The 72,089-nt window shown below is 34.6% G+C and overlaps 1 protein-coding gene across 1 annotated transcript; it reads right to left on the bottom strand.

The window, feature by feature from the left end:
• Window positions 1–6,336: 6,336 nt before the first annotated feature.
• On the bottom strand, window positions 6,337–54,737 carry LOC145682097 (phospholipase A1 4-like). Its single transcript, XM_081753692.1, has 7 exons — window positions 54,479–54,737; window positions 24,617–24,770; window positions 22,325–22,470; window positions 18,700–18,951; window positions 14,164–14,361; window positions 11,630–11,780; window positions 6,337–7,294 (listed from the first exon to the last, which is right to left on the bottom strand). The coding sequence occupies exons 1-7, from the start codon at window positions 54,735–54,737 to the stop codon at window positions 7,231–7,233; spliced, it is 1,224 nt and encodes a 407-aa protein (XP_081609818.1). The 3' UTR covers window positions 6,337–7,230.
• Window positions 54,738–72,089: the final 17,352 nt, after the last annotated feature.

The raw sequence follows: 72,089 nt of genomic DNA on the forward strand, positions 1-72,089 counted from the left end.
TTGTCCCACCATTTTCAACGAGAAACTTTTTGTGGTAAGAAAAAAATGCCCCAGGGTCCCCTGCGGGGTCCCAGATTGGGTCCAACTCAAAATTTTCAAATGGCAAGGGGGTTAAATGGCACATCATTTGAAATCTGTTGTAAAATGAAAGAAAATGCAGCCAGTCTCGACTCTCTACAACAACCGTGTGCAAAAGGGCAACGGGTCAAAATGTAAACAAAAACTTAATTGGAAAGTCCATGACTACCCCTATAAATCGGAAATGGTAAGACAAATGTGGAAACAGGAAAGAAAGCGTGGCATTATTTTCAAAGCACAACGTGAAAATGTCTTGTTCCAGGGTCCCCACATGGTCCCAGGTGGAGTCCAACTAAAAAGTTTCAAATGGCAAGAGAGGTAGGACATCGTTTGAAAGCTCTTGTTAAGTGAAAGAAGATGAAGCACGTCTCCACTTTCTACGACAACCCTGTCCAAAATTGCGGCGCGTAAAAATATAAGCAAAAGCTTAATTGAAAATCTATGGCCACCTTGAATGCAAGAGACAGTTTAAAACCTATAATGAAAGGATACGTATACCAAACTGCTGAAGCTAGGAAAACCAAATTTTGCATGAATGTTGATCAGTGGATGACGAAAAGATGCGAAATTTTCAAAAACGAAACGTCTTGAGTTCAAAATGCCGTAGTATGTATCGAACGCATGTCCAGCTCAAACCACTGGTGTTGGAGGTAATCCAATATGGCTGCCAGCGTGAAAAATGAGTTTGTATATAAATATGTTATTTCTTGGAATACTGTAATTAAACCAACAAAGTTTGGCGCAACTCGAAGTACTGAAATGACTTACACATGGTTCGGTACTACTCGCCAATCTTGAAAATGATTTATTTCGTATATTTGGTATTGCTTGGAGTATTGCGATCAAATGAACGAATGACATACAAATGTAACCGCCACGAATACGCAGTTACGAATTACAATAGAGCCACTCACCTACTGGTGCAGCAAGTCCTTTATGCATGAACTACGTATGACAAAATTAGAGGAAGTCAGAGTTGTGTGTTCATCGCATATTCGTTATATTAAAGTAAATTATGGCGAGGGAACCAAACAAAACATATATGTGTTGTTACCGAATGAAATTATAGTTGAAGTGAATCGAAATTCAATTGTTCTTTAATCTTCCTATTGTTTCTAAATATATAATAGAGAAAAATAGAGATTTAAATTTGTACTGTTATGAACGACATAGGTTTTAACCGGCCATCTTGGATTCGAGGTGGGCATAGTTTATCAAATAAGCATTTGCTTACTTTTTGACCCGCCGCAATTTTGGACAGAGTTGTCGTAGAGAGTAGAGACTTGCTCCATCTACTTTCATTTAACAAGATCTTGCAAACGATGAGCTACTTAACCCCTCTTGCCATTTGAAACTTTTTAGTTGGACCCCACCTGGGACCATGTGGAGACCCTGGGACAAGACGTTTTACCTTAAATTGTTGTACTTTGAAAATAGTACCACACTTCCTTTCCTATTTTCACATTTCTCACCGTTTTCGATTTATAGAGGTGACCATTGACTTTTCAATTAAGTTTTTGTTTACATTTTGACCCGTTGCCCTTTTGCACACGGTTGTCGTAGAGAGTCGAGACTTGCTGCATCTTCTTTCATTTTGCAACAGCTTTCAAACGATGTGCTACTTAATCCCTCTTGTCATTTCAAAATTTTGAGTTGGACCCCATGTGGGACCCTGCGAGGATCCTGGGCAAACTTTTTTATCCGAAAAAGTGTGTTCTTGAAAATGACGGGATACATATTATCCGAGTTTTCCATTTACCCAACCGTTTCCGAACAAATGATTCGGTCAAAATATTCCGCTAGCTTTGTAGTTCTTACATTACAAAATATGTTGTAACTCACGATATTCCGCTCAGTGGCACGTATAACTTTGGGATCCATCTAGTTATAACATATCAAATGAAAACACATTTGTCTCGTTCGGATCTCAGCGGAGCCACTGCGTGACCCTTCCTTGTTAGGAGTCTGGATATGTAAACCCGCTTAACGTAGGGATTTATTTCTGTGAAATTTGGAACATGACGAATAAATACGAGTGAGCTTGGAAATGTGAAAGTTCATCTGAATTTGTTTTACAATCACTTCAAAATACAACTTTATATATACTTTTAAAAAGCCATCCCTATTTTGAAAAAAGAATTTTACTGTACTCAGGCTCAAACCGCCGTCCTATGGTTCTAGAACTTTAATAGCGCTATTAAGCACGCTTGACCGCAGAGGCAACTCACGAAAATGCGTTGTGATATAGCTAATAGAATCGCTCCAAGCGCAGGTTTACACTTGGAGTTTTAAATAGCCACTTTCTGTCTTTTTCAGTAATTCCAACTGAAGATATTGACTGATTTCCCATATTGGAACTTTGCGTGAAGTGTGAATTGTATTCTCATTTCAAAAATGCACTATTTTCTGTTCTTTCAATTTTACGTACTTGTGAGTGCTCCTAAGACCTGTTGTGTGCAGCGATTTCCACATAGTTAAGCGTTTTACTAACCCTCGGAGGCATAATATCTTAAACGTAGGCAGCATTCTGTTGTTATCATAGTAGTCACTTGTAAAGGCAAACCTAGTATTAGTTTTCTTGTTCTTGTGTTGACCTTGAAGGACAAACAAATGCCTTTCGTGAAGCTACAAGTTTGCTTTAACTTTATACATTATAGCAAGAATATTAACTGCTATATAAGACACAATTATATACCTGTGGCGTGGGAGACCCTGGTTTGATTCCAACGGGAGCTCATGTGTTTCGGATTACATGTTAATCAGTAGGTCCCGTCTCATATAGCCTCGCTGCTGAAAAGGGCGCTAAACTCAAAATCAACTCAACTCAATAATTATCTATATATTGAATTTAATAATAAGGAGGGAGACCTTGAAGGAAGGAGGCCGAATAAAGAGGGAGACCTTAAAATTTAAAACGTAGGGTCAGCGTGAGTCAGAGAGGTCACGGTGGGTGGTGTGTCACAGTGAGTCACGTCCTGTTGACCCACGATCCACTGACCTACTCACAAATCTTGACCCAATTGACCCACTCCATATCTGGACTGTACACACAGATAAAGCAGACATATATGTAATCTGACCTTACTTGGCCTTCACAAATTTAAGATAATCTACAAAAAATGAAAGAAAGCAATTTCAAACGCAAAAATATAGAAATGTATTTTCAACGGAACAGAAAAAACGTAACAGCCCAGATTTGAACCCAGATTTCTCCACTCAGCAAGCAGACGTCTTACCGACTTACCCACGGCATATCTTCCGACTTCTGGTTTTGAAACTTTATTTACACTGCGTGTGTTACCTAACAACGTTACGAGATGTCCTTACTGTTGTGTTAACACTCGTTTCGTAAATTTACGAAGTCGCTCTTTTAACCCTCAATCAATTCGACACACACACACACACACACACACGTACATATATATGCCTGTGTAGGTAAGTGGATAACGCGTGAGACTGTCATTCTAAGGGTCTGGGGTTCGAGTCTCGGCCTAGACTAATTTAAATTTTTTTCAAGGAATTCAATACTATAAATGACGTTCGCGTTTCATACTGAAAGAGATTTATCCTATGAAGGGAGAAAAACCAAGACGGGGGCAGGGGGAAAGACGGACACTGTTTATCCTTAAGTGTTAATATTTAATTAATTCCCATGTCTTTTGCTCTTTCCTTTCCTTCTTTTCTCATTTTGTTTAGCTTTCCGTACTTTTCGGTTTCTGCATGTAGCGTATTATTCTTTTCGTTTTCTTTGCATTAATTCCTCTCTCTTTGAATTTAATGTGAATGGAATTTCTGCAGATTTATCTCGTGGTTGTTTCTCTAAATGATGCTCTCAGATAGTAATACTTTTTCCTCCAAATGGAGAAATATCCTGTCATGTTATGTTTTCGGGCATGTATTTGCTGTCATGTTGGTTGTCCAACTATCAGACATCGAGTGAAACTATTCTGCTACTGGAAAAAGCTATCATTTCTTATGTATTCAACCTCCGTTTTCTACTGTCGCTGACTGTACAAACGTATCTTTTTCTTACGAACTTCTATATTTATGGCCTCCTGTGATTAATCTTCACATGAACTGATGTTGTTCTTCATATGAGAGCAAACATTATCAACTACTTGTTCTATTTCATCTAATGGTATTTGTATTCCTTCATTGGTTGCCCATTTCATAACATATGACCATAAAATTCTTTGCAATACTTCATAAGTTAATTTGTGGGCATGGATAGAACGACTGTATGATTTTCCAGCTAAGATATTTGTAGCTGCCTTTGCTACAAACACGCCACTTTGACACCATACTTCAGTAAGACCTCAACCTGTCATTTGCTCTCCAATAACACGTGTAAAGTTCAAAGCTATGTGAAATTACCCAAGTTTGATCACAAGGTTTCTGCAGGCGCCACTATTTACCCATGCTAATAATTTTGCTTTGATTTTACTTGATAAATAAGGATAATGTTTCAAGTTTATATATAATACATTTCCATCCTTGTCCTATGGAAAACTGAAGGAAGGCATGTTTATTGGCCCCGATATACGAAAACATATGGAAACCTGAGATTTTAAAGCAACAATGAATCCAGCTGAAAGATATGCTTGGTTGGCATTCAGAAGTGTAACAGAATTTTCTAGGTAACTACAAACGTCCAGATTATAAGAACATAATGTCGTTAAGTTTCAAGAACTTGGGTACGACATGAATATTAAGATACATGCCTTGTATTGACATTTGGATTACATTCCAGAAAATCTTGATCAAGTAAGTGAGAAGCAAGATGAGAGATTTTACTAGGGTATGAGAGATTTGGAGCATAGATACCGGGGTAGGTGGAGTGTTATCATGATGGCTTACTATTGCTGGAACATAAACAGACAAACGGTGCAAGAAAAGCATAAGAAACTCACCAAAGCTTACAGAAAAAAGAGTTTCAAAAACAACTGAAAATATTTCTTTCTTTTACATATTCATCAAATATAGAGTTGTATATATACATATATATATATAATGGAAATATTTTTGTAGGTGAATGCATTTATATCCATTAAGATTTACATTGCAGTACAGACGTCTGTATATAGTTCCTACGTACTTCTGTCCCCGTATGAAATATATACATACAAATTTTGTGGTATTGGTTTGGATTTTCAGTCAATTTGATGAAAAACCTAGGGCAATGAGAAAAAAACGGACTTCATATTCGGAATCAGCGAGTCAAAAACAAACGAAAACAACTTTCAGATGGTTTTCATTTGTAGCCCTAACCACTGTCTCCCTTAGCCTAATGGCATAATCATGGGAAGTTAAACTGTAAAAAAATTTATATATATATATATATATATATATATATATATATATATATATATTTCATTTCATTTTCATATCTATTACTGTTTGTGTTCTAGGAAATAAGTACTGAATCCGGAAATACTAGTAAACTTAAACCACTTTCGGTTTTGATAGTGTGTTGCAGGTGGTGATGTTATGTTCTCTTGAGATGATGTATTCATAACATTTAAAAACAGCTTGTCGCAATCTATTTCTGTTTTATCCATTATGAGATCAATGTTGTAACTTGAAACCACAATTTTCACCATAGCTGGTTTGAACAGATAGAAATCAAGACAAAATTTATTATTGAGACGCTGGATCTGTGTCAGAAACGCGGTTTTAGATATCTCTGATTGTTTTTGCTCTATGGAAATAAAGATTGAAACCGAAAGTACTAGTAAATTTCAACCACTTTAGAATCAATAGAGGAAATAAAACGATATCTGTTACCGTTTTTACCCTTTAGAAACAACTATTGAAATCAGAACTACTATTAAAGTTCAGCTATTTCTGGTTTTGGTAGAATGTTGCAGCTATTGATGGTATGTTCTATTGAAACGCTTAATTGATTGCAGTAAGCCACTTGTCACTATATATTACCGTTTCTATTTTATAGTAATGAACGTTGAAACCGGAATCGGTTGGTTTCTATCACTTTCGGTTGAATAAAGGATTAACGGAGGACATGAAACCTATTCTTGGGATACTGAATCAATTGTAAAAAAGCGTTTTTGATATCTCATACCGTTTTTGCTCTGATACCAGTCGACAGACGAATGGACCATAAGACTTCCGACACTTATGCTTAATATAGTTTGAAAGTCAAAAATTAATGTGTACTACACTTATTTTGTTTAACACAAGGTACATTTAAATAAATAGGAGTATCTACAAAACTAAAGTTTTTTATTACAATGTAGAAAATGATATAAAAATTATTACATTTCGAGAAACAATTTTAACACATTCAAAATGCACACCAAATTTAATCACAGTAACATATTATTCACCATGATAAAATTAAAAATTTTAATAGCCTATTTCACGACACAAAAATCATAACATTTGTAATTTCTCTGTTGAAACAAATTATACAATAAGCGATCTAAATGTGTGTGCTACATTGGGAATTGTTATAATCAATTATCTCTAAATGTATCTTTTTGTGGCCAAGTGACTAACGCGAATTTCTGTCCGCGTGGTCTTGGGTTCAATTCCCGATGTATTGTACTTACCTTGTATAGTTACCCGAGTAGTGGTTAAAATCCTCCTTTAAATAAGTAATATGGCCCGTCTCATATATGTTCGGTGCTGAAGTTAATATTGAACTCCAATGAATTGCCTATAAAAATAGCAAGAGCCTTAATCAAGATGTCAAATGTTATCTAGGCGCAAACAGTAAAAATCTACTTAAAACAGTTACTTTCCTCTTGCTTGCTTTATTAAATACTATACAAAACAGATACTCTGTACTAAATTATTAACTCTACGTAAGGGTCGCCCACAAGAACAAAAGAACAAACAAATCTTACAGTCATATTGTTTACACATGCTCCTTTCGTGTTTTATTTCAATGTTTCCTTCAGAATGACGCACTGAATGTCAGTGACATGTTCGAGCTTGTTCGTCAAACTAGATTTCTCTTGCTTCATGACAAGAACCAGATCGAAGGCCAATGAACGAGTGAAATTGCTTATGTCAGTTACCTGTATCAAGCGTTTACTCAATAAGCTACTATGAACTTAACATACAAAGAACTGCACAACTGGTTGAAAATATCCTTTCAGAAAAGGCATCTTTAACAATTTTGAATCTCCTTCATTGAGATCCCATTGCATATGGTGATGATTTTTTTGTTCGAAGATAATAATCACCACGGGCACTGCAATAAAATAGATTTACATCCATTATTTATAATCAAATAAGGATAATAGGATGTTTCTAAATGTAAAAATATTGAGCTACAGACATATTCAAAAGGGCGAGAAAGGATCAAATCACATAGAATTCAAGCTTATAAATCCTTACTATAGAAAAACGTGATATTAAAAAAAAATCACATATTCTTCGTGAACAATAAATTACTCCTAATGCTGGTAGGTAATGCACTTTCAGGAAGGAAAAAGTATTTTAGCGAAAACAATAGCAAGTACTTCGTAGATAAATCGCTCTTCAGCCACGACCACAACATCCTTTCCAGAACAGAAGTTGGAAACAGCTAAGTGCACTGTTAAAAAAAAATGTAGGTGGCATACTTAAAAAGGAAGGTTATATGCGTAATTCCTGTAGTTTTTGGACTTAATGTACACCAGAGCTGAAAACGCATGTTTTATAATACTTTCCGTATAAGTGTTTCATCTATACGCACTTTCCGTATGAAACAATATAGGCGGTCAGGATCTCACACACAAATAAACGTATATAACATATAGCTGTCGAAGGTAACATAAGTATATGCATGTGATATACGGAAAACTGTTAGATGTCAGACATCCTGCAACGGCATGATGTAGCATCTAAGTGCAGTGCGTATGTAGCATATGGATAACGTATGCTCCCTACTGATTTCTGTAGTAAGCAAGAGGATTCCGTATATTTGTATACAATATACCTCTGTCCGGAGAACGGCTTTTTCTCAGTGTGATCATAATCAGTTTGTTCTCCCATTGCGGTAACTGTATTCATCATCAAAAAAGTGTGTTCAAACTAAAACTTGTCCCTGATTTTCTTTCTAGTACTTGCAACAAAAATGGAAAAATTAATAATTATTTTGCTTTGTCTGATAGAGTGAAATTTTGGCATTGAGATTTAGGGTTGAAAATCTCTTCTGGAACAAAGGGGAAAACGTACATAGGTATTGTAGCCTGAATATTCATGTGTGAGAATTGGTACTAAGTATTCTACAATCATTTAGCGATAGAACACTAGCTAGAAACAGTAGTTTCTGTTCCGAGGAGTTATTGTTTTAATAGTCTGTCATTGGAGTTTCGATTTTTCTCTTCCCCACACCCTCTATAATGATGCTTAAAATACAATGTTTAATTAGTTTTTATTCTTCTTTTAACCACTTTTAATTTTTCCCTCCCAGATTAAAATATCATCATTGGTTATATATATATATATATATATATATATATATATATATATATATATATATATATATATATATATATATATATATATATAACTTTTCTCCATGTGCGTTTGGAAAGTATATAGTCATTTTTCATCCTTTTTAGTCAATGGCCATATATCTGCTCCGTGAAGTACAAGACTTTACAGGAAGCATTTAATGAATCTTTTGCAATTCTTTATACATCAACCAACAAAATACGTACTGACAACACAAAGTACCTTTACCCCTTGATAAATGCTAATGTAAGTTTTCTTCCCGTTACGTCCTTGATAAGTGCAAAGAGACATATTGGTTTTACCATGATGGGAAGCCTGCTCAACCTGCTCGCATTACTTGCCTGGCCACCACGAAACTCAGAAACCATCACCATTGACAGAAGCTGTGAAACAAGCTTTCACTTAAGTTAAACCTGCAATATTCCGCAAAATGTCGGACAGAATCTGGAGACGTATTATCCTTTGTCATGAGAATGACGGTCAATAGACTGATCCTTTGGACGCTTAATGTTTCCTATCTCAATACAACTCCTCGAAAGCATTGTTGTTCATGTCATTCAGTCCTTTCCGTGAAGTTATTTACGTACGTTTAGTGCTTTTTATATTACTTATTTTCAGGGGTATCGAGACTTGTGGCCACCCTGCACTTTTCTAAGTACTTCCTTCACCTTAATTATCCTTACTTTTATTCCCTACTTCCATTTCATATCTGAACAAGGCCTAAAAGTTTTAACGCTAAAAGGCTAAAAACTAGTCCACTATTCTACTTTCTCATCTTCAACTTTGTAGGAATCTCATTTTTAATTTTTCCTATAATGTTAATTTTTTTAAAATATAATATTATCATATTTTGTTGCCAAAGTCATATATTAATAATATTTACTCATTTTTTAACTTTTAATTAACATCGATTAGTTAGTGATGTCATTACTTAACGTCATTATTTAACTAGATTATATGTGGGTGTAGTGATACTAATGATCAATAATAAAAATAAATAGAAGCACTTTCTTACAAAGAAATAAATAACAAAGAAAGAAAGATTAATATTTTTGTTTATTTTGTAAGAGTTTTGGATCTTTTCTCTTCTTGTCCTTAAAGTAGATAACCTACAATACGGTAGCAGTTTTTATATATTTTTCACTTGATGTTAATTGTTGTCAAAACAAAATGAAATTCATCAGCTGATTCATTTATTTTCTTTTGACAGGCGTTTAAGAAGGTATTATTTTATGCAATTATGTCAAGTGCTACGAAAACAAAGAATTTATTGAAATAAACGTTTGAACGTTATCAGTTATCACGTACTCAGTTATCTGTTCAAACTTAAACATGCTTCATAAAGATGTTTTGTTATTTACTAAGAAGATAAAGCAAATCATGTATAAGTATTAGATAATACGATGTTTAGCCAAAGGTGAACATAGTTTTGTTTGGAAACAAATGTTTGCATGAAAAGTTATTTTACAAATAAAGTACATGGATACAAGGTTTAATACATTGCAGTAAATAAACAAAATGTTATATTTATTAGCAGACACTTCGATAATTTGATCTGAAACTATATCGATCAGGTTAGCGGATACTCAAACCTGTGTACATTACGAAAAGCAAATATTATCCTTCAAATATGTATAAAAAAACCTAGTTTTAATGAATTACTATAATGCAATATTGTAGTTTCTTTCTTCCCTTTGATAGCTAAATGCTTGCTACAAAAGCAAAACAGTTTTTTCAACTTAAATGATGGACTATTGTCCCGTTCTGACTTTTTAAAATTAACTTCGGAACGAATAGGCCAATTTTAATAATTTCCTTAATGCGGAGAGAAAGTAATAAATACTTTGTACGTCGGGGACACTTGGCCGAAAAGATGTAACAGCTTTTCCAGACCACTCATTTTAACTGAGGTTTTCTCTGTGCTTTCTTCTTTCCCACCAGGCAAATGCCAAGATGATACCTAACATATAACTTCCAGGCAGCTTCTTTCCTTCCCTATTCCCTCTCCCCGCCAAGGGACGTCGTTCCTCATACGTGATGAACTTAGGGCCATAAATGACGGTAATACCCAGAAATATGTATAAATAATAAATGATTCTTTGCATTATATCGTAAAGTGGGCAAAAGGAATTTTAAAACCATTTTAAATTTGTTTCCAAAATTATACCTAGGGGGTGGCACGTATCTTTACAGACGATTCTACCTGCAATAATAATTCTAACACCTATTTAACAATATTGCGCAAATATGTATTTTTATGTATAATCAACTAATAGGCTTGACACTGATAAGGAAAAAATGCATGTATCAGATATCTTGTCTTGAATCTAATCTTTTATTATTATAAACAGACGGACAATTCTCCGAATAGAAATAATCTTCCAGATAATATTGTTCTTATTTATTGCGATTTACATATAGTTTAGATTACTCATCTCCACACACAAAAGAAAGTGAATTTTTAAATGTTGTTTCTCTGTCATAATAATTTCATGAATCAATTCTTAAATAATGAGCTTTCTTGTGAATAGCTTTCAATTTCAGATACCAGAACTTTGATTTTAAGTTCCAACCTCCGGAGTGCAAATTCTCTGTTTTTTATGTTAAAAGTTACCGTACACATTGAGATGGTTATTTGATTCTCACTTTCTTTGAGCTGTACTTTGAAAATGGAGACTGAGACAGCCTGAACTTTGTAAATGTTGCAAAATGCGTAAGAGTAAATTATGGTTTAAGTTTCAATTAAATACAAATTTACTTGATTAATCTATATACGCAAGAACTCTATAACACTGTACTACGCTTTCCTCAGACATACACACTAAATATCTGGAAAAACACTTACTACTTGTATTGCATATATGTCAAGGTGCTAATGTTGTTTAAATTTTCATCAATTCTTTAAATTAAAATTTTGCGGTCAATAAGCTGATTTCTAACAATTTCCTTACCTAGAATCCGTATTTTAAACTTTTCAAACAAACCGACTTCAATGTCCTGCGTGTAAGCCTTCCATACATTCTTTATAATTCAGTAATAGAACACGAAAGAATTATCATTTTTGACTTCAGTCATATTAACTCACCTTACATTAACAGGGTCTCCCATCGCAGTGACGTTGGATGAACACTGTTTATTAACAAAGCCTGACCAACTAGAACAACGCTCAGCTATGAATCCGTAAGTAAGAATAGACTCTGCGAAGTATTCGTGGGATCTACTATGACTGCAGGACCCTTAAAAGTACAGCATTAGAAGAATTAAAACACTAATATAACAAAATACATATAAGTAAACAATGTTATCAGACTGAAATATTGGATAATGAAAAAAGGAGAGATTGACTCGGGGATTGCAACACAGAGTAATGAAAGTCTTCCTCTGTATGCACACCTACATACATTCATAACCTCATAACATGGCCAGGGAAGTGTTTCCGCATTATTACTCGAACAACTCTTTGACAAAAGCTGCACTGACAGTGTTTACATTACAAATTTGTTCTTTTTTCCTTGTTTGGAAATAATTTTGTGTTCAGTTGGAGATTACATACAATTTCTTCATTCTTCAATAGTTTTAGAATCCAGGAAAAGTTTTGTTTTACACATTTGTGAATTCCTTCCTCATACATAAGCGTTCTTTTTATTGCCTTGTGGCCACATAGACAGTGTCTTGATTTAACAAAAAAAAAAAAAAAGTAAAAAGAAATAACCTCTGGCAAAGACAGTAAAGAGGAGTTGAGTTGATTTTGAGTTTAACGTCCCTTTCAGCAGCGAGGCTATATGAGACGTGGACCTACTGATTAACGTAGAATCCGAATCACATGAGCTCCCGCTGGGAATCGAACCCAGATCTCCCACACCAAAGGCGCGTACGCTAACCGCTTAGTCACGGAGGAGCTCAACAGTAAAGAGGATAACGTGAAACGTACACATATAAATGAGTGAGCATTAGGTTTATAATAAGGATTATGAACATCTAAATATTTTCGCTAGATATTTATGCAACTCTTAACCCTTCAATGTATTGACGTTTGCATACAAGCGCTGCACGAAACTTACATTTATGAATGAATGGAATATTCATAACCACCACTAAAGTCACCGTTATTTATAACAGCCACACACAAAAAATAGAAGTTCTGTGCACCGGATCCCAGGGTATGGATTCAATGTATTTTATTACACAGAATCCAAATTTCGAAACCCAGGACGATTGACTGTGTCATTTTCTTTATGGGCGAAAAACTTGAGTGATTTTGGATAGGGATGAATTGGGATATCTATTCAGTTGAGGGATTTAGGACGTATTTGTATTCAGGAAAGTCGCATCGCTATAATGGAAAACTTTTTAATGGCTGAGACAAATTTTATTCACCTATAAAGCTTTATTTGGCCTTATTCACAAACAACGGGAAACAAGGTTAGTCGCCTCGCAGATATTTAATATTTATAACTTTATTTGACTCTTTTGTCCGCCTTTTGAAGTCAGTGCGGCAATACTTTTTTAGTTGTTTGATTTCGATACCTTTTTATACGTAATATCACAACAATCACTCAATGATAACACAACACAGTGGTGTCAATTCAGAATTTGCTTGGGGCAGGGCAAGAATCTCTTATACAAGTACCGGTAGCGTTTGAGGTTTTTCATTAGTATATTAAAACGCAACCAATTGTTCGTACTTTGAACATGTAATGATAATTAACAATACAAAAATATTTTAAATTAAAGGCCTCAACTGAAAAGTTGAGTGTTGTTGGATCGTTGTTCAAAAGTTAAGTGTAGAGTAACGGACGGACGGAAGCTGTCGTTAAACGGATTGACTCCACTCAGCTGACACAATCAATCTAGCTATTGCAAATAAAGAATTCAAAAACTCCACTTCAGTTCAAGAGTTATATTGTGAAATAACAGACATATGTACGGATGAATGGAGTGATGGACTAAGATTACAATATTTTTAGTCCCATTGTGTGATAATAATAAAATTTCGGTTTTCAGCGCAAGACAACATTGAGTCATCTCTAAAATAAACTGTAAGAAAAATAGTAGTTTACGCTTAAAGTTGCATAAGCCCTGCAACTACTTTCAGCTATGTCAGACAGCTTCTATTTCTTAACATGGGAAATCACATTGTGTCTGTATCGTTCTTATGTTCTCGTATTGTAGACAAATGGTTGTAACCACTTGACAACGAGCAGCAGTCTCTTTCCATAATGCGTGCCTTTAAAATGTGTCAGTGATTTTCTTTGTAATTTCTTAAGTAAAATGGAAAATACGCAATTATTAAAATAAAGTGGTATAGTTCATTTAACTAATGTTTAGAGATATCAATGTACAAGTTCGTAGAGAAATAACTTATAAATATTAAATGCGAAACATTTTGAGAAACGAACTGTTTCTTGATACATTAATTGTGATTTAACAAATAAAAATGTAAAATTACAAAATTGTGAAACTCAAATTTGTCTCTAGGTTAGTATCAGCATTTTTGACCAAGCATAGAATGGTTTGTTCACTAAATTATTAATTAGTTGTTGATACATTGTTGTAATAGCCACAATATTTGAATATGACAGCTAGTTTCATGTGGTTTCTTAACAGAAGGGTTCTTACCAAGTGCCAAATCTCCTAGTCCACATCCAGGCTGAGTGGCTGATCCATCATTGGGATAAAAATCAACGTCTCCAACCGAGAAAGAGATCCCTAGTAAACCTGAACACGTGTGGATAACATCAACTAAATCTGCGTCCGAAGCATCGAGACGGTCCGCAGGGCCATCACCTTCAAAAAGAGGGCCAGCAGGATCTAATCCTAAAGGTAATAAACAGAAATAATAATTTAAAGTAGAACAAATACATAATATATACGTATTTTTTTTACTGTGTGTTATTCTTTCAAAATGTTCAGTTTAGAGCTACAAAACTTGGCAGGTAGATCTATATGTACACAATAAGATATTTCAGAACCCATTTCTAAAGTTCCTCGTTACTATTATTTTAACGTAAAAGCTTTTCTCCATCTACTTTTTTCCGCGTATTACAGTACCATGTAATGTAGCATTGATGAAATGCCAACACATCGTCAGTAATTCAATATAATTTTACTGAAGAATATCATATAGTATAAATAAGCTAGGATAAAGTGCAAAAGAAAAAAATAGTTGATTCAGTATACTTTGAACTTCACTTGCACAATGTAGAGTTTTATCCGCCAGTTATTTAATTGAACAAAATTCCGAAAGAAAATCTAACGTAAGACATTCCAAAAGAATATTATCCATTCTTGTAATCAAGATTAACAAATCTAATCTAAAGTATGATGTTACACAAAGATCCAAAACACTTTTATCAAATTAAATTTCGATCCTAATTGCTCTTTCTATATGAACATGTTTAATTCTGTAACTGGAATTATCCAGACCTTGATGGGTAATGTTAAATTTAGAATAAATTTAGATTTCAATAATTGAGGATATTTTTCTTTTCAAAATCCGATAATCACTCAAATTTCAAAATCGAATTTTATGTTTATTAATATTAACCTTGTAGGTGCCCACGTCCTCCTGAATCAAATTAGTGCTCACAAGAGTAATCTATGGTGCAATTTTCATATCTAAAACTCTAATACTTTAATACATTGAAAAACGCGTTTTCTGAGAAAGTTATTTCTCTGTGTTTATCGAGTTTGGAGAAAACACTTCTCAATTTCCCACAAATTTCTATTTTTATTAACCTCCCAAGCTCACATTTCCTTACTCACATTATTTAAATGATGTTTTTTTATTAAGATTTTTAAAGTCTCTATTTAAAGCATACAGAAAACTCCATAGGTAGCAGAGCAATGCCAATTTTATTAAGACTGCGTTTAGTTAGTGCATGCTCGGGATCCGACCATTTAGGTAGGCAATTAAATGATGAGTGCGTACTTGGGCTTTCGGCTTGAAAGGTTAATCATTAGGTTAAAATCGGTAATCTTATTTTTCTGGAAGTAAGACATTATACAAAATAAAATATGCACAGTGTGTTTTGATTTAATCTTTCTACAATTATGAATGTAGCTATCATTGAATATACTATTAAGATAGAGTATAATTCCAAGTTAACCAAATACTAAGCAACAAGACGAGAAAATCTCAATGATAATAGAAATGCATTTTGAAGTACGTATTTAACAGCAGCATACAATCTTGAATCAGTTGTTAACTTGGAAAATGTTTAATAGTAAATATCTACATTTGTCGACATTCCAGCATTAAAGATGCCAATGTTTTTTTTAATACTGCTTGCTGTATTTTACTAAACAGTTGAAACTTGAATACATTTTGAATTTTCAATATTCCTTTTTGACAAGACTCTTTGAAAATATTATAAATAGAAATAATTTCTAGGGTTAATTATGGTCTATTTACCAACCAGCCAGGGCTTTACCGCTGCAGTTTCGTAATAAGGAAGTCTTGAAGCCATGCTCTGTGGGCTATCATCTTGAGACTCTTTAGAATTTCCCTTATTTTTACATACAAATATTGGGAAGCATTGCTCCTTTCGCACCTCCCAAAAAATCTTCTAACTTATCATTATTTCTAATTTAACATGATATTTTACTGTACCTGAAACTTTATTAGCAGTATATCAATTTAACAAGTATAAATCTCCGTTCAGACTGTCTAGATGTAACATTCACTAACTTATAGAGAACAAAGTCAGAGGGACTTGTAACAGAAATGTCTAGTGCAAAGGAAGGCAATTATACAAGTAACTGAAGAAAATTAGACAACGCAATATGTATTTATCACAGAGTTAATTTTAATTTTTCACTCAGAAACTAACATTCAGATTGTTATCAAAATAATGCAAACATCTGAAGAGTGAAGCAACTTACCTGGAACCACGTTAGTCTGCAGAATAGCTCTCGTTCGTCGCGGAATGAAATCATATAAGTCATGAACGGTTACCAGAGGAATTTTGTAGCATTCTTCATGCAATGCAGCACTCAGTTTTGTCAGCGAAGATGGAGGAAGATATCTACTCTGGAGTGTGAGCTAAACAACTGACCACGGGACAGTATTTAATAATATTGAGATCTGGGGATTGGGTTTACCAGTGTAGTTCGTCACTATGTTCTTAAAACCACACCTTGAAAGTTGACACATTCTCATTTTGAAATATTACGTCATACCAGATATAACTTCTAAAGCATGGGATGCACTAGTTGCTAAGAAATGTGCACATAAACCCTGGCAATTACGTGTACTGTAAGTATAATCAAATCGCCCATATAATCAGGAAATTGCATCACAGCATCACAGAACTGTTATTATGTTTCACAGTATAGGAAGTATACAGTTCAGAGCATAAGCGTCTTTCACTGTCCACAATACATAAACACGGCCTACTGTTGGATAAGGTGAAAGTGGATATACTGAATCATATTACTTGTTTCCAGGCATCGATGGTCCAGTTTGCTTATTCTTGGAACCATTTTTTTTTAAAGCTAAACCTTTGTTGGTGGTGATCACCGATTTAGAAATTGGGTTACTCAAGTTATGCAGTTCGCGTTGGGCTATGATTGTAGTAAATGAGACATTCCAGGTGCTGGTTTAGTTCCACAGTTACTTTCGCAACATTCGGTCTACAGTCTCCACTTGACGTACTTGTCAATCCTCTTCAATGCTCGTTGATTCTCCATCTCCATTCCACTGTTATTCTTGAGTAATGTTCTTTGCCACGCTGCGCTGTGTAGATCATAATTACCTTGGACACTGTTCTTCGCGACACACCTAACACAGTGATCAACTTAACTAACCGCACACAAACAATTTGCAGCTCAGAGAAGTCTTTCATTTCGAATCACCACGCTTCAGCACCCACGTCCGTACTACTCCATTTGACTTACTGCAGACAATCAGCTAACACATCACTGACAATGAACAGGGACTGGACCCGCATCCTCAGTGTTCTCGTCTAACACTTCTTACGTGTAGCAAACAAAAAACGTTTCCATTACTTTGATAACCATCCGCATACTGCAAACAATGTTACCTCGTTAAAACATATGTTACTTAATATAGAAAGTTGCATGGTGAAATTAAGGCAGAATAGAAAGCAGGTTTTTCTTACTAAGTGTCTCTCCGTCAAGAACATGATCTCAAATAATTTACTGTGCAGAACTAAAAATAAGAGATGGAATACCTGATTATCTAATTTGAAATGGCAATGACCTTCCATATTTAGTCACTATCAAACTGGTGTGTTAAACTTATTTTTTCACTAAAAAATTAACAAAATGTTGCACTGTTCATCTTACTAATAGAATAGATTCTGAGCGTTTATATTCTTCAATGAATCTTGTCATGAGTTCAACCATGTCGATGTGGCCCCGCGTAGCGTAGTCGCTAACGTTCTGGTTTTTGGTGCAGGCTGTCCCAGGTTATATTACCGTTGGGAACATTCGGTCGAAAAAGTGTAAAAGCTAAGGATTTCCTGAGTGAAGTTTCCCTCTTTCACACCAACCAAATACCGGGATGGTACCTAACATACAGGTCCCAGGCCGCATTTTTCCCTCTCCAATCTTTTCTTCCTTCCCTTTCCTCGGATAGTCTGATCGTCGAGGGATGTCATCTCTTATACACATGTATTGTGACGGGCTAACATGGTCATAGATGCCAAAAGTCCAGAAATCTAATCCCTAATCCTAATCAAGTGTGTGAGTTTGAGTCTGCAGTGCGTCTGTGGGGTAATACGGACGCGTGTGTTGAAGCGTGATGATTCGAAATGGGAGACTTCTCCGAGCTTTAAAAAGGTCAAATTGTTTGTCAGCGGTTAGTTGATGCATGGATATTGAAGAAGATCAGTATGTTAGGTGTGTCGCAAGGAACAGTGTCCAATGTAATAATGGTCTACACAGCTTGTCAAACAACACGGCCGAAGAATAATAGTGGAATGGGGTAGGGTATCAACGTGCATTGAAGAGCATTAACAAGTACATACATTAAGTGGGGACGCTAGAGCGGCCTTATATATTTTATGTTGAAATTAGCATTAGTGAATCCCACGTACGAATAACAGATACGAGCATACATACAAGTACAGAGAGTTTATCTATAGAAAACTTTCTTTATATATGTAATTATTCATCTGAAAATTGAATTACCTGAAATTCTAGGCAAAGAGCTAATTGAAATATTGGCGCCAGCGAATCCTGCCACATGGGCCCCAAGACTGTGTCCAATCAGATGGAAATCTGAAATTTTCGCTTGTCCGTAGTTTACGAGAAATTCAATCAGTCGAGCCACATAGTGTCCGACTTCTCTTGTTTGTGCAGCAACTGTCGGGTACAGAATTGAACCTGCCAATGAGGACCAATCTACACCGATTATATTATAATTTTCCTTCATAAGGTAATCTGCAATTAGAAAAGAAAATTTATCATTGATAATCAGTCGTAGAAAAAGAAAATTCAAGTACTCCGTTTGGTCTATCCAGCCTATATATTGCGTATTGCAATCAGTCGGTTCATGATTATTGTTTCTGAAATTTCACGCCACTTTTCATCATTGATCCTACGCGAGACTTGAATCTACTTCTACTCTTTAACGTGGAATCTAATCAGTGAAATATCATTTCAGATCATCGTATTAAGATATAACGGATTAAGGTTGAAGAAAACAGTTTCATCTTTACATGAAAATTATTACATTCATTAATATTCTTGCCATAAACATTGCAATCTGAATTACGAAGTTTTATGTAGCAACAAAAATTATGATAGACATGAAGTAGTTTATCTAAAATGATAAATCTATCATTCAAAGATAAACAAGGAAAATCCATTGCTTAATCATATAAATTTCGATAATCCAGAAGTAAGCTCGTGTGATTGTGAATAGTGTGTTCCTAAAGCTGAGGAAATTACTCACAATTGTTTTGCTTTTAAATGTTAATTAAAATTAATCCCATTGCAGACATACTAAAGTCCACTTAAAGCGAGTAAAATGTTAGATATCTCCCAGACAAAAGAACACAAATTCAAGGTAGAACTATCACATTCTGTACAACAATCCAAGGAAACTATTCTTTAATCTTCCCAGTAACATTAAATAAAACACAGAACTTTTTTTCAATATCTGTATTTTACGATATTTCTAGAACAAGGTGTTGTAAGGTAGATTTACTCTTAGGATAAAAGATTGGTGGTTCGCATGTCGGTATTACTGTATTAGTTCTATGTTTAAATTAACTTCTTTGAGACATATTAAAATATGCACCATTTCCACAAAGTTTCTTCCAACCTCCCATTCGTAAAGGACATTCTTAACATATTTGCTGAATAAGAAACCGTAAAAGTCTGATAAACGTCTGTCAGTGGTGATGGCTGTATTATATTCCGTATATGAAAACTCGCGACTCCCCGATTTCTACTATCTACCAATGTTACCAAAAATTCATGCTGATTAATTCATGTTGGATCAATATTGTAGTCCCACTACCCGTAGAAGATTGAATGAAAACATCGAACTTTTCATGATTCATTTTCACGAAGCCTGTAGGAGTATATTTGTTCCGCTACTAGGAAGCTACAAGTATCCAGTTAGTTCACTGTGTACGAAGTGCTACACTTCGGTATCCATAACCATACAAAGTCAAATTATTACAAGCACTTACATTGAATTATAGACAACAACTTCAGTGACAATTCTGGATTGATTGACTGAAAATCCTGCTATTCTCACTCATATGTGCTTTGCGGGAAAGGTAACTGTTCATGTTTCTGGGTACCCAAACAAGTTCAATCCGGCAACTTTACATGGTGGAGGCACCGGGCCTCACTAAATCATTCACTCGGTAATAGCGACGGGCGATTCCTTAATTCTTAGATAGGATTGTAACTGAAAGTTAATGTCAGTGGTGTTGTCAGATTTTCTTTCCACTTTAGTAATAATGAAACGGCTTCAATTTCTTAGGCCTGACTCTAAAATTATATGGGGCCGCGGTGGCTCAGTGGTAGAGCGTTCACCTCTGGTGCTTGGGGTCCCGGGTTCGATCCCAGCCCCCGCCAAGTGAACTTTGTGGTGGACAAACACCGTGTGCGTGGGTTTTCTCGGGGTTCTCCCGTTTCCTCCCACTTTCTTCATTCCATCATTTCATTCATCACTCATCATCACCGTCTCCTTTAGCCTAACCGGCATAACCGTGGGACGTAAAACTCAAAGATTTCATTTCATTTTCTAAAATTATATGCATATTAAATCAGTATTATAACGGCTACGTTTTTTTCATTCTATTCATTTTATTAAGCCAAATACATTTTCACAGGAACCAAAAGAATTGAAATGTTCGTCTTTGTTTGACCATTGAAAAGTACAAGTATTAGCTTTATCCTGTATACAAGTTTTGCTTGTCTGTTTCTGTAACTTTTAAATTTGTTTAGCCACATTTTTCTTTGTAATAGAAGTTTACATATGTTAATTGCAGGCCATTAGCTTCGATATTGACACTCCTTTAGTTGGTTGGTTGAGTTGAGATTTAGCGTCCCTTTCAGCATCGAGACTACATAAGACGAAAGCTTATAGCTTAACGGAAAGATCTGAACTACACAAGCCCCCAACGGTGATCGAATCCGGACTTCCTGAGCTAATGATATGTATGTTAACCATATAACCACAATGGAAATCACTTCATGCTCTTTTATGAATATTGTAATGTTTGGTAGAGTCAAATGATTGACCGGGTGTCTTTTCCCCTTCACCAAGTTTTATTACAAAATATAATATAATAAATACAAGTGTCTCTAATTCAATGTCTCTTCCTCAATGACCAAGTGAAGGAATACTAAATGTTTTGCCGGGTGCCTCTTCCACTCATGGCAATTTCCAGAACACTTTGGCAGGTTGTAGGTTAGACTTGGATTATAAGTTTAAGATGGATCACTAGCTCAGTGCGACATAGGGTAAGGAAGAGGTGCTCCTATTCCACAGCGACATAGGAAGGTAAAGGTTAGGCGATCAGTTGGTCGACTGATGCTGGGTCCCTCGGTGGTCCTCCTTTTATTTGTCCTCCTCGGGTCCTTCCGTGAGGTCCGTCTGCTTTCGGTGTTCCTCGGTGTCTTCTGTGTTGGCTTGCTGTCTGCTAGGATGTTTATAAATAATAGCACGTGTTGGGTTGACACGTGCGTCTGTTATGATGTGGGGATCCTTGCAATATAATGTGTTCATAGTCATCATACCAGTCAAGATATCTTACGCTTATTTTTGGGAAAAGCACTTATTGTGGGTGCGGGTGCTTTTCTTTTTCTGCTACTAATTTCAAGATAGGTTACAAGCTATGTCACAGGTCACAAGGTCACACAGATATTGGGTCTCAAAGTCACCTAAGTCACTTTTTGTATTGTGGATATCGCATGGGATTGAGTTTCATATTACTGACTCGGATACACAGCGAATCGGAGAATCGTGCAGACTTTGAGAATCATGTAGAAACGAAAAGAGAAACTAAGATCCAAACAAAAAGATAATTTACTTTATATATATATATATATATATATATATATATATATATATATATATATATATATATATATATATATATAAACAATACTGTATATATACATGCATATTGGTCTGCATGAGAGATAAATCAAGGGTTTGATTATTTCTAAGCCTGTCTAATTGCGAATTCTGTGACTTGTGCCACCCCGAGCGCACTGACTGTGTTGAACTATTAATATACTGAAATAGGAAAATAAAATTATACTTTAAATATGCGATAAATCTACTTACTATCCCTTATTCTTGTTATAACACTATCTTGAATGTCTGACTGAAATCCATGAATTACAATTTTAGTAGGAAAAGATGGATTAAATGATGAATTTTTGAGGTTCTCATTATCGCCAACTCGCAATCTATATGCTGACTTTTGATCTCTGTAAGAAAATACAATACATTAAATTGGATGAACAAAAATCCTTTCAGCATTATGTGAGTTAATAATGTTTCTAATTTTTTAAAGAATGAATAAATGTCACAAAGTTGATTACGTAGCAGACTAATACTTTACTAGGTGTTATGAAATAAAGTGGCCAGTGTCTCTGAGTGTCTCGTTTCACACTTCAAAGTTTTATATTTGGCAGAAACATTTGGTAAGAGTTTAGCTTACGTACCTTTGATGTGGAGAATCCGGGTTCGGTTCCCGGCGGTAGCTCATGTGTCATTTTGAATGTCACATTAAGCTGTAGGTCCACATCCTACATAGGCCTCGCTACTAAAAGGGACGCTAAACTCAAAATGAAGTCAATAATTTCAAATTATATTTTGCGCATTTAAATTTTGCTCACAATATTATTATTATTATTATTATTATTATTATTATTATTATTATTATTATTATTATTATTATTATTATTATAACTGGTAGTAATACTGATAGTGTTGCTTTCGTGCATATGTTTAGCCCGGATGCCTTCGGTAAATAAAAATGTAAATCACACTCAGCTTCAAATAATACGTTAACACATTTTTTTAAAAACTGGGTAAGTAAAATAATGCCTTATGAAGGCGAGTTTGTCTACAAGATATTTGAAAATATATTGAATAAGGATCAGATTCAAACTTACTTTAATTGCATATAAATTTATAGAGAAAATACCATGATACTTAATATTATCTGAAGCGATTCAACAGCACAATTTCAGACCCTAGTCTTATAATAACCAAATTTGAAATGCAGTGTAGATTCGATATTTATACACGAAACACCTAAGACATTGATCCTGCTAATTCTATTTGATTAATGCTTTCTTGTGTGAGAAGTTCTTTTATAACAGTGTTATAACAGTGTCTGTAATCTGGACATAGTACCGATTTCAGTATTGTAGTATTTGTAAGTTCTTTTCAGCCTGATGATGAACCTAAGGTTTATATGCTTCTTTGTCAATGTATCTAATATGATTATTGATTCTACTATTGGACGCAAGTCATATACTGAAACTACAGGGTTGATCAACATAAGTATTGTGTAATTTAAATTCATAATATCTGAATTTGAAGAGATTCGAAAGTACACTCATGTCCAAAATTATTGTCGCATGTCTATAAATATTTTGTTGGAGGAATATAACTTGATAACGAATTCGCCCAGTATTTCTCATAATGTTAGTATGTGTATAATTGGCAAACACATGTGTGTGGCAAATTTCATGTCAAAAGAGCAGTAAATAATAACAATAAAAGTAAAATAAAACTTTCTTGTTCATTTAGCAACATTTTGTTTTATTCATTCTAATTTTCGTATTTATAATTCTTTTCCTATGAAATTAACCACAAATATACATTTCTCAATGATACACATAGTATCAGTATTAAAAGTACCCTGCAAAATCATTGTCAAATTATATTCTTACAAGAAGACAATTATAGATATGCGACAATCATTTTGGACATGAGTGTACCTTAATTAACCATCAATAGTATAATAAAAAATAAAGTAGATCGAGATTAAAACCGTGAGACACTCCATGGGTTATCGGGCATACTATCTTCATATAATATACGTTGCTTTCTATTACTTTAATGCATATTTAAATTTAATTGTAAAGTAAGTGTGATCACTTTACAGTATATCACGATTTATTCTGCAAAGCACCTGAGCAAATTTTATATAATACTGTATCTGCTTGACTATTGTTGTTGACATATCTTGACTGGCAAAATCCTACAACTTAAATCGTATAGGAAAATAATCTGCGTTGATAAGAGAACCATGGTAAAAGAGCCATAACAAAATACTCTGCTATAAATAATTGATTCTTATATCATGATGTGTATAGTCACAATTATGTAAATGCAATCAAAAGTTTCTCGCTTTAAAATATGTAAAATTATTAACTGTATGCTAAATAAAACAAAATGTTTCGAAATCAATTATTCCAAAACGTACGTGTATAATAGTTTCTTATCTTCCCGTATGAGTAATATTAATTGCAACCTTAGATGTCTCGAATACTTTCTCTGTTATTTGTAATCTCTACTAATCTAGTGGAAGAAAGCAGTTTTATTTTTTCTCATCCTTACCTTGTGAACAGATGGAATTGAACGTCTTCCGCTGGATTGATGCGCGGAGCATCAGTAACCTTCTCCAAGCGTGATATTTGGATTTTGCCGTGTCTATCACGGAATACCAAGTATTTCCTCTGTTTTACATAGTTGTTTTCTGAATTAGTAGCAGCTGAAAAAATTAGGTTTATCGAAAGTTCAAAATACTTGAATGTAGATATGATGAAGAACTAAATATGAAAACTCATTTCTCCGTTACCGAGCTAAACTACCAAAAGAGAATGTTTCAGTTTCATACATTTGTTCTGGATAATCATCAACATTATCAGATCGATTTGTGTAATTCTATCATCATTGGAAAGTTTATTTCTTCTGAATGGATGTAGACTATTTATTGCCACGCTTTGACTTAGTAAAACTGACCAACTGCGTGAAAGACATGCTAAAATGGCAAACTCACTCCATGTTTAATGAAAATTGTTATATTTTGTAGTGGTTTTGGAGGGAGATCACATCAGTAAACATTTAAATTTTATCGCTATAGACTTTTACGATTGGTCATTCTCCTGGAACAAACCCCAGACTTCAGTGATATATTAGTGAAAATTTCATGAAAACCATGTATCTACAGTATATAGCATTATACTTATCTCTTTACAGTTTCAATATATTAATATAGACATTCAATTTATCAAAACAAAACTTACCTGGTTTATTACCGATTAAAGCCAATAGTCCTTTCTGGCATGAAATTTATCGAAACAAAACTTTTTTTTTTCGAAATATTAAGGTGGGTAGTGAGGAAAAGTGGTCATTTGTGACCAACAAGACATCTGATTTTTCTTTCTTTTTTCTTTTCTTTTCTTTCTTTTTTTTTTAGATTTTTTGAGGTCATTTAGGTGGTGCGCATTGACCTTGAAGTTCAAATACTGATTTGAGTATGCAACATGCAAAACAATTTCACAAAAATGTCATTATTTGGTTATATTATGCATTTTTTTCTGCGTTATGTTCATTTATTGTTTTGTTTACCACAAATATGTTAAATTCGTGCTTCAGGGGTGGTTTCCTACGCTTTTGGTCAAAAATTGTCAACATTAGGCTAAAAATGTCCCTTTTTCTATTGATGTTTTCCATTTGGTTTCGACTCTGAGTTTTATTCGAAAATTTTCCTATATAAAAGATTTGGCTTTTTAGTTGTTAGCAGTTCCTCAATTACTATGCAGCACTTCGCTTATTTTCATAGCTTATTATGCTAACCCAGAACAATACTCAGCGTGCCGGCGTTAACCACTGAGACTGGATTTCTTATAGCAGATTTAGGCACGGACCAACAATATCGTTGGATATCTGTTCAGCTGTTTCAAGAGGTGTTTGTCTGCACAGTCTAGCGAGGAATGAGTCCGGACCACGGTTCCAGTCAAAGAGTTACAATGGTGCCGTGTGCTGGCTGTTTATGTAAGAACGCACCATCCCTCTGAACAATTACAGATTATTGCAATATACATAACGAAGATGTACGCGCCGGTGTGTTTTGGGATCAACAAGGAACCATCGATAACTGACGGAGCACGACACTTTTTGAATATGACTCACTTGTCCCGATTTTTTCCACACCACTTGAGAGATCAGATTGATAGAGTCATTCAACAAAAATCATTCTTCCCCCATCCTGAAATTCTCCTGCTAGCTTTAATAACCGGCCAAAATTCAGACATAAATACTCCTAGTTGCCGCGGAATTAAGAAAGCAAGAGAATTGGAAAAAGGTAAAAACTTCGCCCTTTTGTTTTAATGCAAAGCAACACCATGACGTGGATGATTGGGCTTCATGCTCCCTCCAGAATCTGTGTGGACCAATAATATTACAAATGAAGAAGTAGATGACTATATTTTAAAAAAAATCGGAAATTAAAGACTCCCTGTCACATCCAAGGAGCGAAATATCTTGTGAAAATCATCACAGATGCTTGCATTTTCCATTTTCGGCGTCAGCGCACGTGATGACTACAAGACAATATTGGCATCTAGTGGTCACATGCTGACAATGCGAACAAAAAGTGACTCTAAAGTCTAAGTAGAAAACTAGAAGAAAATCTTGGCCTTCCCCTTAGTAAAACCACGATTGCCAACATAATTTGGGTGGGTGGACCTGGCCTCGTGGTCAGCTCTTTGTTATTTTCAAAGCATAATAAGCTATGAAAATAAGTGAAGTGCTGCATAGTAATTGAGAAAATGTTAGCAATTAGAAAGCCAAATCTTTTATTTAGTACTTTATAGCGGAAAATTTTCGAATGAAACTCAAAGTCAAAACCAATTGGAAAACGTCAATAGAAAAAGGCATTTTTAGCCTAAAATAGACAATTTTTGACCAAAAGCAAAAGTAAACAACATAGGAAGGCATACCTTTAACATACTTGTGATAAACAAAACAATAAATGAACATAACGCAGAAAAATACATAAGATAATCAAATAATGCAATTTTTGTGAAAATGTTTTGCATGTTGCATACCCAAATTACTATCAGAATTTCAAGGTCGATTCGCGCCACCTAAATGAGCTCCAAAAAATTTTTTTTTTTTAATTAGACGTCTTTTTAGTCACAAATGGCCACTTTTCCGCACTTCTCAACATTTAAAAAAATGTTTTTTGTTTTCGATACACCCTATTGGATTCATACGAGAATAGGTTACAAAAAAAGAAAAGTCATGATTCTAGTGATGTGATCATGTAAACAGGATTGGATTTAGATAAGTGCAAAAAAGAATGTGCCCTTAAGTCGAATTCGCGTATTTCTTCATGGAAAGAAAAACACTATTCGCTCAGTATCAATGCAATGTTTTCAATGGTTATCTTCCTAGAGAAGATCCGGTTACGGTCATCTTCTAAATATGATCCCGATCTCAAAATTTCACGTTCTACATTTCAGAATTAAAACTTCCCCATATAAGAGAGTCCATTGTATTAGGATCAGGTGATTGTGGTGCAATGTTCATTCTACGGGCCTCTTCTCTCAATCAAGCAGCTGAGAAATATTTCTGTAAAATAGTCTACTCAAAAAACAATATTACCGTTACGCTCTGACTTTATAACCACAAAGTACGATAAAAAAAAACTATCCAAGCATACCAGAAAAATAAATACACCTCTTCCTTTACAGTTCTTTAAAAAATTTCGAACTTTCCAAATTCAAAATACAACTTAGGCTATAACCTACTTATAATGTCAGGTCTATTGAGAATGCCAGCCAGCAAATTGTGTTTTTGTAAGTGAAGCACAGACACAAATTACAACAGAAATGACATACCTAAAGTCAAGAAACACACAAACAAAATGCTAATATGCTGTAAGGTGGTCATTGTGCCGTCTGTTGCTAAACTGACAATAATGTTATGCGCGTTCCCATCCTTTATATATTAGTCGGGATACTGCAATACATTGTTATCTTCAATGTATTACGCCATTTTGAAAAACAACAAACTTATTTGGTGTTGTGAGTAGGAGGTTACTCAACGTGATTTAATTCTTTCTTCCCCAAAGGAAGAAACAAAAAAAGAATAATCTTAAGAGACAATTCATAATTCTGATAGATTTTATCTACAAAGTTGATTCTTTTTTAACAAAAAATGATTTATTACATAGTTCTTTTGTTATAGATAACAAGAGATACTAAAACAGGAATATTGTTCTCTAAATCATTCCTCCTAATTGGTAGCATTGGACTCAATCACTTATGTATCTGTACATTTTTAATAATAGCATGCAGGATGCATTAAATACATGTATTACTTTTGCTTTATGAAAATTTACGTCATATTTCAAGTCAAACACATTATAATTGACAATTTAAACGTTTCTTCTAATCTGTAGCATTCTCACAAGCAGATTTTTATATTCTAATTCTAATACAATGAAATGTTGGGAATCGAATATAATTCGTTTCAGAATACCGTTTGAGTTTCCAATAATTCGTGTTCCAATACAATTCTTTCCCTTTCTTCACTGCACCATTTCATTCATTTCTCATTATCACAGTCTCCTTTAGCCTAGCTGGCACAAAAGTGCGAAGTAAGGCTTAAAGATTTCAAAAGTGCGAAGTAAAACTTGAAGATTTCATTTCATTTTGTTCAAACCAAAAGTAACTTAAATTTTCAATTTCCGGCTATAACCATAAAAAATAAAAACGGAAAATATAGCAAGAAACAGTATTTTGCAAATGTGTTTCGATAACATATCACGGCTATCCAAAATGTTCTACCGAAAACTTAAGTGGTTCAAATTTACTTCTAGTTTGAATACTGATTTCCGTAGAGCATAAACGGGATATGCTTTCAAGATGCAGTTTCTTGTAATTATTTCAGGTTCCATCAAAAATAGGTTCCATATCCTCTGATAACCCTCTACTCAAAACAAACTTGTTCAAATTAGCTATTTCCAGCTTCAGTCTTTATTGCCACAGGTAACAGATAACGAGCAGCGTTTGTTTGCAAACGATTCAGTATTCAAATTTACTATTACTTCCGATTTCGATGCTGGTTTCAACGTTATCGCCGTAAAACGAAGATAGTAACAATAGCAAGAAGTGATTTGCTGCCAAGAATTCAGCGTCTCAGGACAACATACCGCTAATATCCACGATATTTTATCGATAACGAAATTTACTAGTACTCTCGGTTTTAATATTGATTTCCGCGGAACAAAAATGGTAAAAGACGTCAGGAAGCGGCTTTTTGCAATCGATGAAGCATCTCAAGAATTGGTTTCATTTTCTGCGTTGAAATTTTGTTCAAACAGAAGTGGTTAAAATTAGCCATCTCCGGTTTGAACTTTTATCGCCATAGAACGGGAACAGATAGTGAGAAGACATCTTTTAACAAACGATTCAGCGTCTCAAGATAACATGACATGACTATTTCCAACACTACCAAAACAGGGAATGGTTCAAATCTAATATTATTTCCTGTTTCAATACGTATTTCTATAGGACATGAACGGTAAGAGATATCGAGATGTGATTTCCAGTGTCCTAACAAAAGATTCCACATTTTCCGCTAACCTCTATTTAAACAGGAATTGAAATTAGCCATTTCCCGTTTAAATATTTGTCACGATAGAACAAAACGGTAACAGATAGCGACAAACGATTTTCTGCAACCGATTGAGGGTCGGAAGAGAACATATCATTACAATCCACAGCACCCTACCAAAATTAGAAATGGTTGAAATTTAGTACTAAAGCTAGTTTCAATACTGATTTCTATAAAGTAAAGACGGTAAGAGATATCAAGTTTTTTTTTTTTTTTTTTTTTTTTTTTACAATCGATTCAGCTTCCCAAAAATAGATGGTATTTTCTCCTTTAACTCTCTATTCAAACCGTAAATTGTTAAAATTAACTATTTCCGATTTTAGCGTTTGCCACTATAGCACAAAAACGGTAATAGATAGCGAAAAGAGGATTTTTGCAAACAATTCAGCGTTTAAAGACAACACATGATGATTATCCACAACATTCTATAGGACCGGAAGTGGTTCAAATTACCTATTACTTCCGGTTTTAATACCTGTTTATACTTTTATTGCCATAGAACAAAAACGGTAACATATAACAAAAAACATTTTCTGTAAACCACTCAGGGTCTTAGTACAATATACAGTATAATGACTATCAACAACACTCTCAAAGCCAGAAGTGGTTCGAATTTACTATTAGTCCTACGTCCAGTTTCAAAACTGATTTTCTTTGAGCAAAAACGCTAGAAACAGTTGCGATTTCTTGCAATCGATTCGACACCCAAAGAATATGATCATTTCTTCCGTTGAAGTTGAATTCAAACTGGAAGCGGTTAGAATTAGCCACTTCTGCTTTCAACGTTTATCGTTGCAGAAACAACACGGTAATATATAGCGAAAAGCATTTTCTACAAACGTTTCAGCGTCTCAAGCAAACATGATTAGTCATAGCACTATACCTAAAGCAGAAGTGCTTCAAATTTGCTATTACTTCCGATTTCAATACTGATTTCCGTAGAGAAAAAAATGGTTAGAGATATGGAGATGTGGTTTCCTTAAGCCGGAAGTGGTTAAAATTAGTCGTTTCGCGTTTTAACTTTTATCAGCATAGAACGAAAATGGTAACAAAGATCGAGTTTTTTTTTAAACAAACGAATCAGCATCTCAGGACAAGGTAGCATGATTATCGACAACACTCTACCAAAACAGAAAGTGGTTCAAACTTATTGGTATTACCAGTTTCAATACTTATTTGTACAGAGAAAAAAAACGGTAAAAGATAACGAGATGCGTTTTTTTTTTTCAATTGATTTAGCTTACTAAGAATATATTCTATCTTTTACGTTAACCCTCTGTTCAAACCGGAAGTGCTTCAAGTTATTCACTTCTAGTTTAAAAATTTATCACTATAGAACACAAATGGTAATAGCAGCGACAAAACTTCTAAACCATAATATATATAGGGCACCAATAACTACCAAAATAGCCAATCACAGTGAAACTCTTCAAAGTGACATGTGACAATATTTCTTACACCTGACAACACTCATGCATAGAACGGAGGAAAGTATTTTAAATAGAGTCGCAAGAGTTATGCAGGAAAAAATGTTCTGTCCTCCTGGCTTCTATTTCTCTACCTACTTGCTAAATGCTATATTGTTTTACTTGGAGCATCCTTTTCCTTCAACCTTTTGAAAATCGACTTAAACTATTGGTTTTGCAAAGCTCTGGTTTCTTTTAAGCACTAAACGGAAACATGATGGCCGAAAGTTTCGGAAAGTGTTGCTATTTTCACTGCTAGCTTCTCATTTTAGATAGTGTGTATTTGCAACAAAGGGGAGGGGTGCACGTGCACCTTTGCACCCCCTAAATTATATAGAAACCAGAAATGGTTGCATTTATTAGCACTTCTGGTATCAAATTTTCACAACGAAGAACTGTAAACGATGTCAAGAAGTGTTCGTAATCGATTCAGTGTCTCAAGGATTAGTTCTATCTTCTCCCTAACCATCTATTCCAGTTGGAAGTGCTTCAAATTAAAGATTCTTTTTTCAACATTTATCTTCGTATAAGAAAAAAGTAAGGAATAGCTGGTAATAGCTTTTTGATATGGATTCAGTGTCCAAGGAACCTATTCTATCTTTGATCTTGTTACTCTATTGCAACTAGTAGTTACAGAAGCAGACTACTACTTCAAATTTGAATATTGAATCCCCATAGTTTGGAAGACTTAGTTTCACTGTGGAACGATATTCACTTGTTTAACATTGGTATTGGTAATGATAATACATGCCATCAGATTATTAATCTTAGCAGTAGCGTATGCTTGTTTGATGCTTGGGCTACCGCTATCCCCTATAACACCTGTACATTAATAATAATAATAATAATAATAATAATAATAATAATAATAATAATAATAATAATAATAATAATAATAATAATAATAATAATAATAATAATACGAGCTCTCCCTCTATGGAATCATAAGTTATTGCTTGAGGCTAAGTCCTCTCTACTGGTCTAGTCTAGTCGCGCTTGTACATCACTCACCACCGTTCCGATTTGTCGAGGCAAGTCCGACTTCTGAGAAAATGAGCCGGTCTCGAAGTGGGTCTGTCGCGACTTTAAAATATCCCAACTTTAATATTTATTGATGAAGCTGGTGACATTATTATTATTATTATTATTATTATTATTATTATTATTATTATTATTATTATTATTATTATTATTGGCGTTTAGTTTTCACGTAATTATACAATCTTGAAAACAAGAAAAAACCTTACAACATATTTTCCTTTTATCAAGTAAATAAACATGATTTGCTCTTCACTAGAGAGACTTTTATTATTTTATTAGCTATTACGGAAAAACGATCGTTCATTTCTACCTTCATTTGCTGCATGAAGTGTCCCTTAAGCCTATTATACATCGTCATACTTTTCCATCAAATATTGTATCAAACTTTTCTTTGACGATAATTTGGTCAAATAAGTTGGTTAAAACATTCGCACCCATTATAAACGATCAAATATAAAGGTGAATATCATTGTTCAATTGTTTATATTTCTTGATTCAGTTGTTAGGTCACATGAACGTATATGTGAGTTTTATGGTGGCACCTGCTGGTATAACTATAATGAATAAGGTTGTAGAAATGAATGGAATGACTATTCACAGTTATTTCTGTCTCATTTCCCTTCTTTATTGCTATTCCGAAATACATCTTACCTTCATGCTTTCTTTCTTGTTTACTAAATACGTATGAATTTATACTGTATTTGCTAGTCTGATGCTTAAATTTAATCTAATTCAGGTTATTTCTGAGTAAGTTTTGTAGCTTTGGGACACTGATTAAGAATAAATAGCCAGTCATAAAAATATTAGGTTTTACAATTAAAATGAGAGAGTACATACCGTATTAAAGAGTACTCGGTAGGACATTAAATTCCGGAGGAATTTTTCACACTGTAGGAAAGTATTAATTCATATTAAGAAATACGAAAATATTAATGCTCTTACCTATGCAATTTTATGCAACATCAAGTGTTTCTCACACTATCCTCATTTACACGCATACTCAGTCATTGATGTCCCTGCCTCCTGCTCAGAATCGGTTAAATATCATCTCCCCTTTTAATGGCCACCTAACGTAAGTTGCATTTTCTGCAGTTTTTTTAATGGTATTCGTCCGACGCGTATTTATAACTTAAAGAAAGTCCTCGTAAAGTGAGTCTGCACTCATGAATGCAACTCCTACCCTAAGAAATAATTTTTAAGACATTACAAATGAAGAAATAATTACATATAGTACGATAGTACATAATCATTCCAGACACATCATATGCAAGCATATTATCAATCTGTACACAATAATCTGAGCATACGATAAAGTAATAACATACCAGAACTTCTTAAGAAATCATTTAAATGAAGAAAATGTTTGTTTTTTAAATTTCACGGAATATTCTCAAATATACCAATTTTGAGAAGGCACCTGCGGTACTTTTGTTCTACTCTTTAATTTTATAGTTATACAAAACATTACTGCTAGTATGCATCGAAAGAATGTCAACTGATTTCCGTGTCCACATCATACTCGATTTTAGTGCAACCGCATAGCGATTTTCGTTTGTTTTCTTTGATACAATGTTGGATAGAAATAAAACAAGTTCTAATTTAGAACAGTTGTATAAAATGTTGTGACCAACCAAAAAGTTGCATACAACTTGTTATCGTACACGCTCAAATTTCACTTTGATGAAATATTTGATGCAATATATGGTGGAATATTTGTTCGTGTGTAACGGGCTTTAGATAGATTGTAATCGTATTCACTAGAGTAAGTGGAAGTTGTTAGTTATAAAGAACACTGAAATATGTGATTAGCCAATGAAGGAGCCTCCGTCTGTAAGAGCCTTCGCAAAGTAACGCAAAGTAGTGTATAACCTAGATCTAGGTCTTGGTAAAACACAAAATTTACATTCCATTGACGCAAACCGCTACGGAACGAGGCTCAAGATGTCGGGGCAAATCCCGGAGTCCTCCAAACTGCACTGCCATTACTCGTATAACTTCCTTTTAACCCTCCGCTCACGCCCAAGAAACCGATTTCTCTGGAGGAAACTGGCAGTCTGTTCGTACGCTGTGGGAGAAGTTCGAGGCGTGGAGCGAGAGAAATGCGCTGATAACTACGATTCTTGCTGGAGTAACTCGAGAGAGGTTTCTGCTTGCTTGCCATGTTGATCTCTTAAGAAGAGAAACAGACTGCGTGCAAAGAAACTAATGAATATTTTTAAATTCATAAAGTTCTTAAACTTGTATAATCGAAAGAAGATATTAAAGTAGAGATGCAAGGGCTCGGAAAAAAACACAGCTTTTTTGGAAAAAAACTCGGTTTTTTCTGCTTCGCTTTTTTGCTTGGGAAATTTTGGGCTTTTTTGAAAATTTTGCTTTAAACTGACAGAGCAGACTTTGTTTCGCTTCTCTACAACAAAAAAACTCATTTAAATAGTGGCTGATGCAGATAATAATATGAAACCTCGAAAATAAACCATGAATTTCAAAAAGATTTTTTAAAATTCTAAACATACTTACATTATGAATTCCAAGGGATTAACCCATATATGTAATAATATTTTAACCTCGTATAGGCCTATACAATAAGTGTTTTTTAAAAATGATACACAAATAACTAGCAATTGTATGTAGTATTTTTACTTCAAAATATCACACGCCCTCTTTTCGAAGCAAAATAAAGAAAAACATGAGAGAAATCTGCACATCAAGAGCTTCGTTTCGGGTGGTTCTGTACATTCTTGAAATTTTTCAGTTAAGTTTTAACTTTCATATACATTGTACGAATATTTCGAACAAATTTTTCACTGATTGATCAAATACGTAATAATCTGTTACCACCTATCAGTACTTTCGGATCTGCAAAATCGGTAAAACTCCAAATCCTGTAATGCACTGACTGCTCCTTAAGCTTGTTCAGAATCGGGAAAGTATCGAATTTTCTGTTCATGGATGATATACCTAATACATGGTTCATCTGAGCGTATGGTTTCCTAGGCTGTAGAATATATAACCACCATCACGGTTTACCCAATGCTGAAGGTTTCTAAATTTTTAAATGCTGAAGGTTTCTAAATTTTTAACAAGAAAATTCAACATATAGTTGCGATTTTTTTTTTTTTTTACAAAAAAGAAAAACTATGGAATACATTTAAAAAGAGTGGAAGAATCAATCACTGTTCAAATTCACAAGAGAGACGACAAAATTGATTGTAATAATTATCAAGGCATTTCACTTAACATGCTATTAATAGGATTGACCCCATACGCAGATGAAATTATTGGAGATTATCAGTGTGAATTTAGTCGAAACCGACCAGATATTTACCATTTAACAAATACTCGAAAGGAAATGGGCATACATTACCCAGTACATCAACTGTTTATTGATTTTAGAAAGGCTTACAACTCGGTAAGGAGGGAAACGTTGTACATTCTTACAGAATTTGGAATACCGAAAGAACTAGATTTAATAAGTGTTTAAATCAATTCCAGAATAAAATCCGAGTAGAAAAATGCGAGCTTCCACGTCTAGATTGGCCTGAGACAAGGATATGCGTTATCGCCGTTATTATTCAGCTTTGTTCCGGAGTACGCTATAAGAAAAATCAAAGATAGGAACCAGGGCCTAGAGTTGAATGGTATTCACCAGGTTATGGTGTATGCTGATGATGTAAATCTGATAGAACGATCGAAAGAAATGCAGAGGCCTTATTAAACGCTTGCAGGGACATGAGTAAATGCAGAGAAATCTAAATACAAGGAAGTTACGGCAAATTATGAATGCGTTAAAATGTCAATTAATACTTTCGACACAGTGGATACTTTCAAATATCTTGGATCAGTACTACCAGACCAAAATCATACCCACAAAGAAATTAAATGAAAATCAGGAAATTCTTGTTATTATTCAGTTCAAAATATTTTGTCGTCGCGAATTCTGTCAAGGAATTTAAAGCTTAAAATATATAAAATGATAATCATGCCTGCTATGCTTTATGGTCGCTCACGCTGAAGGAAGAACGCAGACTGTAATTATTTGAGAATGATATTCTGAGACGAATATTTGGACCCAAGAGGAACGGGAATGGGGAATGGTAGAAACTTCATAACGAAGAAGTACATAATTTATACGGTTTACCAAACATTGTTAGAGTCATCAAGTCTAGGAGGCTCAGGTGAACAGGTCATGTAGAAACGTAGGAAGAAAGAAGGAAGGAAGTAGGAACGCTTTCAAAGTTTTAACTGGAAACCCAATCGGGAAATGTCCATTAGGAAATTCTAGGCCCTAGCAGAAATAGGAATACAGAGTAGAAACTAGATTGAATTGGATAAGGACAGAAGTCAATGGAGAGCTTTTGTGGCCATTGAGAAAGAGAGAGAGAGAATACATTTAAATTAAGCACAAGTGCACAACAAACATGAGTGAGTGGTTATCTTTCGCGCTTCTATCATGAAGTCCGGGATTCAACTCCGCATTCGGCCATTTTGACAAAAGTTTTTCTTAATTCCATCTGTGAATGTAGAGATAGTGCGTGTACTGTGAGTCCTGGCCGACTTACTTTCTAATCGTTTTTAAATCTTTGTTATTATTAATTACCAGCAGTCATGGATTTGCGAAGAGGGTTAGGGTGGGGATGTCTTTCGGATTGAAGCCTCTACCCCGAAATTACGGAATTTCTAAAACAAACTAAATATTTGTTTTGCCTTTATTCATAAACTTCAAGCTGTCCTCAAATAAAAAAATAGGAATTTTTAGAAAAACTAATCGTTAAAAAGAAACCCTCCCAAAATACTTTTCTAAATCCGCCACTGATTATAAGTATAAAATGGTCTCAAGGTTGTATCTGGAAGATTATAGTTGAATATACAAACGAAACGAAATATTTGTTATGCCTGTACTCATAAACTTAAGCTCCTCTTAAATAAAAGTTAGAAATTTTTAGAAAAACCAAACATTATTCAGAAAAAAACCCTCCCAAATATTTTTCTAAATCCGATACTCATTATTTCTATCAAACGGTATTCAAGGTTGTGTCCGGAAGATTATTATTAAATCATTGCACAGCTACAGTATAACGGAAATGTGGAAGTACGCTCTGACAGATGTATTGAAAAACGCACGCTCTGATGGAAATATTGAAAACCATAAGTTTAATTATGTGATAGAAGCTAGAGTACTAAGCTCTAAGAAGTGAAACACGGATGACTAAAGAAAAATGATCTAGAGAAGAAAAAATGTCGATAATTCAGAAGTTAAAATCAACTTAAATAGCTTCTAAAATTGCCCTCAAATACTACGTACTTTATTTTTACTTTAATTCATAAACCACGGGCTCCATCCATCATGATGGTGAATTACAGAGCGAAATATGGCATTCAGGTCATAAAATCTTATTTAACTTTAGAGTATACTATAAGAAAGCTATTTAAACAGAAAAATCATGAAAATGAAATAAGCCAAAATTTCCAAAATTCTCGTTTTTTTTCCAAAAAAGCCGGCTTTTTATGTGCAAAAAACCATCGGTTCAAAAAAGCCGGCTTTTTTGCATCTCTATATTAAAGTATAAAATTAGCAATATAAATTAGTTTATATTATAATAACTTTATTTTTTAATATTCTAGGGCTACCGCCACTAAAGTTTAGTCAGAGATTAGAAAATTGTAGCAATGTAACAGATATTTGGCACAAGTTGTGTGAATTGTTAGGGAAGATATGCCGCCTTCACCCTTTGTCCTTCAGTACCACCAATTTAATTCTGTTTCCTTATTTTAACTATTAGGCCTATCCTACTACTAGGCCTAAAGCAATGCTGTTATTTGGTTCGTCGTTCAGACAATGATGTATGTTTCAACCACACCAGGTCCTTACTATTCCGACTACGCTAGCAGCCTATCACTTGTTCATAAACACAAATATTCTGCAAATTTGTAAAACTAGATAATGGCATTTGTTCTACTGTAAATACAATGTTTTGGTAAGCTTTTTAAAAATGTTTTTACTTCCTTATTTTCACATGTATGCAATACTTTGTCCGCTTCTATCAGGTGCAGGGCTTACAAGCTTAAGATTGTAAGTTCGATTCCCGTTTTGGTCAAACATTTTGGTGTGTAATAATATATTCCTTAATACAGGAATAATTATGTAACATAATTATCTTAAAATTAGTCAGTTATATATCTATATATTCAAACAATCATTTCAAAACATAAGTAATTAATATGTTTAAAATATAACATCTAAGATGTTGTGGGTGTTAAGAGAACACCGGAATATTATAGGTAAATAAAAATACAGTTTGTTCTACTCTTTTGAAATGATTACCATTTCTTCTCACAGTTTTCGCGAGAGAGTGAAACATATGTAATTGTATTTCATTAAATGAATAGAATGACAAATGGCAATACAAATATTTGAATTTACTTCCATTAGTCAATTAGTAAAAGTGTGAATCTATTGGAATTCTTTTCCACATCTCTGTCAAGTTTTTATGTCATATTTTATTTTCCTGATTATGGGATTTTCAATTTCTAGAAACGAAAATTTCTCAAATTCTGAAATTTTGGCATTCTGGAAATTGAAAATTGAATTAATGACTTCCTAATGCTTAATCATCCTATTCGACCACTGCTAGTTATTATAAAGATGTCACAAAACTTTAGATTGGAAGTTAACTATCCACCAAAACAATAATATATGACGTATAAAATATACCTTTGATTACAACAAACTGGAATAGAATGAGACAAAGGGACTAAGAATGTAGATACGTGGACAAGAGTAACTAAGAAGAGTATTCTGAATGAAGGAAGGAAGAATTCAGAGAAAGTACCAGACCTAAAATTAAAGATATAAAAGACACAACTAAGGGAGTTTGGCTCTCATGAGGACAAACACTTCATAGGAAGCACAGAAATGATTATGGAAATCGAGTGAAAACGAATACGAGGAAGATAAGAGGAATAAGAAGAAGTGGAGGGAAGTGATCGACAGACATCAGAGAAGAATTTGGATGTGAAATAGGTTAGAAACAAACCATCTCGGGAGGAAGTTCAGTAAAGTAATATGGAAAATGAAAACAACCTTTAAAAATTCTTTTCCTTTTAAAAAGATAAATTTACTAATGAATGGAAACCAAAAATTTCAGTAGAGCAAAAAAGTTAATACAATGCTCCCATGCTTTACTTTCCTTTGGTATTATGCAACTCACAAAGATTTAAGAATTTCTAAACAGTTTGACGGATTAAGTATATTTTCCTCCTAATGCTACTGAACTGCGTGAACATTACAAAACATTCCGTTGTCTACGTCAAAAGTGGGTCAGGTTCACAGACACTTATCGACATGCATTAACTATATCCAATCATGAGATATTTCTGCGTATGTTTTAAGCTCTCATGACAAAGAATAAACAGTCGACCGATAACGCTATGTGACACTGCATACCAAAAGTGTTATCAGACTTACTTAAAATGAAATAAGTGCAACATATTTCGTATGTGGGGCCGCGGTGAATCAGTGGTAGAGCGTTCACCTCTGGTGCATGGGGTCCTTGGTTCCATCCCAGCTTGCGCCAAGTGAATTTTGTGGTGGACAAACATCGTGTGCTTGAGTTTTCTCGAGGTTCTCCCGTTTCCTCGTACTTTCTTAATTTCACCATTTCAAACATTTCTCATTATCTCCGTCTCCTTTAGCCTAGCCGGCATAATGATTTCATTTCATTTCGTATGTGAGAAATTTGAAAGCAAGTTTTTAACCTCAAAATTAAATAATCAAATGTTACAAGATATTTGATGTTTTTTTTAGCCCATAGTAAATTTCAACATTTTTTCTACCTTAATCCGAGACAGCCCATGAGGTGCTTTGAAGGTACCCTGGTCAACTTTTAATGCCATTGTTCTCGATAGGTATTTCGTGCCGTGTCCCACGCTCTAGAATTCTTCTCTCTCTTTGAAATACACCCTCTGATTGCGTTTACTAAGCATTTTTTTTACTTTACCTCTGAAAAAATAGTGTTTTATACTAACGTAAAGGCCCAAGGGGTGCCTCTGAGGCTCCTATTGAAGTATATACTTTTCTAATTGTTTGATACTGTTCATTTTTTTATTACCATTGACAAATGATTTCATAGCAAAGTAGTGACTATCCTTTCCTGTTAATGACGGAAAATACAAATGGTCGCGGTGGGTTCAGGTAGCTTGTAAATGCAGCAGGGAGTCTCGGAGGCACCCCTTGGGCCTTTTAATTGTAAAATTAGTATGGACTTTCTCGGGTTAACTGCAATTTCATTTTCATTGTTATTTATCCACAGAAAAAAATGGTTGTGTTAATTCAACTCAAATTTAACACAGAGCAGTGGTTCCAGGGTGACTACCACTATGCGGTGTTAATTCAACACAGACCCTGCGGTGTTAGCGTTTAACACAGGGGGTGTTACGTTTTTAACGCACAACCGGTGTTGAGCGGTGTTAAATTCGGATCTGTGTTGGTGTTTTCGGTGTTGATTCGACACCATGTCAGGGTCGCTAGTATGAGGAAAAGTGTTGAGTGTAATTTGTGGCGGTGTTGCACCAACACGAAGAAAGTAACACAATATGTAGTGTGTTAATATTACACCATGTCAAGTATCAATATAACACAGTCTCTGTGTTATTTCAACATCATTTTCTTATTATTTTAACACACAATCTGTGTCATAATTCAAGGTCAAACCCGTATAAGTAACACCGTTTTGGTGTTAATTCAACACCCTCTGTGTTAAAATTTAAGGACAGACCACCAAATTAACACCATTTCTGGTGTTAGTTTGACTCTAGTTCTGTGTTACTACGACACCTATTTCGGTGTTGAAATAACTCCGTGTGCGGTGTTGTTGTAGCCATTTTTCTGTGTTGAAAAAGCTTGTGATGTGCACGCTTACGATTACCGAAGATTCTACTTTTAAAATAAGAATAGTAAACTACAGAACACTTCATTTAGAAAATTTTCATAAGCTTTTTTGTCGTCCTTCCTAACACTTATTGTGAAGTATTTCTTGATGGTTCGAAACACAACCTTCACCAACAATTTGTTCAAGAATGAAAATAAACTCTTACCTATATCTTATAGTATGTTTGCCTCTTAATCGTGTTTCTGCTGGTTTTCCGCCATGTTTGAAATACAGTCCCCGGCGTTGACTGGTGAGCTCTAGTGTAGTGTAGAAGTGACAGTAATACAGTGTCGTTTCTCACTCTTAACATATTTATTCAGAAACATCATGCAAAACATCGAGAACACATTGCGCAGTTTGCACGTTGAAATTTTACGAATACCTGGAACATATAGGCATGTCGTTGAAATAATACAACGATTTTTTTTTACAGTGTACATTGTTGTTTTAACCACAAATATCAGCAGGACCTTCCAATGCAACAAAATTATAAACTGAAGTACTGTTATCCTTCATAGTACAATTTATTTTTATTGCTCCTATTACCACAATTAACGCACTGTCTTTTGCCTGTTCAAAGCCATCCCTAAAGAAACACCTTACTTGAATTTGTTAAATCTCAGGAAACTTTTGAATATTATATCTGACTAGAATAAGAAATTGGGGCAGTTGTGGATCCAAATACACAAATAAAAAGAAATTTTAAATAATTACATTTAGGTAATTTCAAGTTTGCATTTCGGAAATTATCTATGCATTTGTCCGCTATAATATTATAATAGCTAGTGTTGTTGTTCATTCTAGAAGAGAGTGACACGTCCTCTTCCCTCTCGCTAACTTCAATAGGAGCTAAGTCCACAAGCGCGAACAAAATACTCATTTAGCCATATACAGGTGATTTTACATGTGAGTTTAGTCGTACTAAGGATTTGACTTATCCGCGATTAATAACCCATTTATTCCCGCTGTTCCAAAAATGGAACATTATAATTTTTGTTTATTTTTTAAATATAGAAATAAATACGTAGATGAGGTATATTTTAAAATACTTATCTGATACCAGTTCTTAACTAGTGCTACCTGCTATCACTGTATACCAAACAGTGTTCTCAATATTGCCAACTACTTATTGAGGTAAGCCTGCATTATGGCTTCCAAATCAAAGTAAGTACTTTTATTAAACATGGAAATATTTTCTGTAATTTTTCCTTAATTGATATTTTCCTAACACTCTCAACTTTAGTGTATATAATTTGTTTTCAGGAACACTCATTATTTTCCCGCTGGCAGCGTTCTAAACTAGCATGTTCCAATATTGGAACAACGGGAGTGCATGGGTAGGTGTGACAATAGTAATTAATGTTCCATTTTAGGAACAGAGGCCACGAATGGGAGGCTATAATTCATTAGCAGTTTCTGAATAAACATGTAAAACATAGACCACATTATAATAGTTATATGTGTTGCGCACATTGTCATATGAATATATAGCACAGGTGTATTTTTGTTATTCTAGAGTAGACATGTGCATACGTGTATTTGCACACGTACAAAACAACCGTGGAGTAAATTTCATTGGGAGGAGTACCAAGTATGAACATAAAACATTTTGTTTCTTGTCTACGTCTGAAGTGTTACTCTTACCGCGAAATAAAGTTCTTTCAGCCTTATTAACACTAGGAAAAAGATCTTCGTAAGTTTCCTTTACATTATTTATTACATCTGTGATACATGGAGATAGAATGAAATTACAGGATCAAACAAATAAAGAATGGACACTACCAGAGGTTTTTTTTTTGGGGGGGGGGGACTTCACTCCGGTTGAGCTATTTGAGCATTTCTTTCATGATGATGAGATAACTATGATAGTTTCGTATTCTAATTTGTATGCATCTCAAAAGGGCGAAGTGAAAGGTAATGTTCTTTGGAGGAAATTCGTGTTTCTTGCTGTACTTCTTCTAAGCGGATATGTGCAAGTGACAATGTATCATATGGATTGGGAAGAAAGCTAGGATACGCATAACGATTCAATAGCGTTAGCCATATTACAAAACATATTCGAAAAAAATTAAGATACATCCACACATGTGACAACACACACATTAACAGTAACAATAGATTTGCAAAAATAAGAAAGTTATGGGATATATTGAACAAAAGATGGTTAAATAATTATAAGGAGGTAAATGTTCGTGTAGATAAAGCAATGATACTGTACTATGGATAACACAGTGCGAAACATTATATGCAAGGAAAGCCAATTAGATTCGGTTACAAAGTTTAGTGTTTTTGCACCCTGTTGGGTTATCTTATCAGAGGAGAATCTTATCAAGGGGCAACAACTGGAAATACACGACATGAGTTGAACGTTGGTGTAGAAGGAAGTGTTGTTCTTGATTTGATTTCGGTGTTGCCAGGGGGATCCAGCTACAATTTTTACTTTGACAATTATTTCACCATAATTTGCCTATTGGAAGAAAGAAAAAAAAACAAGGACATGGCTCAACAGGAACGATTAGGGCAAATAGAGTTGAAAACGCACCACTTATTGATCTGGAAAAACAAGAAAGCGTATTTCATTAGGTAGCAAATGCAAACAGTGGTATAGCCCTAGTTTCAATAAAATGACAGCAATATTGTTACCATTGCGTCGACTCAAGCAGGAGTACATTCCATGGCCAAAGTTAAAAAATGGAATAGGACATTAAGAGCCTGCCTTACTAAAAATAATACAAAATTTACCATTTTTCTTTTGCTTGATTATTCATCAGTGAAAGGAGATAATGAAATGCAACTCACCACAATCATAGATAATGCTATTCTACAACAGAAAATATGAATCTGAAGAATGTTCAGTGTTGCCATCCATAGAAATTACAGTGTTGCCAGAAAAACAATTTCCCTAAAATCTAAGTTAAGACAGTGAATAAAGGAATGAACTCAACCGCATTTGATTATGTATCGTGTTGTTTTGGTTTCTTGTGAACTACTTTTTAATTAACATTATTATTTAGTTTTAATAACTGTATGTTAAAACTATTTTGTTTATTACAAGCTAAATACAACTATTATTTAAAAAGTAGTTCACAGGAAACCAAAACAATATGATACGTAACCAAATGCAGTTGAGTTTGTTCCTCTACTCGCTGCCTTAACTTAGATTTTATGGAAATTGTTTTTCTGGCAACACTGTAATTTCTATGGATGGCAATACTGAACATTCTTCAGGTTCATATTTTCTGTTGTAGAATAGTATTATCTGTGATTGTGGTGACTTGCATTTCATTATCTTCTTTCACTGATGAATAAACAAGCAAAAGAAAAATGGTATATTTTGTATTATTTTTAGTAAGGCAGGCTCTTAAAGAAGGACGTCGAAATAAATATGCCAGCTGGGTTTTTAACAATTACAATCTCTTCTTGGGTGGCGTTGTTCGCTTAGATGAGAATGTCTCAAATTTGAGAATCAACATACGAATGAAGAAGTGGAACTGACAGTTGACTGCTTTTCCTATAAGTGTGTCTGTCGTCAACACTTGGTTACTGTATCGCAAGCGTTGCAAGAATAGAGGCGATAAACTCAATCTATTGGGATTCACACGAGAGATGTCCGAGTTTATCTGTGAAAATACGCACCCCACAAGAGTATAGGGAGAGCACCAACAAGAGTGAAAAGCGTTGAAAAAGAAGTGGCCGAAGAAATTGGAACGACAGGGAAGATCATTTGCTTGTTAGTGCCGAAAAACAAACATGTGACAGCAAAAATGTGCCAAAAGTGGAATATTGCATTGCATTCCCGATGCTTCTTAGAATTTCATACATGATAGAAATCACATGTTAAAGAGACTCACTGTCTTTCTCAAATTTAGAGACTCCAACCGTTGCTAAATAAGAGTGGCAAAACTCATTGCCGTAATTTTCTATGTGAGTATATGATTTGGATTATATAATAATAATGTCTTGTTCATATCTCATTAAACATAATATTGCATCCTCTATATAAAGACTAGAAATTAGTTGGTTTTAATAAATATCAATACACTAACTCAAACTAAAAGTTTGTATTAGTTTTTACCTAAATTTATACCTACCCTGTCGTGCTCGCTGTTCCATTATTGGAACATGGTAAATCAGATGGTTAATGCGGGTTAACAGAAAAGTTAATCACTGCATTGGACTAATAGTCCCCAATTATGGAAAATATGAAAAAAATTGTGAACAAAAATTTAATTTCGGAATAAATGGGTTAAAATTTCCGTATTGAGGAACATTTTGACTATGCTATTCACGACTTATACAGGAAGTTTCAAAACAACATCGACAACATTTGAGAGGCAATTCAAAAAAGTATAAGACCAACATCAAGATAAAAGTATAAGACATCATGATAAGACAAAAAGTATAGACCAACCTGGGTGCACAAGTGGTTCCTTTCGGGGTTATAAGACGCCGGAAACATGAAAAACTAAATTTTGAAAGTCCATAGCTCCAAAACTATGGGATCTACCGCAGTCGGGTCTAGACTTCACTTAGGAACTAATATGTATGCTATCCAAAAGTACATGTTTCAGAATACTAATATATTTACACAACAATTTTTATAGAGGGAATTTGGCTACGGACATATAATTTGAAGTAGGGGAGAGTTACATAGATTGGGACACTTTCGAAATTACAAAAAATAGAAGACAAATGTGCTCATTGGATACATTGGACATTGTACTAAAAGGCATATAAATCTTTTTGTACCAAAGAAATAACAAATGTGCAGAACAATAGTTTGAAACAAAGTCTGCAAACGTCCCATCTTATGAAGCAGATCGTATAAGTTGGGACAGAACGTATCTTAAGATGGGACATGCTGTTTACGCCATGTCGTCGCAATTTACACAAAAGTAAACGTCCCAGTTACACTAGAACACTACAAATATGACCAACCTTCACGGTACAAGCACTGAATCCATTCTTCTGTTTCTCTAAGGTTCGCTACACAGTAAACAATACCATTCAGCAGATGTGTCAAATTTATTACTTCCGTGGCATGTACGAGGCATATTTGAGACGAAGCTTCATGAAAGGTAATATTTCTTTTACGTACTATACGCTGTGTTACAGAGTTTATGTTAATGTACACGCACGTGCAGCGGCGCAAATCTGTCTTCAACATTGGGGGGGACGGGTAAGAACGATTACATATACATATGGCGGGGGAGAAAAGAACACTTTTAGATATTGTAAGGAGAGGAACAGAAACTGGTAGGGACATTGCCTAAGAAGAAATTGTATTATGAGGGACGTCATAGAGGGTATGGTGGCGGGAAAGAGAGGCAGAGGGCGAAGGAGACTACAATTAATGGATAATATTAAAACAGAAAGATCATATGTGAAGACGAAGAGGTTAGCGGAGGACCGTGGAGCATGGAAGCTTCTCAGCTGCTGCAAGTGACCTGTCAGTAAGGGCAGAATACCTATGATGATGATCATTATTAAGAAAAGAATTAAGTGAAAACATCTGCTAGATTTTTTCTCAAAGTTTATCCATTAATTTAGTAGAGGTTTGTAGAATATTTTGGTAGCATGGTTAGTATTCTAAAGAACATTATGTGAACAATGTACTGTATGTATTGTTATTAAAATTCAGTATTTGTGGAGTTCTTGATGCCTTTTGAGAACATAGCACCTTACTTTCGCCTGTATACAAAACAAAACAAAAAAAAAAACAAAAAAAAAAGCAAGAAACAAATTACTAAGAAATATTTATTATCATTACGATTATTATATTATAAAATTAAGATGTAAGAATCAGACATTTTTAAAGCATCTTCATATATATCAACGTAAGAACTTTAATTCCAAGACTGCAATGATATGCTGCTAGATATTATAAGTATTATCTTTAATAATAATAATAATAATAATAATAATAATAATAATAATAATAATAATAATAATAATAATAATAATAATAATAATAATAATAATTATTATTATTATTATTATTATTATTATTATTATTATTATTATTATTATTATTATTATTATATCCTGAAAAATATGCAACGTTTTAACCATTATGAACTTGATGTCCAGGGTACCGAAACCTTTACTTTTAGAAATAAAACGTTGTGTATATATATATATATATATATATATATATATATATATATATATATTCAAAATATTTATGAAGTTGAAAGAAATGCTATGGAAGATTAGGGGAGCAGAGTTGTCTTCAGCATTGGTAGGTGGGTAGGTTTGAGGCTTATTCTGGGGAAACATCAATTTCAGCTCACTTTCCTTTGTGGCAATCGGACACAAATCATAACATTTCTCCCCCCAAAAATACATTTCAAATCGGATTATTGGGGGGACAGTCCCCCCAGTTCCAAGATTGGAGGAGATATGTCCCCCTTATCCCAACCGCGATTTGCGCCAGTGTGCACGTGTATATGATAATGATGTTAAGGCAAGAAGACTGGTTCTGTACGGTGATGTAGTTAATACTTGTGCTTCCATTTTCTTCCTACGAACTGTCTTCGCTTCTCATTCTGTAACTTGAAAATAGTTTGGAAAAAAACTTATTTGCTCAACGCTGACACATGATGTTTCAAGTGTAGATCTAAGGCACTTGAATGTGGATGGTAGTTCAATATTATCGAATTCTTGTGATGCCGACACTATCACAACCTCGTTAGTTGTAGGTTAGGTTGCAGTAAAGCTGCCTTCATGAAGTAATTGTAGGTTTTGAAAACAGCCGTTGCGAAAATCATTCTCTGTAGTGTTAGTAGAAGTGCTACGCGAAAGTCCACCTAAAGGAGCAAGGAAATTGAGGTCTGCGTAAACAGTACAATCAATAGGCCAGAAGTCCGTTTTTCACTGTAGCCACTTGCAGCATTGGCTATTATAGCTGCCTTGCCATATAAGATATTGAAAGCTTCTGCCAGTTAATGTTCTGTGAAGGATCTGCCATGTTGTCGGCGTAGCCGCAGCCTAATATGGAAACATTCAGCTGCTGCACTTGATGAGCACAATGTGGGGACAAAATGAGAAGGACGATTACATTCTGATTGTGAAAAGCAAAATCAAATGTGGCTAGATGTGAAGTAAGAGATGTGTATCCGGACTATCCGTGTACAGTGAGTGGTACAGGATTCTGTTCTGATGATTGAACATAAGTAGCGAAATGCTTAATGCATGCAAAGAATAACTCTGCAGTGAGCCATCCGTTCAGACTAACTGAATCGAACCTGCAGGCTACTCCCCCTCCCTTGTCTGATAATATTGGCTACTCCCTTTTTCTGCGAAAATAAATGCCGTTGGAACATTTCCGCCACACACATTGACTCTACCACAACAGTTACATTTCTACCCTTCTCGGTAGTAGTAATACCACCCTTCTGACTCAGCACTTTCCAAGGTTTACATGCAGTTTGCATGCCTGTTTCATCTCAGTTGCAGATATTACCAGCAGTAAATCCATGTTTTTTGTTACACATTTTTCTTATAAGTCAAATAACTTATCAACACTTTCTTTGTTGGATCCATAAGCACAAACGCGAGATTGGACAAATTTTCCCTCAAATTTCCTATGTTTTTTTTATAAACAGTAACTTACAACTCATTTTTGTTTAGTTTATAATGAGAATTTTGACCTTTTCTTCTCCCACTTCAAACAAGTTGTTTGCACCACCACCCAAACATTTGGACAAAGTTACACTTAGGCGAATCATAGACATTGGAATTGGTTGTAGACTAGGATGACCAAACGTCCCATACCCCATACATGCCAGCAGGGGTAAAAGTGGATCTAAAAAGGTAAAGGGACAGGTGTCCCAATTGGCTATCTTTGCCCATTGTTATTTTTTAGGAAGTAGGGGACACCCTATATATTGTTTGGAAGTGGGGTAAAGGCGTCGAACCGCGTTCCCCTCACTTTTACCCCAGGATGTCAGTTTGCCTTAAAATAAATTTAAATTCTCCCATTGTCAGAAGTAGTCCATTTCGATTGCCTATGCTCAGCAAATAAACTTGTGTTAAACAGACTGAAAGCTTCTTCAAGGAATATAGACTTATTTACTAAGCTTGAAACGTGAAATGTTTTGTTCTACATTTTTCTACGATTATGATACATGCTTTGAGCCAGGTTCATAAGATGGGACGCTGTCCCATCTTAGGTTTTCAACTACTGTCCCATCTTACGAATTCACCTTCTGTTCCACCACTATCAGCTTTTACAAGACACCATAATACCTATGACGCCTTCGTGCTTTGCCAACATTCACGTACTTATATAGTTGTCACAACAGAAAAAATAGATCAAAACTCTCGCTTATAGCAGTATAGGTGAATTTTATATACCATTCAAATATTTTAGAAGCACATTGTTCAAACATACTTGCAATTATTACGCATGTATTTCTTGTTGCAACTCCTCACAACTATAGTCTTGCTACTCTACACACGTAGGCTAGTTTTAGACGGAAGCATTTATTGTAACATTTCTCGCAGCAAAAATCGTATCATCGATTTACTACCGTGTAAAGTAACAAATGCTATAGCATTCCATGCCATGGCATATCCTATGGCATTTCTTGTCGATAGAATCTGCTCTATTTCGTAGCATTTTCCCCAGCATTTCTGGTCCAATTGCAGCACCGTGGAAGCAATCAGGAAAGGAAGCAGAAGATTTTGAGCCAAACATCCACGCTCTATATTTTGTGTAGGAAATTGAATTGTAGTAAAGAAAAATGAGTTGGAGTAGGAATACTGTTATTACGCTTATTGAAAAATATGAGGAGTATCCTTGTTCGTACAAAGTCGAAAGTCCTTTGTATCATAATAAGCATATGCAACAAAGGACTTTAGAAGAAATAGTGACTGAAATCTCTGTTTTTAGTTTCGGAGCCATAATTGCGCTCTTCTCCAGTGATTTGTTTGCTACGTCACGACAAGATACTTATCAAAATGCTACCGTATAAAAGCACTATATGCTTTGGATGCTATAGTATATTATACGGGATTTTTGGCAGCACATCCGCTACAATAAATGCTTCCGTCTAAAACTAGCCTAATACTCGAAGCGCGTCATGCAACGCGCTTAATAAAGCAGTGTTGCCAACATCCCATTTTATGAGCCATCCCAAAGCAACTCTCCCCTACTCATCAATTACCTCTGTAAAAATTGTAGAAGTGTCGCAGGATTCTGAAGCTTGGATATTTATATAGGGCACATACTAGTTCCTAAGTGAAGTCTTGACCCGACTATGCTAGGTCCCATAGTTTTTGAAGCTATGGAAGCTTGAAGCTAAGTTCATTTTTTCATGTTTTCGGCAGTCTATAACCCCGAAAGTAACCATTTGTACATCCAGGTCGGTCTATACTTTTTGTCGTATCTTGGTGTCAGGAATCACTTCCCAAATACTGTCAGTGTTGTTTTGAAACACCCTATATATATATACCGATAGAGGCAAGCCACGACGTTTCCACGAGACTGTCTAAACACATTAGGAGAAAACAAGGTGCGAGAAAATATTAAACAAGATTTCATCTTAACCTTTCTTTCTCATAATGTATTTAGACAACCCCGTGGAAAGTTCGTAGCTTGCATCGTCCAACATGTGGAAGTATCACAAACGTGCTTGTGAATACGGAAATTTTAATAATCATGCATTAGTCAAATCCTTAGTACGATGCTAAACACATGTGCAATCATCTCTGAATTTCAGGGGCACCAAGGGCAGGACAACCCGGGTGACTGCCCAAGGCGCCACAGTCAGGGGGCGCCAAAACGAGCCTCAACAAGTAAATTTTATAACGTGTTTTCCACTGACTTTTTTGGTTTATATTCTTGTAAAGTAGAGTCAATTACATCATCTTTTTCCATTCCGCCATGGAAGAAGAGTTTCATGGTACTAGAGAATCGTATCGACAAATGGAAACATGGTATGTAGAAAAAAAAAGTGGAGAGAGAGTTGGTATTTGTCTTGTCTATTGTTTATTGCGAGCTATGTTCTTTGTCAACTTCTCCCAGGCAATGAATGCTATTGGATTTAATATATGTTACTCTTTTAAAGCGGTAGTGAAAGGGGAAAAGTATATACAGCACTTATTTTTTATTTCTTTGAAGCTACACCGCCGCGCCAAACTGTCGGGCTTTGTTGAAAATAGTGTCTAGGAGCAGTTATTGTTTTGCTTTGGACAGTTCGTGCCAAATCATTCATTTCGACAGTGTTGGTAAAATCGAATATACCACTCTGCAACAACATAGGAGGGGTTAAGCTTTAGTCTTGTAAGAGTGTTCAGCTTTTGTTCAAATTCGTAAGATACGTTTTATGAATGCCATGAACTTCAACAACTAGGACCTACATAAAATGGGTTGTTTATGTGAAGGTGCCTAAAACACATTCAACATATGTGAATTGTATTTATTGCTATTTTACGATTTAGAATAGATTATTACATAGTCAAATACTTGTAGAATGACTCCTGATGTTAATGATATAACAAACCAATTTATAATATAGCAATAATCATGTCACCGTGCATCTAGTTTGGTAGTTTTAGAGATGGATACCATTTATCTGTAAAAATTAAATGAATAATTGGATGAGAGTCTAAGAGGTTGTAGCTACAGAAATTTGTGCGACAGAAAAAGATCCATAACAAAGTGCTCTGTGGAATTTGTTGATCATATAAGATCTGCCTTTATTATCTAAATTGTTCACAAACGAAAATTAAAGGATTTAAAGATCCAACATAACGCTGACACCAACATAAAGGTGTAGCCTATTTATGAATTTGATATAATTTATAAGGCGTTAAGGTGGTGTTAAGAGAAGACGTTAGAATAGAATTACTTTTTATCGAGATCAATTATGTTTAGTAAGTCATGGTTTGGGTTGAGAGAGAGACATGATTTACCAATAGTGTCGCCCTGTCCGAGCCTATTTTCGGATTTCCAAATATGTAACGTCTGGACTTGATTCCGTTTGATGATGGGAATGAAGTTAAATAACTAACTTACTAAAAGCTGGTTGTCCACCAGTACACGCAGATTTTGCAGCTAGGTTGGTATCATTGTGAAATTTGATATTAGATTGCAATTTCATGTGTAAAAAGTGTGTAATATATCCTTGTTCTTGAAGTTGATGGTATAAAAAAAATTATATTTGAAAGAATCCAAGTAGTTTTAACATTCCAATGGGTGTGTCTCAAAGCTTTAAGGACACTGAGAGCATCACAGCAGATACAGGCATCGGAAAGTTGAATTTTTTGATTAATAAAAGAGCTTGCCGAATTTCAAAGATCTCGCCTTCAAAGATGGTAAAATATTGAGGAAGTTTGAATTTTTTTTTTTTTTTGGTAATATGAAGAGTAGGAACAACAACTGCTGCGCTGACATTCTGATGTATGTATTTAGATGCATCTGTAAAAACAAGCATACAACTTGAAGATAGCTGATCCAGAGAAGAATGACAAATGTACTTACTGATATTTGGTAAATGTCCTGAAGTCAAAGAGGAGCTGTAATGGGGAAGAATTGTCTTTATTTGCACCAAACTCGTTGTATAATGAAATATGTAGCATGGCAGTGATGGAGATTGTAGGATCATTCCTTCGTACGTGTGAACTTTAAAAATCGCGCTGACTAGCCATGGTGAGTTACTTCTATACGGCACCTTCTGATGTCTGTTTTAATCTGATGAAGGTGTGCTATAAGAGGATTCTTCCTTTTGGAGATTTGTAAAATAGGAATCATACCAGTTTCCTCAAATAGAGCATTTTTCGGGCAGAAGGTAGGTTGGGAAAGGATGATTTTAAGTGCATCATACAACTTTGGTTACTAGCTAGTAAAAATATTTCATCTTCTCAAAAAAATGCTTCCACAAAGAATTTTTGCCATCATACAGTGTGTAATAATTTTGTAAATACAAGTTGGATTGAGTCCCCAACGTTTTGAACTTAACCTTTTAAGAATGTTGAAATACGAATCCAAGGCGGTTGACAACAGAGCTAAGTGAGGTGTCCAAGTCATTTTCGTGTCCAAATAAAACCCAAGGCATTTAAGGTGGCGAATATAGCGTAACGTGCGATCGTCGATATGAATGATAGGGAGTGTATAACGTCTTCGTGTGAAGACGGAGTATACAATTTTCTCCCAGTTGATGTCGATACCATTGTTCATAAACCAACGTAAGAATTTCTGTAAGGTTTGTTCAATAAAAATTATCCCTCGGTGAAGATCATCCGTAGCATACGAATACAGTTTTCCTTCATGGTTAAGTTCTGTTATGAGGTCCAATATATAGAGGTTGAAAAGAGTAGGACTTAACTTACTTCCCTGGAGTAAGCCAACCAATGTAGTTGTAGGTTTATTATAATGCGTGTTAAGTTTGATAAAAAATCTTTCTGTTGATTAACAAGTTATGAATGATTCTAATAAATTTGGAAGGTATTTTATACATGTATGGCTTTTGAATGAGATCTAAGATAATTGAGTCGTATGCTCAAGTCTACGCTAACTGCAATAACAAATCGTTTTTCAAGATAAGCCTGATAAATGTCAAGAATGAGTGGCTCAAGTGCGTCGTATGTAGAGGTGGCTTTTCGAAAGCCAGTGATAGTAGGAGGAAAAATTTGATTATGTTCCAAAAACCACTATAATCTGGATAAAAGTAAGTCTTCAAATATCTTGGAGCAAAGAAGTAATGCGATTGGTCTATAGTTGTCCGTTTTGCCAATATGCTGTTTGTTTTTTTAAAGTAGGAACGATAAGAACTTGTTTCCGTTGAGATGGAATTTGGCGGTGTCCCAAATTGTATTATATATTTGTAATAACAGAACCTTCCCACGAACGGAAAGAGAGGTAAAATGTTTATAATAAATACCATCTATGCCTGGAGAGGTGTTGGCATGAAGATGCTGAAAAACAAAGTCGAGTTCCACTTCTGAAAAACTAGTTTCCAAAACAGAAGATCCATGTGGCAGAATAAAAGGTAAAGGATGACGCCGAGAATTATTGACAGTGCAGGGAGCCAATTGTTGGTGAAAATCATTGGTTCATTGCTGGTCATCTAAGCGATGCATAGACTGCGGTCGTGAATTATAAGAAGGATGAATTCGGTGCTTGAAGAAACTCCAAATCTTGTATTTGGGAGTGAGGTAGGAAAGATTATTACAAAAACGTTCCCAACTTTCCCTTTTGTAATGTAAGGTTATCCTTTTAACAATGGCTTTACATTTGCGGTAATGAAGAACATCGTATTTTGTTCTGGTCTTGAAAAATATCAGAGATTTTTAACAATTATTGACTGCTTGTTGACATTCGGCATTCCACTAATGTGGATGATGAGACGTACAGGTACGGTTTGACATTTTCCGAGGTGGAGAGGTAGTGGAAGTTGTCTTCGACGCTGATACAGCATGTTTGATAAAAGTATGTGTGGTATTGACAGAAATAGACTCTTCATTGATAAGCTTATAAGAATCTTCGATAGCATGTTGATATGTATCCCAATCGAGATGAAGGGTAATGGATTGTAATTTCGATTTGAAATCATTTGCAATAGGATTATGGAAAGGAGATGTGATGGCTACCGGATGAGTGCAAAATAACATAGTGTAATGATCACTTATCTCCCGAAGTCAAAATCGAAGTATACTGTGAAATTAGCTGCATTTGAAGATAAAAAAAGCGTTATGTAATACCATATTCGCCCTGAAAGTGATTAGTCTTAAGGTACGATCGAGTTGTACAGTTCAAAATTATTATTATTATCGTATTTTAGGATAGTTTGGATATTAATTTGAGATCTTTATTTTGATTATTGCATACGGTAATGTGAGTAAAGCTAATAGCCAAGAATAATCCATTCAATTATGCTAAAAAATAATCTAGGGTTATGTAGTAACAATCAGATTAATAGGAGAGGTGCTCCGAATGGGGAGCCATAGGTTCAATGCTCGGTTTATCCTCCCTGCACTTCCCCTATTTTTCCAAAAGATGTTTTTCGTCTGGTAACAAATTCAAATGCTGTGAGCCAAATCACGCTTAGTATAGACCAATTAGTAGTCTTCTTCTTCTTCTCGCTCAAAAAGAACGCGAGAGGAGAGAGTGTATTAATGGCGGCGGTTGAAGAAAATAAGATCTTGTAATTCAGCTTCCCTAGGTTTTGTTCGAAATCTAGGGAAAGAATAATAGAAAATGTATGATATCCTCCCCAATCTAAGCGGTAAGTTATAACGGAGAGAGAGAAACTTCAAGTTGACTCCCAACTATTCAACAATTAGGACTACCGGAAATTTAAGTTGTGATATTGGCGTTTGAAAGTGAAAGGAAGACAAAAACGTGTCAACCATAATTCTTTATTTTGGTATGTAACAGAATTTATTATGATAATGAGTGGTTAATTTCCAAATCTTTCTCTCTTCTTCCTCTCCGGGTTAGCACCATAGTTGTAGTAATTATCATTTTATATGACAGCAATTACCTCTTGATATGAAAAGTAGAACATAGAGAAATTTAAATTACTTGATGTTTAAAATTTATGTTTTGTTTATTCCGCCATGTTTATTGTTAACTTACTTGATATAAGTGATGAAGATAAGATCTAACATTTCTTTGAAGCGTGCTCATGTCTTACCGAGGATGAATAACTGTAATAGTGTGTGGCGAAATTGGATTGTGGAAAGGATAAATCATTTGAGATTTAGTCATGTGGCCAATATTGTTTAATATTTGCAGAGTACACGCTGAGGATAAGTAGATAAAGCACGACGTTTCTGTTAGTAATAAATATGCTATTCACTGTGCCTGTTATTTTGTTCTGCAAATGTTCAGTACGTGCATAATTCCATTGTTAAATTTAGGGTTATGCAGGCCTTGAATGCCCACCAGACGCGACTGTGTTGTTTTGAGATGTGCTCTCGTGCCGTATAACACAACAGTTAAACGCAGTTTTCAGTTAATTGTTCTGTCTCAATATTTATCAGCTATATTTAACTATAATGACTATATTTATCACCTGGTACAATTACAGTGTCGAATTACAATGTGAATGTTTTATGCTGGTTTTTAGAAATTCAGAGCTTCTCTATAGGAAGTACAACTTTCGTATAAGAATACAGATTCAGCAAATAAGAAATCACTTATTCGTGAATTAAAAAAAGCATGTTTACAATAATAGTTCTAAAGCACATCAGGATCTCTTGTACTTTTCCTGGTTACCTCTGTAACAGGGATTTATTTCTAACTAGGCTAAAAGAAATATATATATATCTAGAAGACGGACCCGTTTTTTCTGTTCTGTAGTCAGTATCGAGAGAGAGTTGAAGTAGACTCAAAATAGGAAATTAGGATCTTAATTGGTAGTAGATGTTTAACCACGGAATCTCTCTAGTATGAGGATTGATAATCACTATTTTCAGGCTGCTGTATCAGGTTACAAAATTACTGTATTATGATATATGAGTGGCGGAAGCTCTCGAATCCTATTTTTTGTATCAAAAGTTTTATCGGAGCCTTTCGAGGCCACAGCGTTCAGCGAGCTAGGGCAGGCGAGTAGAGGATATCTCAGTTTGTCAGTTATTGTTTTCTAGAATGGTTAGTTTATACAGAAATTTAATACTATATGTTGTGCTCGATGATACTAGCACAATAATCCAACAATTTCGTATACATTTGTTTATAAGTTTAGTTCATTTGTAAATGGAATAGTTAATCTTCTTATTTAATATGAATTCAACAGATATTGTTCTGTCAAAATCGAAGTATACTGTGATATTAGTTGCATTTGAAGTTAAAAAAGCGTTATGTAATACCATATTCGCCCTGAAAGTGATTAGTCTTAAGGTACGATCGAGTTGTACAGTTCAAAATTATTATTATTATCGTATTTTAGGATAGTTTGGATATTGATTTGAGATCTTTATTTTGATTATTGCATACGGTAATGTGAGTAAAGCTAATAGCAGAGAATAATCCATTCAATTATTCTAAAAAAATAATCTAGGGTTATGTAGTAACAATCAGATTAATAGGAGAGGTGCTCCGAATGGGGAGCCATAGGTTCAATGCTCGGTTTATCCTCCCTGCACTTCCCCTATTTTACCAAAAGATGTTTTTCGTCTGGTAACAAATTCAAAGGTTTGGATAAATTATAGTAGTCAGTTCTATAGTTAAACGTAAGAAACTTTTTCCTAGATGTATTCGGTTCGATTCTCGTTAGTACCTATGCCATTTACGATCTTGTATGTTGGCGTAGTGACACATGTTACGCTATTACTTTAGGATTTCGGAAGGAGAGCCATATGCTTTAGCTAACTAAAGGTTACCGATACACTTTTGATTAGTTTCAGGTAGTTATTGTATTCTACTTCAATTCCCGACGATATCTAAATGTAAGTCAAGGATATGTCATAGAATTTATTAAATCATCTTGATTCTTTTGCCAACGTTTTTCATAAGCCGGTTGCCCAGAGGATTTTTTTTTATAATTTGGTGTGTATAAGGAAATTAAATATTTTAGAAAATGGACATTGACTGTTTAGAAATTGTTAGACTAATTTGCTTCGATAATCGGTTAAGGTGAGAGTGTTTTGTTTCAGTCGATCTTAATTTGTGATAGTAGCATACTTAGAAATATATTGGTACATCTTAAAACTTTAAGACTAACCTCGATAAGACTACCAATATTACTAGTATGGAATGGAACAAACAATTGCTTGTAGATGTTATTTACTGTGTAGTTTCATGGCATAGTGGACATAACTATTTATGGGTTAATACTCAAGTGTGAGAAGTTTACTCAAGTGTGAGAAGTTGTCGACAGCGCAAACTTTGATTATGAATTGATGTGTTTTTTTCTTTCTTTTCCTTCGTTCCTCAGCTATTGACTATATGTTCTGGTTACGTTGATTATTGCTAGGCTAAATGACTTTTTGCAATTCGACTTATCAAACTTGTGGGATGACCATTGGTATTTCGTTTGTTTTAAAATATGATTACTTTTATTTCCTTTAAAAATGTTTTTTCATCGTTAGTTGGATTTCTTGAAAGTATGACCCTAGCTCACAGTTGATGCTTTATAATTAAATGTTTTGTGTAGAGTGAGTTTCGAACTCAGATACGTCATAGAGGATTATAGTTCCTTAAAAAATTTTTTTCTCTAAATCCCTTTTATTTTGATGTCCCTCGATGGCTGAAAAGTGTCGTGATTTTGAATATCAATGTCTCGTGATATACGAAAATTGATGTTAAACAGTAAAGCTTTACTCTAATAAACTTTGAAATTCTCTCATTGGTGATACTTTAAGTCAGATGTTGATCTTAAACTGCTACTCTGATATTCTAGAAATAATAATAATACTGTATTTAACACGAATTTTGAAAACTATGTAACAAATTAATTAGTTTTTTCGTTGGCGCTTCCCCGGTAGAAATATTAAAGGTAGTTACGTAAATCTTGTAAAAGCTCAGAACTATTGGTTCTGCTGTATATTTTGAAAACCATGAAAAAAAAGAAATATAAAAAACATACATTCGTACGAATTATTATGATTGAAATTTGAAATGGGTCGTAATTTATGTTTGTGGTAATTGAGCCATTGCAGGTGGAATTTCGAAATGCGATGCGTTAGTTGAGTAAACGCTGCTGTCGTAGTTATGCGGGGTTTTGTGATTTAGATTTTAAATGGCTTCTAGATTTATTGATATATGAAAGATGAGAATTAATCTTCGCGTTTATGAGTAACGCTGTATGAAATAACATAATGTTAAATATTGAATTGCGATGAATAGATGCAAGAATGTTTGTAATGATACAGAAATATGTTAATAAAAAAATTAGATAGTCGACGGAGGTAATATGATGTTGATAAAATGTATATTATTCGAAGCCGGGGAGTTTTCTTAAATAGACCCGTACATTAACGAGACTATTCCCTGCATTCTAATGCCATACTAATGTATTACGAAGTTAATGTAATTATAGTAGAACTTTGTAAGACCCCTCGTGCGTGTGTAAATAATTATCTATAACGCCAAGTAATAGAGATGCAGCTGATCAATAGTGTTCCATCGACGCTTTTCTCTCTTTTGTTTACAAAATTGAACAGACAGTTTAGTGACTGGTTGGGGAGTTCAAATATAATCTTTCGTCGAAGTTAACTGTAGTGCTTGGAAGATCATCTTGAACATTATATAGGTTTTTCGGAAAGAACGATACCGCTTGTACCGCCCGCTATTTAAGTTAAAAGTCAGTATTATAACATACCAGTTCTAATAGATCGAGAGAGACGCCATTGTAGAGAACAAAAACCATCATCGTAAGGTTATTCAACTACTCTTTTGGGGACATTCCCAGTCTCTAGTTTATGACAATCCAAATTACGGTCTCTTTGATAAATCGTTATTCATCAATCCTTCTTGGCAAATAGTGGAGAGGATATATGATCCACCATATATATTTTATTGTTTACCTAGGAAATTTTAAAAGGAATAGTACCATCTAAAAGTTAATTGCATGGAAAAGCTATAGTGAAGTTACGTTATCGATTGAACAGTATTTCTTTTTATTCCTTACCTAATATTAAAGACGGCTATAACAAACGATGATTATCCACGTAGCGTGACATACCTATGGTCCATCTGTGATTTTTTTACTTTTTTCTATGTTAGGAAAGGGGAACTTAAAACTTTACCCACTATAAATCCACAACTTATTAATCAAGAACTTGAAATGACAGTGATTTAGTTATATATCGTTTAAAGACATTTGAAAAATTACCTTCATTTTTTAATGGATCCTTCTTTGCCTCCTGAAATGAGAGATTACATTGGCCTCAAGAATGGTGATTCCAATATATAATATATATGTAGATAGACATTCTTTTTATTATTGAAAGTTTCATGATATATTCATACTCCTTTGAATAAGTCAATCTAAAGCTTTAAACAATTGATTTAATATTTTTCTTTTCCTTGATGAAGCTGTAAGTGAAATACAAGTAATTTTTTTCTTTTGATCTCTCTTGAAGTACTTAATGATAGAATGTTTTGTCAAAGCAATATTAATGTCATTCCATGAATGTTACTGTTTTATGAAGTTGATGGGGAAGTCCTTCCGCAACTGATTGTAATTTATTCCCTTTTATATTCTAATATGTTTATCCATTAATTTGTTTTGACAACTTGTTTTTTTTTCTTTTACTCCATGGAGAAATAAATGTATCCTCTTCTATATTCACTATATTTTATTTCAATTTTCACTATGTAATAGTAGTATTAATTGATATAGTACGCTTACTGAATATAAACCAAAACTTTTAGCCTTATGGAAAGAGAACCAAAGGATGGCCCGGGTGTCTTGATGAGACAAGAACCTGTTTCAGTAATTTGAGGATGTATAATTATAAGTTAAAAGCTTTGTCTTTCTTTGTTTAGTAATAATAAATATATAGTACAATATATATATATATATATATATATATATATATATAGAGAGAGAGAGAGAGAGAGAGAGAGAGAGTCGGTTATATGATTACAGATTGGCGACCGTCGAGTTAGGACTTGTCTCACTGGAGACCATGCTATCTTTTGGTTCAATGTTAGAGTTAAGGTATAATTAGTGAGAAATGGTAATTGCTGCAACTATGGTGCCTAAAACCCGAAGGAAGACAGAGAGAGAGTTATTGTATAACATAAGAGAAAGTATAAAGATTTTCTTACTATTAAGACTAATTTTCATATTTTGTGGATATTGATGTAAAGAAAAAGTATGGATAATACGGGAGATAGTCTCGGTAGTGTAACGAAAACTAAAGATGAGTACGGATGTTGTGGAAATGATTCTGATGAGTCAGCTAATACGTATGCTGCTAGATGTGACCGATGTAATTACTGGCATCATTACAGGTGTCTCGGTCTTCCGGAGACTTCGGAAACAGGCAGTAAGATGCAGAATGTAACTCCATTGTATTGTGATAAATGTAAAACGTCCTTGTTAGCGTCGGTGCTAACTAACGATGAGAAGGCTAAGGAAGTCAAAGTAAATGATGAGAATGATGAGGAGATACCTGCTGGTGTCCCCCGTGCCACCTCCACCCCTATACGAGATTTGTCGAGTGAGGCCGTGCCATTACAAGCTTTTAGAGAAATGATGCAACAAATGATGTTAGATATGAGAGAAGGGATAGAAAAGGATATAAATGAAAGTAGTAATGATTTGAAGCGGGATTTGGCCGAAACTAGAGAAAATCTCTCGGCGTCGATTATCAATTTAGTAGTACGAATTGATAAAGTTCAATTAGAAGCCAAAAGGGAATTAAAGTTAGTGGCGAATGAACTTAATGAACATATTGAGAAAACTGACACAGATGTAGCTAATTGTAAAGTAATTGTTGAGAATTTAACATCTGAGGTAGATACTCTTAAGGTAGTAGTTGAAAATCAAAATCGAAATGTACAAGTTCTTACGCCACAGGTAAATCAATGTCAGTCAGAAGTTCAAATAATGCAGAAAAGGTTAACTGAAAGTTGCAATGGCTTAGAGCAGTTACGTGCAGAGCAAAGGGAAATTCACAATAAGTTGTCTGAATTAGTGACTAAAAGGGAAGTTGCTTGTGTAAATGAGAGAATGGAAAAGTTAGAAATTAGAGTCAATGAATTATACAAAATAGGGACTGCTAATGTAGAATCTCCATGTAATAGATTGCAATTAAAAACTTTTGACCATATGGAAACAAAAGCTGCCGAAAAGAGCGTTGATGCGGTAGGAGTGTTTAGTAATTCATCAGCGAATGTGGAACCTGTAAATCCAACCCCTCCTGTAACATTAAAGCCGATTGTTGAGGGTGAAAGCCCTGTTTTGCAAGACATTTCTGCTAATTGGCCTTATAATGGGGCTGACCTCGGTAATGGGACACAGTATGAAAAACCTATGGATTTCACTTTTATTGATAGAGCCTCCAACGTTGAATGGGGTAACCTTAGGCCAAATGTGGTGCCTAATTTAAAACAAAATCCAGTGGTTAAACCTTGTGGAGGACATCCAGTTTTAACTGCAGGTGAGAATCCATCTTTGAAAATAATAAATCAACCCATAACCCAAGCGCCAACTAGGCCTATTGGAACTTTTTTTCAATCTGGATTAAAGATGAAAGATTTAAATAGTTTTCCTATTTACTCGGGAGACATCAGTCCTGGTGCCCCTCGACAATTTTTGCGAGTTACAAAGATGTATGGATTTATATCAGTTATCAGATACTCATGCGTTGTTAATAGCAGAAAAATGTCCTACTGGATCGGCCGAAGCGTGGTATCGTTCAGTTGCACAAGAAATTCACACGTATGCAGATTTCGTGAGGTTATTTAAGGGTCAGTATTGTAATGATAGAATTGAACGTGCGCAAAAACGGGCATTACATGCGATGAGATACGATAAGTCTAGATTTCCTACTCTATTAGACTTTACCTGGTATCTTGTCGAGTGTTATTACAGCATAACGGAATTACCTAATTCAGCCGAGATTATTGATCTTGTAATAAATTGCCTCCCATCTAAAGAATCTCGGTTACTTGCGGCGCACTTATGCACAGATGTAGACGAACTAATGAGTAAGGTAACTGCTCTGTCAGGACACCCAAAAGAAACGTTCCCTCATGTTAAGTTACCAGTTATAATCGTAGTTTTGATGTTAGAAAATTTAGAGCTGCCAAATCTATTAACCGAGTGAACAGTAGTAGCCAAACGGATTTCCTAAGTTATTCTTCGTTGACCTCTGGGAGCAGGAATGGTCGAAGTCAACATAATTGGACAAACGGTAATCGGTATCCAAGTTATCCTAGTCGCGGACGGCGAGGTTGTCAGAATTTTAATCCTTACTGGAGAAATAATTTCCAGAATTTGAGACCTAGAGGACCTAACGATGGTGATCGTCAAGGAGATAATTTAGGTAATGGAAGCAATCTGAGTAATAGTAATAGTGTAATTCAAATCCTTTTCGAGGTGGAACATATGAAAGACCGACTGATAATGGGGAAGGAGATGTTCGATTTAATGGTCATGGTAGGCAGAGAAATCCTAGATCTAGAGGAAGAAGTCTGAATTCCGAAGAAAGGCTAGATAGGGAATCGCCCTTAGATAATCGCAAAAATGATACTAATCCTCCTACGGAAGCACTACCCCACAGCTCGGAAAACTAGACTCGCAGTTACTTTCTGCGATGGGATGACGTAACTGCGAAAGGGAGAATATTCCCGTCGAAAACTTAGAAAAGATAGTTCCAGAGAATGTAGGTAATCCTTTTCTGACTTTAACTAATTCGGAAATCACCGATGAGCTTAGATTCAATGTTAATTTTGTTATCGAAGATGAAGTGACAGAAAACGGAGGGCATTATTTCTCTCCGTCACCTGTAATTAAAGGAACAATAGGGGGAGTAAATCTGAAGTGTATGATAGACACAGGAGCCGAAATTTGCGTAATGGATTGGGGTATATGGAAATCTATAAATAGCAAGTTTGCATCTGCAAAACTTCACCCGTACTGAGGTTTAACTGTTGGAGCTTTCACAGGCCAGGAGAAATTTTCTATTCAAGGAGTACAGACCTTTAATTTGAATATTCAAGGGTATGTTTTTGAAATTTCTATATTTGTGATAAAATATCTCCGCACGGACCTAATACTTGGGTGTCCATTTCCTGATAAGTATCAGGCGATCATTAATCGTAAAGATAAGGAAATTCATTTACAAGATTTGGCCGGAAATGTAAAAATCAAAACTGGTCAGCCTAATGTATTATTGGTTGCAATCTCTTCTGCTAATCTAGATAATAATAATAGTGACCATTTTACAGAGAAGGAAAGTATGACTGAACCAACTTTAGAGATTTCTTGTAATGTTACAATCGAAGAAATAAAACAATACATTAAATCTCGAGTAGATTTATCAGGGGCAGTACGTGAACGCTTATGCCAAATCTTACTAAGATATAGGTGGCTGTTTTCAGAATATCCGCCTAAAGTTAGGACCGCTCCCTACAAAATTCAGCTTATAGATAGCGAACCTGTCGTTGGGCCATGTTACTCAGTTCCGCAAGCAATGCAGGATGAATTTGAAATTGAGTTAAAAAAGTGGATAGATTTAGGAATAGCGAAACCACAACTTTCGCCATATCGCAATCCAGTACACGTTGTGCGGAAAGTAACTGGAGGTGTTCGTCCAGTCTTAGACCTTAGAGCTACTAACAAAAAGGTAATTGCACCTAAGGTCCAAGTAGAACCTATTGCAGAAATTTTAAACCGAGTTGCGCAGGCCCGTTTCTTCACAAATTTTGATTGTTCATCCACATATTACGGTATCAGTCTCCATCCAGACTCGTACCCGTGCACAAGTTTCATATATAGGGGACGTCAATATGTCATGGCGGTTCTGCCCCAAGGCATAAAGTCTGCCCCTGCCATTTTTCAACATGTTATGAATACGTTCTTTAACCCATCCGAGAACCAATTTATCCTTTTGTACCTGGATGATGTTCTTGTCAAGAGTAATACCGTAGACGAACATTTGTATCATTTGGAAAAGGCATTTGAAATTTTTGAAAAGGCAAATTTTTCGCTTAATTTCAGAAAATGTAGTTTTATTAAGACTGAAATTCATTTTCTTGGACATATTATAGATGGAGGAAAGATTCAGGTAGATCCAAAACATAATGAACCAATCCGGTGTTTCCCTACACCCAAGACTAAGAAGCAGATGCGTAAATTTTTGGGATTAATTGGTTGGCGCCAAAAATTTGTACCTAACTTTGCTAGTTTTACAGCACCACTTTACAATTTGATTAAAAAGGATGTAAAATTTATGATGGACCAAGAAGCGTTAGAAAGATTTCAACAATTGAGAGAAATAATGAGTCAACCACCGGCATTAGGCCAGCCCAATTTCTCTCTTCCTTTTCATCTATATAGTGCTGCCAGTATGGAGAATTTGGCTGGATACCTGGCTCAAAATCTGGATGATAAAGAGGAGCAAATGTGATTGGCTATGCAAGTAGACGAGGTAAGTCATATGAATTGTCGTTATCTATATTCCAATTAAAACTTTTATCGGTTTTATTTCTTTGTGAGCATTTTCAACAATATATAATGGGGCACAGAACCTATGTACACACAGATAATGCGGCGGTTACACATGCCTTCACGTTGAAGAATCTGGACCCTCGTACTACTAGAATCTTATTAAAACTTCAAAAATTTGATTTAATATTCGAACACTATACTGAAAAGCTTAATTTCGTAGCTGATACATTAAGCCGGACTCCTCCGGAAATCAGCTTCGAGCCTGAAACGTATTACGTTAATTTCTTGGCATTATCTGATTATTCAGACTTTGATTTGAAAAACATACGGGAAAACCAGGCGACAGATAGCTTCTGCCAAAAGTTAAAAAGATGGTTCGAAGATGCTCGCGAGAATGATAACGTCACCGTTTATCGGGGATTATTGTATTATAAAGTAAGTAACACAGAGCGATGGCTGTTGGTAGTCCCAGAAGCGAACACTACCAAGATTATTCAGTTAATTCACAATAAAGGACATTTTGGTGCCCGGAAATGTTTCCAATTTTGCAGATCTTTGTTTTATTGGAAGGGACAGAAACAATATATTAAACAATACATACGTGATTGTATTCACTGTGCGCAGACAAAATTTTCTAATCGCGCTATCATGAAAGAAGAGTGTCATATTGAAGCAGAAACTCCTCATGATAAATTGGGAATTGACATTGTAGGCAAGCTTCCAGGGAGTCAAGGATATTACTATATATTGTCGATCATAGACATATATACACGCTTTGTTTGTTATTTCCCTTTGCGAAGAGCCCATACAAAAGAGATAATTACCACCCTTGAGAAACATTATTTTTATTTGTTCCCATATTCACCTTATATTATTTCGGATAAAGGTTCCCAATTCCTTTCTAAACATTGGAAGGATTATTGCTTACAAAAGAACGTTCAACTCATCTATACATCTAGTTATTCTCCGTCTAGCAATGGCGTAACCGAACGTAGTCACAAAGAGCTTAACCGAATTATTCGTTTAGAGTGTGGAACCCACCAAACTGGGTGAAGTACCTTCAACATATACAGGAGTTACTTAATCATTCCTTTGTGCTAGTGTTGGATGTACTCCTTCAGAAATATTCCTATCTTATTCAGCTACAGATGTTTTCAAAAGATCATTTCCTTGGCCTCCTGAGTTAAAAGCGGTTGATAATACCCGTAAGCATTTAATTGTCCACTCAAAAACTAATAAGAGAGTTCAGAAGAAACAACAAAATCAACTAGTGCTAAAAGAAGGTGAACTAGTAACCATTGAAACTCATCACTTGTCATCTGCTCTTAAGAGAGAAACCAGCACATGGCTACAATGTTATATAGGATCGTACGTGATAAGTAAAATTTTACGAAATAGTGCAGTACTACATACTTTAACTGGAGAAAATGCAGGCACGAAGAATTTTCATAACTTAAAATTCTTTAATTCTTCCTTGCACAAACGGGAAGAATTATTGAAAGATTATTCTTTCCCATTAAATACAATGTAAATAAATTAAATAAAGGAAGAAATGTCAGTCTGCGTTCAGTTGAGGTAAGATCTTAGCATAAATATAAGACTACGTCAAAAGCTTTTAGCATATAGTTAAAATTTTGAATTATCAAAATTTTTCTCAAAGCGCCGAGAGATATGTAACGAACCCTTGAAGGATTTCGTTCCATTTAGGATATTTTAAATTACGTTAGTAATAGTCTAGAAATTTTTATTTTTATTATACTAAATAACATTTCTGTGGATAAATTTTACTAAACACATTTTGTGATTAGTAATTGATAAAAACAACAATTAGTCGTATTGGTGCCTTGTCATAATATAGAGGTGAGATACTGCATTTCGGTGCTTTCGGAAAAAAAGAGGAGAATTGTGTTTATTTTCTTCGCCAGATTTTCCGTGAATATTATGATTGTGGCCAATCAGAGCTGTGAGCCAAATCACGCATAGTATAGGCCAATTAGTAGTCTTCTTTTTCTTTTCGCGCAAAAAGAACGCGAGAGGAGAGAGTGTATTAATGGCGGCGGTTGAAGAAAATAAGATCTTGTAATTCAGCTTCCCTAGGTTTTGTTCGAAATCTAGGGAAAGAATAATAGAAAATGTATGATATCCTCCCCAATCTAAGCGGTAAGTTATAACGGAGAGAGAGAAACTTCAAGTTGACTCCCAACTATTCAACAATTAGGACTACCGGAAATTTAAGTTGTGATATTGGCGTTTGAAAGTGAAAGGAAGACAAAAAGGGGTCAACCATAATTCTTTATTTTGGTATGTAACAGAATTTATTATGATAATGAGTGGTTAATTTCCAAATCTTTCTCTCTTCTTCCTCTCCGGGTTAGCACCATAGTTGTAGTAATTATCATTTTATATGACAGCAATTACCTCTTGATATGAAAAGTAGAACATAGAGAAATTTAAATTACTTGATGTTTAAAATTTATGTTTTGTTTATTCCGCCATGTTTATTGTTAACTTACTTGATATAAGTGATGAAGATAAGATCTAACATTTCTTTGAAGCGTGCTCATGTCTTACCGAGGATGAATAACTGTAATAGTGTGTGGCGAAATTGGATTGTGGAAAGGATAAATCATTTGAGATTTAGTCATGTGGCCAATATTGTTTAATATTTGCAGAGTACACGCTGAGGATAAGTAGATAAAGCACGACGTTTCTGTTAGTAATAAATATGCTATTCACTGTGCCTGTTATTTTGTTCTGCAAATGTTCAGTACGTGCATAATTCCATTGTTAAATTTAGGGTTATGCAGGCCTTGAATGCCCACCAGACGCGACTGTGTTGTTTTGAGATGTGCTCTCGTGCCGTATAACACAACAGTTAAACGCAGTTTTCAGTTAATTGTTCTGTCTCAATATTTATCAGCTATATTTAACTATAATGACTATATTTATCACCTGGTACAATTACAGTGTCGAATTACAATGTGAATGTTTTATGCTGGTTTTTAGAAATTCAGAGCTTCTCTATAGGAAGTACAACTTTCGTATAAGAATACAGATTCAGCAAATAAGAAATCACTTATTCGTGAATTAAAAAAAGCATGTTTACAATAATAGTTCTAAAGCACATCAGGATCTCTTGTACTTTTCCTGGTTACCTCTGTAACAGGGATTTATTTCTAACTAGGCTAAAAGAAATATATATATATCTAGAAGACGGACCCGTTTTTTCTGTTCTGTAGTCAGTATCGAGAGAGAGTTGAAGTAGACTCAAAATAGGAAATTAGGATCTTAATTGGTAGTAGATGTTTAACCACGGAATCTCTCTAGTATGAGGATTGATAATCACTATTTTCAGGCTGCTGTATCAGGTTACAAAATTACTGTATTATGATATATGAGTGGCGGAAGCTCTCGAATCCTATTTTTTTGTATCAAAAGTTTTATCGGAGCCTTTCGAGGCCACAGCGTTCAGCGAGCTAGGGCAGGCGAGTAGAGGATATCTCAGTTTGTCAGTTATTGTTTTCTAGAATGGTTAGTTTATACAGAAATTTAATACTATATGTTGTGCTCGATGATACTAGCACAATAATCCAACAATTTCGTATACATTTGTTTATAAGTTTAGTTCATTTGTAAATGGAATAGTTAACCTTCTTATTTAATATGAATTCAACAGATATTGTTCTGTCAAAATCGAAGTATACTGTGATATTAGTTGCATTTGAAGTTAAAAAAAGCGTTATGTAATACCATATTCGCCCTGAAAGTGATTAGTCTTAAGTTACGATCGAGTTGTACAGTTCAAAATTATTATTATTATCGTATTTTAGGATAGTTTGGATATTGATTTGAGATCTTTATTTTGATTATTGCATACGGTAATGTGAGTAAAGCTAATAGCAGAGAATAATCCATTCAATTATGCTAAAAAAATAATCTAGGGTTATGTAGTAACAATCAGATTAATAGGAGAGGTGCTCCGAATGGGGAGCCATAGGTTCAATGCTCGGTTTATCCTCCCTGCACTTCCCCTATTTTTCCAAAAGATGTTTTTCGTCTGGTAACAAATTCAAAGGTTTGGATAAATTATAGTAGTCAGTTCTATAGTTAAACGTAAGAAACTTTTTCCTAGATGTATTTGGTTCGATTCTCGTTAGTACCTATGCCATTTACGATCTTGTATGTTGGCGTAGTGACACATGTTACGCTATTACTTTAGGATTTCGGAAGGAGAGCCATATGCTTTAGCTAACTAAAGGTTACCGATACACTTTTGATTAGTTTCAGGTAGTTATTGTATTCTACTTCAATTCCCGACGATATCTAAATGTAAGTCAAGGATATGTCATAGAATTTATTAAATCATCTTGATTCTTTTGCCAACGTTTTTCATAAGCCGGTTGCCCAGAGGATTTTTTTATAATTTGGTGTGTATAAGGAAATTAAATATTTTAGAAAATGGACATTGACTGTTTAGAAATTGTTAGACTAATTTGCTTCGATAATCGGTTAAGGTGAGAGTGTTTTGTTTCAGTCGATCTTAATTTGTGATAGTAGCATACTTAGAAATATATTGGTACATCTTAAAACTTTAAGACTAACCTCGATAAGACTACCAATATTACTAGTATGGAATGGAACAAACAATTGCTTGTAGATGTTATTTACTGTGTAGTTTCATGGCATAGTGGACATAACTATTTATGGGTTAATACTCAAGTGTGAGAAGTTTACTCAAGTGTGAGAAGTTTACTCAAGTGTGAGAAGTTGTCGACAGCGCAAACTTTGATTTTGAATTGCTCAAATTTAATGTGTATTTTTCTTTCTTTTCCTTCGTTCCTCAGCTATTGACAATATGTTCTGGTTACGCTGATTATTGCTAGGCTAAATGACTTTTTGCAATTCGACTTATCAAACTTGTGGGATGACCATTGGTATTTCGTTTGTTTTAAAATATGATTACTTTTATTTCCTTTAAAAATGTTTTTTCATCGTTAGTTGGATTTCTTGAAAGTATGACCCTAGCTCACAGTTGATGCTTTATTACTAAATGTTTTGTGTAGAGTGAGTTTCGAACTCAGATACGTCATAGAGGATTATAGTTCCTTAAAATATTTTTTTCTCTAAATCCCTTTTATTTTGATGTCCCTCGATGGCTGAAAAGTGTCGTGATTTTGAATATCAATGTCTCGTGATATACGAAAATTGATGTTAAACAGTAAAGCTTTACTCTAATAAACTTTGAAATTCTCTCATTGGTGATACTTTAAGTCAGATGTTGATCTTAAACTGCTACTCTGATATTCTAGAAATAATAATAATACTGTATTTAACACGAATTTTGAAAACTATGTAACAAATTAATTAGTTTTTTCGTTGGCGCTTCCCCGGTAGAAATATTAAAGGTAGTTACGTAAATCTTGTAAAAGCTCAGAACTATTGATTCTGCTGTATATTTTGAAAACCATGAAAAAAAAGAAATATAAAAAACATACATTCGTACGAATTATTATGATTGAAATTTGAAATGGGTCGTAATTTATGTTTGTGGTAATTGAGCCATTGCAGGTGGAATTTCGAAATGCGATGCGTTAGTTGAGTAAACGCTGCTGTCGTAGTTATGCGGGGTTTTGTGATTTAGATTTTAAATGGCTTCTAGATTTATTGATATATGAAAGATGAGAATTAATCTTCGCGTTTATGAGTAACGCTGTATGAAATAACATAATGTTAAATATTGAATTGCGATGAATAGATGCAAGAATGTTTGTAATGATACAGAAATATGTTAATAAAAAAATTAGATAGTCGACGGAGGTAATATGATGTTGATAAAATGTATATTATTCGAAGCCGGGGAGTTTTCTTAAATAGACCCGTACATTGACGAGACTATCCCCTGCATTCTAATGCCATACTAATGTATTACGAAGTTAATGTAATTATAGTAGAACTTTGTAAGACCCCTCGTGCGTGTGTAAATAATTATCTATAACGCCAAGTAATAGAGATGCAGCTGATCAATTGTGTTCCATCGACGCTTTTCTCTCTTTTGTTTACAAAATTGAACAGACAGTTTAGCCACTGGTTGGGGAGTTCAAATATAATCTTTCGTCGTACTTAACTGTAGTGTTTGGAAGATCATCTTGAACATTATATAGGTTTTTCGGAAAGAACGATACCGCTTGTACCGCCCGCTATTTAAGTTAAAAGTCAGTATTATAACATACCAGTTCTAATAGATCGAGAGAGACGCCATTGTAGAGAACAAAAACCATCATCGTAAGGTTAATCAACTACTCTTTTGGGGACATTCCCAGTCTCCAGTTTATGACAATCCAAATTACGGTCTCTTTGATAAATTGTTATTCATCAATCCTTCTTGGCAAATAGTGGAGAGGATATATGATCCAGCATATATATTTTATTGTTTACCTAGGAAATTTTAAAAGGAATAGTACCATCTAAAAGTTAATTGCATGGAAAAGCTATAGTGAAGTTACGTTATCGATTGAACAGTATTTCTTTTTATTCCTTACCTAATATTAAAGACGGCTATAACAAACGATGATTATCCACGTAGCGTGACATACCTATGGTCCATCTGTGATTTTTTTACTTTTTTCTATGTTAGGAAAGGGGAACTTAAAACTTTACCCACTATAAATCCACAACTTATTAATCAAGAACTTGAAATGACAGTGATTTAGTTATATATCGTTTAAAGACATTTGAAAAATTACCTTCATTTTTTTAATGGATCCTTCTTTGCCTCCTGAAATGAGAGATTACATTGGCCTCAAGAATGGTGATTCCAATGTATAATATATATGTAGATAGACATTCTTTTTATTATTGAAAGTTTCATGATATATTCATACTCCTTTGAATA

Source organism: Thermobia domestica, chromosome 3 (assembly GCF_964235325.1).
Source record: "Thermobia domestica chromosome 3, izTheDome1.hap1.1, whole genome shotgun sequence".
Lineage (NCBI taxonomy): Eukaryota > Metazoa > Arthropoda > Insecta > Zygentoma > Lepismatidae > Thermobia > Thermobia domestica.

Bases quoted from the DNA above. Each gene is read 5' to 3' on its own strand.
- LOC145682097 (XM_081753692.1), bottom strand. From the start codon at position 54,737: ATGTTATTTTGCACTCATCCGGTAGCCATCACATCTCCTTTCCATAAT. The intron at 22,471-24,616 runs GTAAGGATGAGA...ATTTTCTTACAG, and splicing joins CAATTCCATCTGTTCACAAG to AGATCAAAAGTCAGCATATA. The intron at 18,952-22,324 runs GTAAGTAGATTT...TTCTAATTGCAG, and splicing joins TATAACAAGAATAAGGGATA to ATTACCTTATGAAGGAAAAT.